The sequence below is a fragment of the Aegilops tauschii genome, chromosome 6, assembly GCF_002575655.3.
Source record: "Aegilops tauschii subsp. strangulata cultivar AL8/78 chromosome 6, Aet v6.0, whole genome shotgun sequence".
Lineage (NCBI taxonomy): Eukaryota > Viridiplantae > Streptophyta > Magnoliopsida > Poales > Poaceae > Aegilops > Aegilops tauschii.
Window position 1 is genome coordinate 437168058 of NC_053040.3, and position 71117 is coordinate 437239174.

The window sequence follows — 71117 nt, forward strand, 5'->3', positions numbered from 1 at the left end:
CGCCAAGTCTTGCCCCAAGCTCTCGGGCCACCGATTCAAAGAGCATGATCGGTGGCGCGTCGTAGATGCGGGCCCAGATGGGCATCTGGGCGACCTCGACGTCGCCGGGACTCACGCTCCCGTCCACCGCCGTCATCAGGAAAGCATCACCCTTGTGAGTCCAAGGGCCATTGTTGAGGATGAAGCGGAGGTCCCCTTCGCGCTCGAACTCGAGGAGGAAGCGGTTGTTCTTGAGGGGGGTGTAGTTGAGGCGCCCCCTCAATCCCCACTTGAACTTGAGCTCCTGGAACAGCCCGATGATGCTGAAGACTTGCACCGAGAAGAACAGCCCGACGGCTATCCACCTCGAGCGCATGGCCGCCCTCTCTCTTGACAGGTTCAGTTCAACCACATTCGGCGCCTGCACCTCCATGTTAATGGGAAACACAGGGGCTACCACATGATCACTCCCTCCATACCTTGTGCTCTGGTTCACTCCTTGGTCTTCAGGGGTGCGGAAGAGGTTGCTGCGTCCCATTGAAGATCCACCGCGGACTAAGGGCCTGGATCCCAAGCTTGGCTTGCCGCTGGAGTCCACGTCTTCACCGCATTTCATCGGGGCCTTGTTCTTGCAGGGATCCTGGTGCACCATTGCCGACGAGCTCGCAATAGCTATGATCTGGAGTGGTTGGTTGGTTCTGGCGACCTCTCTCGGTCGGTCCTTTAAAACCATGGGCCTCTCCTTCGAAATTGGAATCGACTCCCCGAAAATGGTCTGATTGTGATCCTTTTCCTTACTCGCTTTTGGTTTCATTAATGAAATCGGAGGGAAACCTTTTTTATTAAAAAAAACTGAACGGCTATTGGTGGTCAGATCGGAGGGCAGCGTGGCGACCGGTCTAAACTCGCGCCGGTTGACCGGCCCAGAGCACTGGCAACTACTCCTAGTACATAATAAGGTCAAAATGTTTTTACAGGGCATATGACCATAGACCGACGTGTCAGGGACAGCGAGAGAGAGAGCTGTGTGGAGAGCAGCAGAGCAGACACGTTCGAAGCTATACGTACGTAGTACGCGCGCGCGAGAAGGCTCTGCGCCGCCGGCCGCGCCGTACGACTTGGATCGAGCGCCCGGAGCCGCTGCTGCGGTTGGCCCGCAAAACCACGAGTGCCCACGCACAGTATTTTATTACGTCAGCGAGGTCGGGCTACACCTATGACCTAGTATCTCACCTGTTTACCAACCGTGCGTGCGTGCGCGTCAGTCAGAAGCTCGGATATGGATAGGGCAGCCGCCGAGGAGATGTGCAGTGCGGCCGCGGCCGGCGTCCTAGAGCACGCCGGTGAAGGCGTCTCCGGCCTCCGGGGAGGGCAGGGTCTAACGCGCGCTAGCTAGCTGCACCGCTGGCCCGGCCGTCGTGTCTCGCCCGCAGTCGCACCACCATCAGATCGAACGTCGTCAGATCCATATCCAGGTATCATCTCTCTCTCTCTCTCTCTCTCTCTCTCTCGGCCGGGGGCTGATCTGATTCTCGGCCACGGCCGATCGACTTGCCTTGTAATCAATCCCCGGCAGGGAGGGCAGGCATATTCCCCTTCATGATTTGATTTGTATATATGCGGTACGAATTCCTTCTTATTATCTTACACACAAGCAAGGGCGTACCCCCTCCCTCTGTAAAGAAATATAAGAGCGTTACGATTTACAGAGGGAGTAATTAGGTTTGATTTCAGAGACACCAGGCCTTGTATTTGGTCTGTCCTCCTTCGCCTCCGCTTATGCGTATGGTTGATGGATTTGGGGTATGCAGGGAGGACCGACTATTTGCTTATGCTTATGTTCTATGATAGGAGGAGTAGCAGCAAAGTACTAACAGGTATGAATATTATTAAGGCCATTTTTGTTACTCCTACTAGTATATATCCCTACCGCCATACGGCTGACATTTTTGTACTAACAAACTTACTAACGTAGGGTAGGATGTGATGCTGGAAGACATGATGAAGCAGCTATCTGCCTGCCTGCCTAAATTATGATGGATTTCTGTCAGGTTTCTTGTGTTGCATCTGAAAACAGATCGCTGTATCTAAGCAGATTCTGTTCTGCAGTTTGTATGTAGGCTCCGGACCGGATCGGCTCCTTCCTCTCCAAAATTTTAACGAGCCAGGGAAAGAAAGTTCTTCGCCAAAACCCTTACCTGGGAGAGGCCTTATCCAAGGACGGGAGAAAGAATAGACCATCAACAAGCACCCAATCACGGCCGCGTCCTTCTCTTCGTATGGTAACCACTGTTGAAATCTGAAATCCGCTCTTATTGGGTTTAATGGCTGCAGGTCATGTTTCGGTAATGTTCATGAGATGAATGCAGGCGCAAGAGTAATTAAAAGGTAGAGCTGATGAGTGTGGCTTTATTCACATGATTTCTCCGCACGAGCAATGTCTCCCTACACATCTGTTTATGAGCATCTTCTTATATGTGGTCATGATCCTCTTTTATCATTTTATATCTATCCATGATCTAATGCTCGTTGCATTGCAGCCTACGGCATATGATCTTGTTCTCGTCGTATGGCATCAGTCGGCACCCCTGTGAAACGTACGTCTTACACCCTGAAAGTAGATCCATTCCTTAGTGTGATATTGGTATACTCATCTTTACTACTCCCCCCGTTCCATAATATAAGAGTGTTTTTGACACTACACTAGTGTCAAAAACACTCTTATATTACCTATTTTATTACAATAGCATTTTACCTATTTCTCCCCGTTGCCTTGCTTCAGTGTCATATCACCTAGCTGCCAGGCTGACGTGTGTAACTAGATGTTCACCTAACTTGTCAGAATCCCTACAACTTAATACAAATTACAAAAACTGAAAAGGCACCCTCATTCATAACAAGGCCAAGATATGCAACATGCTGAGTAACACAACACTAGTTAAAGGTCCCAACAGGGGAAGACCAGAGTCCATGTATCAGAACAACAATTTTGATTTCAGCCACCCCCAGAACACGCTGTAGAGGTCTCCATAACTTTTCTTTTTCTTGACCGAAGGAGCGCACAGCTCCCAAAGACATCCAGCAGTTCCTCAAGTGTCTCATACATGGCCTAAATGATTTACTTGCCGCTAACCAACAAATTAGCCAAGGATAATTTTGTCCTAACTTCTCTATAATTATATAATTTGGTCATTTTGCTGAAAATAATACCCCTTACATAAAGGGATGGAGAGATTACATAGCAGAGCTTGCTATGAAAAAGGAACCAATCAAATCCCCATCCGGGGCACCTACCCCTCATGGTCTCTTGTCGTTAAGTCGTTTGCCCTACATAGGGCCGACCCTGGTCTTGAGTTGTGGGAGTTGGTATCAACAAAAGGCATCTCTCAAATGGATTTGATCGTCTATCGTGACTAAGTAGAAGCATCGGTTCCACATAGTGAGAGCCTAGTCTTGCATAGGCGCAAGCAAAATTGTAGGCGCTCATCCTTACAGGTGATTACCGCTAGCTTTTAAATCCAACCTCTAAGGAAAACATTGTAAAAAAGAGAGAATGAGATTGATTTGCACCTCGTGACCAACTTTCAACTTGATGGACATCAAGTTTGTATTGTAGAACACCGAACCACTTCAACTTTTATTTTCACAACACCAACTTTCGTCTAGTTTACACATGGGTTTCCACTTAAACAAGCAAACCTTCAACCGGTCTAAAATCCAACTTTCAATCGAATAACTTGGGGAATTTTACTAGGAAGTCGATAGCTTTTAGATGCGACTCTATAATCTCCCATGTTCATCTACATTTCAACCAAGACCACAAATGATGTGGCACATGTACCATATCTACTAATTTCCATAAAAAAACTCAAGCTAGAGTTGTCCAACTCCAATGCAAAAGGCATCAACAAAATTTTCACACAGAATAGTGAAGTCCCTTTGGGACAAGCAGAACAAGGCAAAAAAGAAAAAGGAAATGACCAACCAATGCAAACTATTTTTTTGCGAGGGAACCAGTGCAAACTACTGACACATTGCAAGAGCATAAATGTTCGGTTTTAAAATTCCAATGATGGTCTTCAATGAAAGTGATTATATTATATGATTATTGGCTGATTTCTGCCAGCATTAAACATATTCACATTTTATGCATATTTGCAAAAACAAAACAAAAAACATCATGGAAATCAGGGAGAATGTTAAAGGTTGAAGATTCTAGAGGAACTAGTGTTGGAAGTGTAATGTATGTCAGTATGTGCACTAAGTCTCGTTGTATAGTCTGTACAAGAGCATGTATATATACATCTATATTCAATCACTGAGAAAGCATGCAATAAATCCACAAAAAAGCCAGTTAAATCTAACGTACTCCCTCCTTTCGGAATTACCGCGACAAGTAATTTAAAACGGAGGGAGTAGATACTAAGACGGACACATCGGTGCTACATAAGGTAAGTATATGGTGAAGGAACCACACAAACTCGATCCCCTGCCCCCCGCGTCGCCTAACCTAGGCGACACGGGGGGCGATCTGCCGCCGCCGGCCCAAAGGCCTCCTCCCACGTCCTGTCTCCCCTGTCGCCGCCGGAGGCCACGCCCGTAGCATGGCCTGTGATGGCGGCGAGAGGGCTTTCCCCCTCGCGTGGTGCCCGTGTCTTCCCCTGGCGGCGGCGGTGCACGGAACTGCGGGGCACTGGCGGCGTGGAGCAGCGGGTTCCCGGCAGCGAGTGTGACAGCGGCGTCAGCACAGGCCCGATACCGCGACAGAGGAGCCCCTGTGGCGGCGGCCTAGATCGCGGATCTCGCCGTACCCAGATGGGCTTCGGCGGGCTGGCGGATCTGGTGATCGTCTACAGGCGGGGCATGGTGGGCCTGACGACGCCGGCCTAGGCACCATGGTGGTGCCATGGTCGGCCAGGCGGTGGCGGCCTGGATTCTCCGTCCAGTCCCCGACAGCGACGGCGGCGGTTCGTGTACAAGTTGCTTGATGGAGGTCCTCTGTTTAGATCCGGGTGAAAACCTGGCCAAGGCCGGCGGTGACGGCGCTGGTATGCGGCATTTCCTTCTTGAAGGCATCGCCAATGAGAAGTTCAAGACAGCTATCTGCTACCTCCGGGGGAAACCCTAGATCAGTAGATCGGATGGCGGTGGCGCGTTGGTGTCGTTTCCTCCTTGGGGGCGTCATTCTTGGAGGCGTACACGGGATCGAGGGACCAGTGGGCGGCTTTCTTGGTGGAGTGGTGCTTCATCCTACACATTGATAACGGCGGATCTCGCCGGCGTGGCACAGTGGAGACTCGGCGCCCGATGTATGAGGATGGACTCGTGCAGGAGGACGACGTTGTCTGGCGTCGTGGTGGCGTCGATGGCAGAGATAACTGGCACGGTAGATGCAACAGTACAACTCTGAAGATGAATTGGTGGCACGTGGCTGCGGCGGCCTCATAACCGGCAGGCGTCCTGGTTGAGGAGTGCGCCGGAATGGTGGGTGCCCCATACCCGGCAGGCGTCCTGGTTGGGATCTCAGGTCTTAGATGCTAGGTTTAGCTGCGAGGTCTGTTTGGTATTAGGCCCAGACTATCAGCATCCCTACATCAACTGGATAGGAGTAGCGACAGATGTTGCCTAAACGGTGGCTTTAGTCTTACTGTTGTACGACTTTATAAGGTCTTATGTGAAGAATTAATAAAATGAGTGCGTGCATCGTCCAGATGCAGAGGCCGGGAGTCCTCCTCCATTTCTTAAAAAAAGGTAAATATTGTCCGTCCTGGAATGTTGTCAAAGTCCGGAAACTCAGAGTCCAAAACTAGGAGGTCAAAACAAACCACAAAAATGGATATGTTTGATGTATATTTGATCGATTGGAGTGGTTTCGGCGTGGTTTTGAATGAGACTTACACGGTGGGAAAAAAAGTTTGGACCATTGACCTCGGCACGGCAGCCTCGACGTTGACATGTAATCCCTCTGCCGAGTTTTGTTGGCGACAGGCAGAGCATCGCCTTCCCGCAGCTGTTACATGACCTCGGGCCTCGCCGCAAGAAGACCGACGGTGGCGCAGAGGGGCTCGTGGGGCCCGAACCTGCCATGACTGGGTTCAGTGCCAGACGGAGCACGCTCCGAGCGAACGACAGCGAGGTCAGCAGTCGCGGCCGTGCCTGGCCGAGCCGCATCGGCGCCACGTAGAACCGCAGCATGCCGTTGCCGGCGAGTGCCGCGCCCTGCGGTTCTCTCTGCTCCAGCACGTTACGCACAGCTCCTCCCGCCTCCGCATCACGTTCCCGTCGACTAGCACCGCGCCTCGAAGCGCCGTGCTCCGCAACTCCCGCCCGCCGGCCGGGACCTCACCGGGAGCTTGTGCCTCGTCTGCCATCCATTGACGGCCGGTGCGCGCGAGCTCGTGCGCATCCAGCGTCTTAGTGCCCGCCACTCCCGTCGATCTACGTGGCCGCGTCCGGATGCTGTATTCGCCAACGTCGACGGAGCTGCAAAGTTCTGGGCGCGGATACCGGCGGTCCTGGGCCCACACCATGGTTCACCCGGAGCTAGCTCGCTCATTGTCGTCAGGAGGTCGCCGTTTCGAGGCACAAGATACACGGCGGGCTGGCTCACATGGACCCTGTTCTGGCGAGGTCGACGGTCAAACCTGTGCGCGTGACCGTAGGAGTACGTAGGGTGGAGCATAAGCTACCAAATCAATCGTGCCCGGCCAGTATAAGAGCAATCTTCAGCCATTCGGCCCCCAACCAAATTCGACGAAATTCAGTAAATTTGGACCAAATATAGGCGATTTCATTGATATTTGGCGAATTTATATAGATAAAAACATAAAAAAAAAACCACTACTAGTTCATGCCGAGGAGTTTGTAGAAGGCGGTGTAGTCGTCGCCGCCGTCGTCGCCGCTCGGCGGCCCGTCCTTTGGGGCGTCCTTGCTGCAGCCCTGCCCTGGGTCGCCGCTGCGGACCGGCTGGCTTGGCGCAGCGACCTCGTCGTCGTTGTCAGAGAGCACGACGACGTCGCCCTCGTTTCGGTCGCGGCGCCGCGCGACGATTTCTTCAAGAGCGTGGCGCTAGCGCTCCATCTCCTGCGGGACGTAGTCCTACCGCGACCATAAGAGGCCGCTCTCGAGGTCGGCGGCAATGGCCTCGTGCACCTTCTTCACGGGGAGGAGCGTCGCCGGCTCCTGCTTCGGCTTGACCAGGCGGGAGTGGCCGCGGGGAGGGGAAGGGACGCGGCCGCCCTCGTTGATGACGATGCCGCCGCGGGTGCGCTGACGCGGTGTCGCCTCCAGCTCGGGCTTGACGGGGAGGAATGTCGCCGACGCCGACCCGGAGGAGCGGGAGCCCGAGGACGGCGTGTCCATGCGCCTCGGCGTCCAGGAGCTTCCATGACGGCAAGAGAAGCAGGGCGCCGGTTACTCCAGTGGTGGCTCATTGCCACCCCCGATGTGCTCAAGCACGGCGGAGAGAGTGCGCCCCGGCGTGCCCCACCATTGACGACGGCCCTCCGAGTTGTGGCGGCCCCCCGGCGCCAGGGCGCTGTTGGTAGACGCCAGCTGCTTGGCGCGGCGCCGCTCGAAGTACACGGTCCAGAGCGCATGGTTCTCCGCCCCTTACCGCGGCTGCTGGCGCGCCTGCTCCGGCATGTTCGCCCAGATCTCCGCGTTCCGTGCCGGAGGGCAGCGGAGGCACGGGACGCTGCCTGCGCTCAACCGCCATGCGTCGGACACACGCATGTCGGCCGGCGTCGGGTAGTTGGCCTCCTGCAGCAGGCGCGCCTCCCACTCGTGCAGCCAGCGGCGACCGAAGCCGTTGGCCGCGCGCCGTCGCTGGGGGAACCTCTCCGCCATGGTTTGAGCTGTGCGGGCGAGAGAGGAAGGTGGTCGGCGATGGGCTTGAGCTGTGCGGGTGAGAGAGAAGGCGAGAGAGATGGCAGTGTGCGGCGAGCGGCAGCAAGGTCGAATTTTATAGCGGCGAGAGAGCGAGAGCAGTGTGGACGCGTGGTGGGAAAGGGCGGGACGCGCAGCGGCTCGTGGTCAATGGAAGGCTGACCGGCGGCAGCTTTGGCATTGATTCGCGCAGGAGCCGAGGCGAGGAGGACGACGAAGCCTAGTCGCTGACTCGGCGGGCCCACTGGGTGGGAATTTGGCGCGGGAAGTTTTGGTGCCATTTTCCTTTCCCCCGGCGCCCCCGGTTGCCCCCAGCGCGTTGGGTTCGGCCTGGGTCCGCCGGCGCCAGTTTTGACCCAAACCAACGAATTTTGGGCTCCTCGGAGAGCGACTGGGCGGTTTTTTTGGCACCGGCGATAAAAAAATGTTGTCCTAGGGGGCTCTTGGGGTGGGTGGAGATGCTCTAAGCATGTTTTGCCAGCGAAAATGCTAGACTCTCGGGCTCTTACTGACTATTACAGACTCTTTCCAACTGATCAAATTTGCCCCCCCCCCCTGAATTTCAGCTTGGCCGGGTGAAGATGCTCTAAGCATGTTTGCCAGCGAAAATGCTAGACTCACGGTCTCTTACTGACTATTACAGGCTCTTTCCAACTGATCAAATCCCCCCCCCCCCTGAATTTCAGCTTGGTAAGCCCCCTCATCTTGATTCCACCCAATAAGAAAAAACCCACATCAGCCTCTCTGTGAACCCCGTAAAATGATGCCTGTGTGTGTAGCATTGCTCTGTTTGTGAGTGTCCGGCTTTATTTTTTCTAGAGCAAGGCATCATGGTTTTACTAAAATTAAATAGGAATTACGTCACTCATATCCTGTCTAAACACAATACAACTCAGAGTCCAACTGTAACCTACCTTGTACTTCATATTTGACACAATTCCAACACTCGTCGAGGTGATGTTGTCTGTGCACCCTTGATTTGGGGCAGCAAAATGGCTTTCCATAGGAGGAATTTACTGTTAGGTTGATCTCTCTCCCGTTCGAGCCCAACGGGTCGAACGGGCCCTTGCATCGCGCCCTGATCGGGGGTGCCCAACCAACCCATGGTTGGTGGGACCTTGTGACCCGCGCTATATAAACAGAGGTGGGGGCCGGGGCACGACTGACGAGGTTAATCGCTGCCACAAACCCCACCGACACTCCCTGTCGATCTAGGGTATACATGGCCATACTTCGGGCCGGGCCGGGCCTAGCCAAGCCCGACGAAAAAAACCCAGGCCCGAGCCCGGCCCGGCCCGGCCATCGGGCCTGTTTTCTAGGCCCGAGCCCGGCCCGAACATGTAAAAGCCCGTCAGGCTCCGGGCCGGCCCGGCCCGACCTTCAGAGAAATGCAAAAAAGACGGGCCCGGGCCCGGCCTTCGGGCTCAAAATCTAGGCCCGAGCCCGACCCGGGGGCAGCGTCGGGCCGGGCCGGGTCGGGCTTTTTCGGGCCGGGTCGTGCCGGGCCGGCCGGGCCGGGCTTCCCATGGCCAGGTATGATCTAGGGTTAGCGCGGTGCTCACGGGAAGCACACCACCGCCGCCATCTCTCTGCTATCACCGGCCGCTACTTCACCATGGCCGGCACCGGCTCGAGTTCATCAACCCAAGGAGAAGGTAGGTTCACTGAAATGATCTAACCGACCCGATCCAAAGGATCTACCAATGGTGTCAGCCAGATTGGTTAGATTTTTTCGGTTGAAAAGAAATCACAGAAAGTTTTCCCCTCCCAAGAACCCTAATCAGAGGGCAAAGGAAAGATTACCGGCAGAGGGCCTCGGGCCTCGCCGGCAAAGTGCACCGCCACTCCGGCCGCGCCGTTCCTCTCGATCCCCACACGCATCGGCAAGCTGAGGTGCGGGGAAGAAGAACAAAGCCTCCCCAAGGGGTCAAAAGGGCACCACCACCGCACCGCTTGACGACGGCGCGCTCTCCCTCGGGAGCTCGCGCACACCGGCAAGGGGGACAGAGGGGGCACCGCTGCTTCACGCCGTCGTTGTCCTCGGTGAACACATAGAGGAGATGTGGGTGGTGGAGAACCAGAGAAACAAGGAAGGGGAAGAAGAGATGGCAGGAGCCCAGGCTCGCGCGGCGCGGTGGTTTTGATGCCGTTGCCGGCGGCCGGGGCGAAGCTCCTCCACCGGCGCCGTCGCGCGTAGTGGAGCAGAGGAGGGCTCAGCCCCGCCTCTCTCTCTCTGTTACAGGAGGGTGCAGGGAGGAACAGAAGGCGAAGTGAAAAGGAGGCCCGTGCGGCGCGGTGGCCGGTCGACGCCGGCGCCGGCGCCTTGGGCGCGGCGCGGTGCCACGGCGAGCGGCACAAAAACGAAGGGCGAGAGAGAGATCGAAGAGAGAACAGAATGGGGGCGCTAGGTTTCGGGTCGGGGGACTCTGTCCCGTTTTTGTTCGAGCGCAAAGCGCGCCACACCGTCCAATCAAATCCGACGCCGTGGATTGAAACCCTAGCGCAGAAGCGGGCCAGCTAGGCCGCCAGGCCGAAAGTGGAGGCGAGGCCACATCCGCGCGCTGGGCCGGGCCGTTTTCGGCCAGGCGCAACGCGCTGAAGCGCAGAGCGCGCGAGCAGGCCACGGTCCTGTTGCAAAAAAAATTATATAGTTTTCTGTCCATTTTTTGGGCAGATTTACAATAGCTTTTCTATACAAATTTTTTCAACGAAAAATCTGTTTAGAAAATAGAAAAGAAAAAAGTAAACAGAAAAAGTTCTGAAAATGAAAATAGAAAATTTTCAGAAAAAGAAAAGTTCATGAATTTTATAAAGAAAATTAAAAAGTTCATGAATTTTTATTTAGTCAAAGAAAAGTTTCTATAATATGTAAAAAGTTCATGAATTTTTTATTCATGTTTTTCCGCTGCGTAAATAATTAATAGTGCTCTTTTACAAAGAAAATAAAAGTTAAGATAGAATTATATTTAAAGGGCATATTAAAGTAATTATTGAAATGAACTGATTATGTTATTTTTATGACCAACGTTGTTAATAACATGATCATGTTTTATTATTGAAAATAAAAATGCTCTTTTAAAAGTGAATAGAACTAAAGTAAAAGATTAAGTTGTTGCTTCTCTAATGCATTTTTTAACCAACCGGTTACAATTGCTTAGAGAGTAAAAGAGTACAGAATTGTTTTTTGAATAGAATATTGTAAAGTTTCTGCTGGAAAGTAAAAGTTTTATCCTCCAATTAAATTGGAACCAACGGGAAAATTTAATTGGAAGAAATGCTCTTAGCAATGTTTTTCCCCTGTGGGTGAAATAAGATGTAGATAGTTTCCGCTATGACAAAAGAAAGATATTTTTTTAAGTTAAAATATGGTATTGTTACTTTCTGACCAACGTTGATGATAACAGTGCTATAATTCTATGAGTCTTATGTTCAAAGTTTAAATCTCTGATAATTTTTGTATCAAAGTGATTAATTTTTAGAGAACAGATAAAGATCAAGAAATGCTCTTGAACTAGATAAATGTATATTTCTTGTTCCCGCTTCAATAAAGTTGATGATGATGATTAATTCTTAGCAAAGTTGTTTAATAGAAATACTAGCATCACATTGTTTATGAGTTATATGCATTATTTCCATTTCCGCCCAATGGTGATATGGAATTAATGTAGAAGGATGGTGTTTATTCTAATTCTGCCACAACGGTGTTTTAGAATATAAAAGAAAGTTTCAAAAGTTTAATGTGCATTTTTTTAACCAGACCAACGTAGGGTTATTTTTATGCCCATTATTGTTGATTATTGGCTATGTTTTCTCAGACTAAAAGTTTTCCATGCTTTCATTCGTGAAAGCGAATGGCTGGGTACTTGTGACCCGAAAGATGACCAAGAAAGGTCATAACGTGAGGGAGTATGTTCTCTCTAAAGAATGGCATCAAAAGAAAAGAAATAGATCATTGAGAGTCTTGGTTGATGAATGTCTTTCATGTACTCTCTGTGAAGAAGTTTTTTCAGTCAACATGATTTGAGATGAAACAAGCAACATGCGTGTTTAATTTGACCAACGTCGAATCAAGCATCTGTGTCAAAGAGCATTCGGATTTATTCCTAAATTTGATGATTGAATATGCAGTCAAAAGAGCCAATTCTGGCATTTATGTCCCCTTATAGGGAATTACCCGCATGGCGGGAAAAGATGATTATGATAAAACCTGCATGGCGGGAAAAGTCTGGGAAAATACCTGCGTAACGGGGTAAAGCTGACATAATATTATGTCAAAAATCCCGTATGGCGGGAGAAATTCTGGCAAGAGAAAGATATGACAACTCATGTGCTTTTAATGTATCCCACTCTGGGAGAAAAGAATGGAGTAGCTGAAAGGCGCAACCGTACACTTATGGATATGGTGCGCAGCATGATGAGTTATTCCAACTTGCCATTGGGATTATGGATGGAGGTGCTTAAAACCGACATTCACATTCTCAATAGAGTACCAAGCAAGTCGGTGCCCAAAACACCGTACGAGCTATGGACAGGAAGGGTGCCCTCCCTATAACACTTCAGGGTGTGGGGGTGCCCTGCTGAGGCCAAAATGTTTAATCCAAACATTGCAAGTTAGATCCCAAAACAGTGAGTTTCCGCTTCATTGGCTATCCAGACAGATCAAAGGGTTTTCGTTTCTACTGTCCAGACAGATATACAAAGTTTGTAGAAACGAGTCATGCAGTCTTCCTAGAGGACGAAATGATGAGGGGGAGCTTGGTAGCTCGGAAAATTGATCTTGAGGAAAAGAGGGTGCATGCACCTAATCCGATGATTCAGGAGCCATTTTTCTCACTACCAGTTGCAACTCCACCCATGACAACTATGGGGGTAGACCCGGAACCTGTCCGTCAGGAGCCGACTGAACCCGTTGTTGTGAAGGAAATATGCCCTAGAGGCAATAATAAAGTTGACTACGATGAGATTTTCTCACTCGTATCGATGCTTAAAGTCTGTCCGAATCATGTTAGCAATTGCCGCATTTTATGAAATCTGGCAAATGGATAACAAAACTGCAATCCTTAATGGATTTATTAAAGAAGAGTTGTATATGATGTAACCAGAAGGTTTTGTCAATCCTAAAGGTGCTAACAAAATGTGCAAGCTCCAGCGATCCATCTGTGGACTGGTGCAAGCATCTCGGAGTTGGAATATACGCTTTGATGAGTTGATTAAAGCATATAGTTTTATACAGACTTGCGGTGAAGCCTGTATTTAGAAGAAAGTGAGTGGGAGCACTACAGCCTTTCTGATAAGTGTATGTAAATGACATATTGTTGATCAGAAATGATGTAGAATTTTCTGAAAAGCATAAAGGAGTATTTGAAAGGAGTTCTTTAAAGAAAGACCTCGGTGAAGCTCCTTACATATTGAGCATCAAGATCTATAGAGATAGATCAAGACACTTGATAAGTCTTTTTTTTCAATGAGTACATACCTTGACAATATTTTGAAGTGGTTCAAAATGGAACAATCAAAGAAAGAGTTCTTGCCTGTGTTACAAGGTGTGAAATTGAGTAAGACTCAAAGACCGACCACCGCAGAAGATAGAAAGAGAATGAAAGTCATTCCCTATGCCTCAGCCATAGGTTCCATAAAGTATGCCATGCTGTGTACCAGATCTATTGTATACCCTACACTGAGTTTGGCAAGGGAGTACAACAGTGATCTTGGAGTATATCACTGAACAGCGGTTAAATTATCCTTAGTGGAATAAGGATATGTTTCTCGATTATGGAGGTGACAAAAGGTTTGTCGTAAAGGGTTACGTCGATGCAAGCCTTGACACCGATCTGGATGACTCTGAGTCTCGATCTAGATACATATTGAAAGTGGGATCTATTAGCTATAGTAGCTCCGTGCAGAGCATTGTAGACATAGAAATTTGCAAAATACTTACGGATCTGAATGTGACAGACCCGTTGACTAAAATTATCTCACAAGCAAAACATGATCACACCTTAATACTCTTTGGGTGTTAATCACATAGCGATGTGAACTAGATTACTGACTCCAGTAAACCCTTTGGGTGTTGGTCACATGTCGATGTGAACTATGAGTGTTAACCACATAAAGATGTGAAATATTGATGTTAAATCACATGGCGATGTGAACTAGATTATTGACTCTAGTGCAAGTGGGAGACTGAAGAAAATATGCCCTAGAGGCAATAATAAAGTTATTGTTTATTTCCTTATTTCATGATAAATGTTTATTATTCATGCTAGAATTGTATTAACCGGAAACTTGATACATGTGTGAATACATAGACAAAACAATGTGTCCCTAGTATGCCTCTACTTGACTAGCTTATTCATCAAAGATGGTTATGTTTCCTAGCCATAGACATGTGTTATCATTTGATGAACGGGGTCACATCATTTGGAGAATGATGTGATGGGCAAGACCCATTCATTGGCTTAGCATTGTGATCGTTATAGTTTTATTGCTACTGCTTTCTTCATGACTTATACATGTTCCTCGGACTATGAGATTGTGCAACTCCCGAATATCCGGAGGAACACATTGTGTGCAATCAAACGTCACAACGTAAATGGGTGATTATAAAGATGCTCTACAGGTCTTTCCGAAGGTGTTTGTTGGGTTGGCATGAATCAAGATTAGGATTTGTCACTCCGTGTATCGGAGAGGTATCTTTGGGCCCTCTCGGTATTGCACATCACTATAAGCCTTGCAAGCAATGTGACTAATGAGTTAGTTGCGGGATGATGCATTACGGAACAAGTAAAGAGACTTGCCGGTAACGAGATTGAACTAGGTATTGAGATACCGACGATCGAATCTTGGGCAAGTAACATACCGATGGCAAAGGGAACAACGTATGTTGTTATGCGGTTTGACCGATAAAGATCTTCGTAGAATATGTAGGAGTCAATATGAGCATCCAGGTTCCGCTGTTGGTTATTGACCGAAGATGTGTCTCAGTCATGTCTACATAGTTCTCGAACCCGTAGGGTCCGCACGCTTAACGTTCGGTGACGATTTATATTATGAGTTATGGGATTTGATGTACCGAAGGTAGTTCGGAGTCCCGGATGAGATCGGGGACATGACGAGGAGTCTCGAAATGGTCGAGGCGTAAAGATCGATATATTGGACGACTATATTCGGACATCGGAAAGGTTTCGAGTGATTCGTGTATTTTTCGGAGTACCGGAGAGTTACGGGAATTCGTATTGGGCCTTAATGGGCCATACAGGAAAGGAGAGAAAGACCTCAAAAGGTGGCCGCACCCCTCCCCATGGTCTGGTCCGAATTGGACTAGGGAGGGGGGCGCCCCCTTCCTTCCTTCTCCTTTCCCTTCCCTTTTTCCTATTCCATGTGGGAGGAAGAATCCTACTAGGACTAGGGAGTCCTAGTAGGACTCCACACTTCTGGCACGCCCTAGGGGCTGGCCGGCCTCCCCTCCTCCATCCTTTATATACGGGGGCAGGGGGCACCTCTAGACACAACAATTGATCATTGATCTCTTAGCCGTGTGTGTGCCCCCCTCCACCATATTCCACCTCGGTAATATTGTAGCGGTGCTTAGGCGAAGCCCTGCGTCGGTAGCATCATCAACACTGTCATCACGCCGTCGTGCTGACGGAGCTCTCCCACAAAGCTTTGCTGGATCGGAGTTCGTGGGACGTCATCGAGCTGAATGTGTGCTGAACTCGGAGGTGTCGTGCGTTCGGTACTTGGATCGGTCGGATCGTGAAGACGTACGACTACATCAACCGCGTTGTTCTAACGCTTCCACTTTCGGTCTACGAGGGTACGTGGACAGACTCTCCCCTCTCGTTGCTATGCATCACCATGATCCTGTGTGTGCGTAGGATTTTTTTTTGAAATTACTACGTTCCCCAACATGTTGAGCATGAAAGGGAGGTGCAACAGCAAATTTTAGAAGAAGTACCAGAAGTTGAGGCACAGGATGTGCCAGAAACTGAGGCCCTTAGTAGGTCTACAAGACACAAAAAGTCAGCTATTTCTACTGATTATAAAGTTTATAACACCGAAATAGTTCATACAGAAAAAGATCCCACCTCATATGAAGAAGCCATGAGAAGCCCTCATTCATCGATGTGGATGAAGGCAATGGAAGACGAGATGAAATCAATGAGTTCCAAAGATGTTTGGGACTTAGAGGAAATTCGTAAAGGAGCCAAAACTGTAGGCTGCAAATGGGTCTACAAAATTAAGTATGACTAAAGGAAATGTAGAAAAGTATAAAGCACGGCTCGTGGCAAAAGGATTTACACAAAGAGAAGGGATAGATTACAATGAGACATTTTTTCCAGTCACATGTAAGGATTCCTTCAGAATCATAATGGCATTAGTTGCTCATTTGATTTAGAGTTACATCAAATGGATGGTAAGACGGCATTTCTGAATGGTGATTTAAAAGAAAAGGTCTACATGAAACAACCCAAGGGTTTTATCATGGAAGGCAAGGAAAATATGGGATGCCGCCTGAAGAAATCCATTTATGGATTAAGACAAGCCTCTAGACAGTGGTATCTAAAGTTTAATCAAACGATTAAAAGTTTTAGATTTAAAGAAAATATTGAGGATAATTGCATTTATGCAAAATTTAAAAATGGGAAATATATTTTCCTAATCTTGTATGTGGATGATATCCTGCTTGCTAGCAGTGATGTTAGTCTAGTACAAGAAACAAAGAAGTTATTATCCTCATTGGGCATAGAAATTCACCGAGATAGGAACAATTGAGTCTTAGGACTATCGCAGAAAGCATATTTAGAAAAGGTTCTTAAAAAGTATAATATGCATGCGAGTAAAGCCACACCTGCTCCTATAGTTAAGGGCGATAGTTTTGGGAAATTCCAATGTCCCAAGAACCAGTACGAGATCGATCAAATGAAAGCAGTACCATATGCTTCGGCAGTTGACAGCTTACAGTATGCACAAGTGTGCACTCACCCTGACTTAGCCTTTATCACCGGGGTACTCGGTAGATATCAAGAGAATCCAGGCACAGAGCACTGGAAGATGGTAAAGAAAGCATTGCGTTATGCGCAAGGCACGAAGGACTACATGCTAATATTCAGGAAAAGTGATTCCCTAGAGATAAAAGGGTATTCAGACGCAGATTTTGCAGGGGACAAAGATGATAGAAATCCATGTCAGGATACGTATTCACCATCGCTGGGGGAGCTATTTCGTGGAAAAGCTCCAAACAGTCGATAGTTGCATCATCCACGATGTATGCAGAATTCATAGCATGCTTCGAAGCCACGGGGTAGGTGATATGGCTAAAGAAATTTATACCCGACTTGAAAGTGGTAGATTGTATTTACAAACCACTAAAGATGTACTGTGACAACCAGCCCGCAGTATTCTATGCTCACAACAACAAGTTGAGTAATGCTGCCAAAACAATAAAGATAAGGTATTATGTTGTGAAAGATAAAATCCAGGATCAAACTATAAGTCTCGAGCATATAAGGACAAAGGATATGCTTGCGGATCCGCTAACGAAAGGCTTACCACCCTGTGTGTTCAAGGAACACTTAGCCGGCATGGGTTTAAGGGAAAGCCTTATGATTCCTGGATAGGCCCAAAAGGAACAAAATTTGTTTCTAAACAAAACGTATGTTGTAGCTGTATGATTCTATCGGCAATTAAGCTGTGACGATGAAACATGCTCTATGTATCAATATGTGATGAAACAAATAAACTAAAAAGTATAAGGTTAAAAGTAAAGTTGAGATCAAGGGGGAGAATGTTAGGTTGATCTCTCTTCCGTTCGAGCCCAACGGGTCGAACGCGCCCTTGCATCGTGCCTTGATCGGGGGCGCCCAACCAAACCATGGTTGGTGGGCCCCTGTGACCCGTGCTATATAAACAAAGGTGGGGGCTGGGGCACGACTAACGAGGTTAATCGCTGCCACAACCCCACCGACACTCCCTATCGATCTAGGGGGTTAGCGCGGTGCTCACGGGAAGCACACCGCCGCCGCCATCTCTCTGCCATCACTGGCCGCTACTTCACCATGGCCGGCACCGGCTCGAGTTCATCAACCCAAGGAGAAGGTAGGTTCACCGGAATGATCTAACCGACCCGATCCAAAGGATCTATCAATTACCTCTCGTAAGCTTCTCCAGAGGTTGTGATCTGAGAGAGACGTGGGTGGTGCTCGAGAATGATGCAACGGTGGAAGATGAGGTGGTGGTGAGTGCACCCATGGTGCTATGCAACATGACGGCAGCGATGGTGGACATGATCATATTTCAACACTGACTCACCGTATAGCTCCGTATTTTGCCTACTTTGACCGGTCAAACTGCCTTAATGCAGTGTTGTTCTTTTATACAGAAGCACGCAGCAGACTGCCTTAATGCAGTGTTGTTCTTTTATACAGAAGCACGCAGCAGGCGGCACGCACTGTGCACACTCACGCTACGCACCAGCACGGGTGCCCGCAGCACGCACGCATTGCAGCCGTCTACGCCCAAGTCCCTCCACTCCACTGCTTCGCCATGCAGCCCGTGGAATCCTGCCTCCCCAACGCGTCTGCCGGCCGAGCCCTCTCGCCATGTCTTCCACGTGGTCACCTCGACCATATATCTCCCGGCCTTCAGGGTTAGTTTGGTTTGTGTCTTGAGCGCTTTGTGCCTGGCCTGAGTCCTCCCTGAAATTTGCCTGGGTGTTGTTTGGTTAGCAGCCTGGAGATGCCTGTACGAGCCTGGCCTGGGAGGTGTTCTTTGTGTTTAGCCTGGCTGGAGAAAAGTCCGCATGCACTTAGCCGGGTCCAAAAATGCATGCATGTGAATAGCCTGGCCCAGGCATCTGAATATGGACGTCTGGCCTCTACCACACCTGTCTGGGATTGCTAATAAAGTAACTAGCATATGTATGGGGTCCACTTGATAATCTGCCATGCCAGGCGCCAACCAAACACTGCCATCCCACGCAAGCCTGGTCAGGCAGAAAAGCAGCACCTCCCCAGGCTCAGTCCAGGCACAGGTTTATCCCAGACATGAAGTTGTGGATGCAAACCAAACTGACCCTCAGAGTCTGGTTCGCACGCCGCCTCCTGCCGCTGGGCGCGACCATACAGCTTCTCAGTTCTCACCATTCACAACATGTGTGTACACACACAAGCAAGCACAAGCACAACTCAGCACGCACGCACAGCAAGCAGCCGCCGCCTGGCATGGCTAGCGAGAGTGGACGGTGCCGGGGCGCACGTCGTGTTGCCGGTCATCCGGGACAGGGCCTCACGAGCGATCGTTGTGTCGCAGTACTGATCGATGCCGGCGGATGTACAGGAGCCGCGAGACGAGGCGGCGCAACACATACCAGCTCTCTGTTTGCATGAGACGGCCACATGAACGACTGCGGCGGCACCCACACCGGTCGCTCTCCTCGCCGTGCACACGCGCCATTGAAAGATCGTGAATGTCGCCTAGAAGGGGGGTGAATAGGCGCTTTAAAATAATTACGGTTGAGGCTTGAACAAATGCGGAATAAACCTAGCGGTTAATTTGTCAAGCACAAAACCTACAACAACTAGGATCACCTATGTGCACCAATAACTTATGCTAAGCAAGAAAAACTACTTAGGTGATAGCAAGATATATGACAAGAAACAATATGGCTATCACAAAGTAAAGTGCATAAGTAAAGGGCTCGGGTAAGAGATAACCGAGGCACGCGGAGACGACGATGTATCCCAAAGTTCACACCCTTTGCGGATGCTAATCTCCGTTTGGAGCGGTGTGGAGGCACAATGCTCCCCATGAAGCCACTAGGGCCACCGTAATCTCCTCACGCCCTCGCACAATGCAAGATGCCGTGATTCCACTAAGGGACCCTTGAGGGCGGTCACCGAACCCGTACAAATGGCAACCCTTGGGGGCGGTCACCGAACCCGTACAAATGGCAACCCTTGGGGGCGGTCACCGAACCCGTACACTTTGGCAACCCTTGGGGGCGGTCACCAGAACCCGTCAAATTGCTCGGGGCGATCTCCACAACCTAATTGGAGACCCCGACGCTTGCCCGGAGCTTTACACCACAATGATTGAGCTCCGAACACCACCAACCGTCTAGGGCGCCCAAGCACCCAAGAGGAACAAGCTCAAGGGTACCAAGCACCCAAGAGTAATAAGCTTCTCAACTTGTAACTTCCACGTATCACCGTGAACTCAAACCGGTGCACCAAATGCAATGGCAAGGGCACACGGAGTGCCCAAGTCCTTCTCTCTCAAATCCCACCGAAGCAACTAATGCTAGGGAGGAAAATGAGAGGAAGAACAAGAAGGAGAACACCAAGAACTCCAAGATCTAGATCCAAGGGGTTCCCCTCACATAGAGGAGAAAGTGATTGGTGGAAATGTGGATCTAGATCTCCTCTCTCTTTTCCCTCAAAAACTAGCAAGAATCCATGGAGGGATTGAGAGTTAGCAAGCTCGAAGAAGGTCAACAATGGGGGAAGCATACGAGCTCAAAGGATAAGGTAGAATGGGGAAGAAGACCCCCTTTTATAGAAAGGGGAAAACCCAACCGTTACCCCCCAAAACAGCCCCGCAGAGAGCGGTACTACCGCTTGGCCAGCGGTACTACCGCTCCCCCTTGCGGTACTGCCGCTGGGCCCAGAGCGGTACTACCGCGGTGGTCAGGGCGGTACTACCGCACACGAGCGGTACTACCGCCTCCACTACCGCGGCTAGTACCGTAAAACCCGACACGGAAAAAGACCCCTCGAATCGAGGCGGTACTAGCACGAAGCCGCAGCGGTACTATGGCTGGGGGCTACCAGCGGTACTACCGCTGTGGAGCGGTACTCCCGCTTGTAGCACCCAAGCGGTACTACCGCTCCGGCCCGTGGTACTACCGCTCCGGCCCGCGGTACTACCGCTTGGACCAAACAGAACTGCCAAAACTTCTTCATATGAGCTCCGAATTGAGCAAACTCAAGCTTGTTGGATACAAGACGACGAGTAGCATCAAAACAAGGGAGGTATGCCAACAAATAGAGGAGTGAAACCTCCAACCGAGAAGAACCGACATAACCTCCAACATCGAAAACATCAGTGAAGATGCGAGTGAACTCCGTTTTCGATGAACTCGAGCTTGTCATCAAGATGACCATAAGCTCCAAAACTCACAAAGAGAAGAACCAATAAAGATGATGCAAGGATGCAATGGTTTGAGCTCTCTATGAACGATACGATCAAGCTACTCATCGAGAGCCCCCCTTGATAGTACGGCAATCGATCCTATAACCCGGTCTCCCAACTACCATCATGAGACCGGTAAAATAGAAAACCTATCAAGGGCAAACCTTTGCCTTGCACATGGTCCACTTGAGCTAGATGATGACGATCTTGACTCCCTCAAGTTGGACCACCTTTCTTGGTTGCGTTGGCTCGATGAAGACTAGTTGATTGCTCCCCCATACTTCACTATGGGTGAGCCACTCTTCCACACATCTTCACAAGTCCAAGATATTTTGGGACAGCTGGCGCGTAGCACAGCAACGGTCGGAATTTTGAGTATCAATTTCCTCAGGGCTATCATGTTCCTCGCTTGTAGGCAATCCGCACTAGCGAATTCCTAACTCCTCAGTCAGAACAAATTCCTCAGAGACCATAAGAACTTCGTCTCTGTCACTGAAGAATATGACTGAACTGTATCAGATTTCCAATGGTTTCACTCGAAGGGATTGGTAGGTGTAGGATTTTGAGTTGAGCATCACTTGGAAATTTTTCCTTAGTATTTCCTCGACCCCCTTTAACAGTACGGTGTTTCCTATGACTCAAGAAAGAGAAAATGAAACTACGAAAACAAAAGTCTTCACGCTTCATGTTCCTCGAATGAATACCAAGTCTTCAGGGTCACACCAATTTCTTCACTTTCAAAGTCTTCAGAAATCCAAAGTCTTCAGTAGAGGACATTCATTTTTAGGGGTCGACTTTCTCTGTAAATATCAAACTCCTCATAGACTTATAGACCTGTGTACACTCATAAACACATTAGTCACTTAACCTATAAGTCTTCAATACACCAAAATCACTAAGGGGCACTAGATGCACTTACAGTCTCCCCCTTTTTGGTGATTGATGACAATATAGGTTAAGTTTTCAACGGGGATAAACATAAGAAGTGTAAATACTGATATTGAGGAATTTGATTGCAAGATATAGACGAACTCCCCCTGAAGATGTGCATAGTGAGGAATTTGCTTTTGAAGCAATGCACACTTGAAGAGTAGAATCATGGAGATCTCCCCCTCTATCTTGTAATTCATACACGCATTTGACATATAATATGAAGAATTTGAAATGCATGATGAAATATGGTGACTGATGTAATTCAGCATGCGTGCATTAGCATTAATGAGGAATAAGCATGCAGAAAAGCTCAGCAAAAGTATCAGGCCACGATAGAGTTTAAGTTTACAACTCGATCAAATAAAGTCTCAGAAGAACGAGAGTTGCAACTTTGAACAAAAACGCCCATATAAGTAGACCCGCTTGAAGACTAACTCAAATTCCCCCCCCCCCCTTTGTCATCGAGTGACCAAAAGGATCGAAAAAATGAGGACTAACGCCCCTGAAGAATATCATGTTGATGGAGGAGCGCCAACGTTGTTGGGGTCGTTTGTTGTAGTAGGGCCTGCCGTAGTGTCGTCCAAGTCTTCATACTCGTCGGTGTCGCGTGATGAAGAACATGAGCTGGCCACCAAGGAAGGAACCTTGACCTTCTTGAATTTCTTTGGTGGAGGTGCAGACCAGTCAAAGTCCTCCTTGAGACCCATTTGCTTCAGATCATCTTCACCATACAAATGTGATAAGACAACCCAGGTGCGACCGAAGACTTCATGGGGTAGTAATGGTTTTTCTTCACTGCATTATGTGTAGCAGTCATGTTGTGAAGAATAGAACCAAACTGACGCTTAACCCATTTATGGTTCCGATCCACCTTCTGGTGAAGACTAAGAAGAAGCTCATGGTCAGTCATCACCCTTGGAGTTGTGGCTTGAGGATTTGGCTTGGATGCGTTGGCAGCTGAGTCATGAGTGGCAGAGTCATCATTGGTGGAATAAGATGCAGCTTTGCGAAACTGACCATCCAATGGACGAATGCCTTCATCAATAACAGTAGGTGCCTTGCCCTTTCCATCAGCCGAGGAATATGTCCGCTTGAGGACTTCAATTGGGGGCAAGTAGCTGAGATGATTCTGAAAATCAGCCTTGTAGTTGAGTGAAGACCTTGTTCTGAGGAATCTCATAATCCAAGGAGCATAAAGCTTCAACTCAAACGGAGAGAGTGCAACATTTGCCAGAGTCCTCTTGAAGAAATCGTGAAAATTGACAGGAATGCCATGCATGATGTTGAATAGCAGATTCTTCATGATGCCAACAACTTCCTCATCGGATGAGTCGTGGCCTTTGATAGGACTCAAAGTCTTCGTCAGGATGCGATAGACAGTTCTTGGCACGTATAGCAATTCCTTCACGAGGAATTTTGTCCTTGGGGCTTGACTGGGCTTCAGAGGCTTCATTAGCACTTACATATAATGGGCAGTGAGTTCGGGCTCATGGTACAGACAACGAGCTCCTTCAAGGGGAGGACTGATTGGCAGGGCATGAAGTAATTCAGAGGCCGGTGCTTTGTAATGAGTGTTTTCGGTCATCCAGTCCAACACCCAAGTGTTGATATCGTCAGCATCACCGGTGACGTGCAGTGTTGCGTAGAACTGAAGAATAAGCTCTTCATTCCAATCAACAATGTCGGAGCAAAAGTTGAGCGGCCCTGCATCATGAAACACACTGAGGACAGGGTTGAAGCATGGCAGGGATTCCATGTCCACGTGAGGAATATGCTCGTGGTCGAAGACTTTATCCTTGTTGAAGAGCAGTGAAGAATAGAAATTGGCCTGGCTGGCAGTCCAGAAGCGCTTCCTTCTAAGACGAGCAGAGTCATATGGATTGAAGTCAGTGAAGAACACATGCTCGCCGAAGAAGTCATCAACCTTGAATTTCTGCTTCTTCGAGAAGGGATCCTTTGGTTTGGGGTGAGGAGTATCAGTCAATTGCATCACCACCTGAGGAATCACAATCTCAGGTTCCACAGGCTGAGGAATTTCAGCTTCTTCTTCAGTGGCAGCCTGGGTCTTCACTTCTTCATTAACATTTTCTTCAGCACTAGTGGCTGGAATCTCTTCATGGGCAGACGGGGTTGCACGAGGTTCTTCAGATCCCATTTGTACTTCAATATTGACAGGGGACTAAGGAATTTGTTGCAGAGGTGTGAACAGAGGAGAGTTGGGGTGCTGACTTTCCCAAAAGTCATCATTCAACACTGGTGTAGTGCATCCAATGTCCATGTCTTCTTCTTCTTCCTTTTCTTCAACGCCGGCCTCTTCAGCAGTGAACTGAGGCATGGGTGATGAGACTAGTGGGGTTGAAGGGATTGCATCCACTTCAATTTCTTCATTCAACTGCTCTGACGAAGCAGCACAAGGAATGTCATCATCTGATCCACTTGGGATCTCATATTCTTCATCAAAAGGAACAAGGTCCTTTGATGGCATGGATGAGACAGGAACAACATCAATTGGATTTTCATAAGAACTAGTCATAGGCTTCATCTTCTTCGGAGCTGAAGAATCTGATGAAGTTGATGCCTTCCTTTTCTTCACAGCTGCACGTTCTGCAGCCTTGGTCTTCTTCACATCTGATGCAGATGGAAGGATTGGAGTTGGAGTAGGTGCAGGAGGAGCAGGGGAATTTGGTTCAATTACTTCAGGCACAACTGTTGCAGTTGCCCTGACTTCTTCATTTTCTTCAGGCACAGCCATTGTAGCTTCAGCTGTCCTGGCATTTTCTTCAGGCGAAACAATAGTGGTTGCCCTGGCAATTTCTTCAGCGGCTGGAATGCAGTCATCAGCCCTGGTACTCTGAGTTTCTTCAGCAGCCTGATTTTCATCAGCGGTGCTGGCATGTTCTTCTGTAGGCTGAGCAGATGCCTCAGCCTGAGGATTTTCTTGTTGCGATGGGGCTGCAACATTGGAGGTGAACTTCTCAGTTATCTTCACAAATATGACTTTGGCTCCAAGCCAGTCAGCATAGTAACGATCAAATTCATCACTCAATTTCTTGATCTCTGCTTGCAAAGCAACGAGTTCTTCAGGTGAAAGCTTCAGAACATTTTGCTTCAGAAAGCGCTCTTTCTTGTACTGCGCTTTCTTCACTCTCCTTCCTTGTTCAAATTTCCATTTTTCCTCTTCAATGAAGGCAGTCAAAACATGACTTTGACCAGGAGTGAGGTTCATCTCCGGCAAAGGTGTGTTGGGGTCCTTGTGCCATAGGTCGATGAAGTCTAGGATCAACTTTGGATCCACTATCATTGGCACATTGCTGCCTTTGGCTCTAGCGGCCTTGATCTGCCTGTCTCTGATGATTTTGGAAAATTCCTCATCATCAGCTTCGTCATCTTCGGACAGTACTTGAAAAGCGACCTGCTTCTTGTGAGGACTTGGTCGAGAGCCTCGTCCAGCAGTGGTCTTTTTCTTCAGCAGAGAGGGGCCTGTTGAGGAATTTGGTGTAGCTGAAGAACTAGCAGAAGCTCCTGAGGCAATGGAGATGCCTGTCGTCCTTTGGCACGTGGCGAGATGCACAGGTGCTGAGGATTTTGACGGAGGAGCTGGAGCAGCTTGAGGAATTGGCCATGAGGGCTTTGAAGAATCTGGTCGTGAGGGCATTGCTAAGGAACTTGGCCGTGAGGGCATTGAGGGTGAAGCACTTGGCTTATGAGCAGGCTTCTTTGCCATGGCCTTCTTTGGCTTGCTTGCAGAGGCCTCAACAGTGGTAGCAGCAGCAGCAGAGTCTTCATTAAATTTCCTCACTGCTTCTTTTGCCTGTTTGGCCAGTTTGGCCTGGCGCTTGGCCCATTCATCAGGATAGTCCTCACCGCGTTTGAGGCTGGTGGGATCTGCTACTTGGCCAGGTGCCAATGGAGGTCTTGAGCATGGAGGGGTAACAGCGAATTTCTTCATGTATTTAGGAGTAACATATCTGTACTCCCTCCACTCTCTTGCCCATCTCCTCTCAATCTTTTGAATGCGCACCTTGCGCTCATTCTTGGTTTCCTCAGGGGGTGTGCAGTACCCAGCATAGATGTCATCAGGGATTTCAAACGTTGTGTTGACCTCAGGCCTCTTTCCTCCCTTCTGTGGCTTCTTACCATCAGCCATTTTCTTCAGCTGAGGAATCTGAGCAATGGAATTCTCTGAAGAGGTGTGCAACTTTTCTTCGAGGAACGCTGCAAATGAGTTAAGTTGATGAGAACCTAGAGATTCAGCAGCTGACATGAGTACCTGTCAACAGAGTATAGTTGCGAGGAATTTGGAGAGGTCATATGCGTTCTCAGAAGGTTTTGCAAAACGAACAAGTTTGAGGAATTTGACCAGATGAGTCTTGAAGAATTTCACTAAGCTTTCTTTGTCTTAGATTCCAGAGTTTTACAGATTGAAAAACCCACACAATTGAGGAATCTTGAAGAAAAACGTTGCTTAGGGAAACAGATCAAGAGCAGATGTTATGTGAGGTGTTTAGTGTGTGAAGATTTGAAGAATAAACACCTTTTGAAGATTTTGTAGAAAACATTCGAATCAACGAGGGTAGTAAAAGTAACTTTTAATTACCCTGGACGAAGAACACGACGAACTGGGAAGTGTAGATGTGAAGTTCGTCAGTTCAGATCTTCCACGCCCTAACTTGGCAGAGGAAGACAGCTACGGCGACGGCGGAGTGAAGAAATCCGCAGCCGGCGCGAGTACGACGGCAACGAGGTCGAGGCAGTGAAGCTCTTCCTCACCAGCGATGATGAAGTAGCGGCGACGCTAGGTTTTGGGAAGCTTGAGCGGGAGTGAGGTCGAGCGGAGTAAAAACGAAATGAGGAAGGGGAGGGGTATTTATAGTCGTAGTGAAAAACTGTTCGCCCGAAGAAATTGGACGAACGTGCCCCTGACCCTTCTCATTCGCTTGACATGTGTCACCCACATACTGAGAGGTGGCGATCGTGTGAGATCATGGATGAATAGATAAGTATTATCATGGGATGTGGAACAGTTTGAGCGGCAACGCCGAAATTTAGATAAGATAAGTTTAAAGTTCCGTTCGCAAATTCTTCATCTGACAAGGACACAGTGAAGATTTTGAACGAGTTTCAAATAGAACGCACATGAAGAATTTGTGAATAGATTGGGTTGAGTATAGCATAGAGGGGAAGGGTCCGATCACATTCACTTAGCAGAATTTTTTTTTTTGAAGAAATAGCAATAAGTGAATGCTATAGAGGACATAAACTCATATATATATATAGCCAATGAAGAAAAACGACGGAAACGGTGAAGACATTGCAAAGTTTGAAGAAATAGAACAACCGAGGAATTTCAAAAATGATGAAAAACTCAAATTGATGATTTTCAACTTTTGGTGGTGGCGTGACCCACCGTGTAAGAATGATGATTTCAGACACCGCGTACAATTGTCGTAGGGCTCTGAGAATCAAATTCTTCGTTAATTTCTTCACACTTAGAGTGTTAGTCTTCATTGATTGAAGAAAAACGTTTCTTCATGTGTTGCACATCTAAGTCATCGATTTTGCATAAGTGTTAGGATGAGTGTCCTTTTCAAAGAACATTCGAAGATTCTAAGATATTTAGCTCACACCGCAACTTGCTAAATCTCTTCTCATCCAAGGGCTTTGTGAAGATATCGGCTAGCTGTTCTTCAGTCTTCACATGCTCAATAGAAATGTCACCCTTCAACACATGATCACGAAGAAAATGATGACGAATCTGAATGTGCTTTGTCTTCGAGTGCTGAACTGGGTTATGAGCAATCTTGATGGCACTCTCATTGTCACAGTAGAGAGGCACATTCTTCACGTTGACGCCATAGTCCTTGAGAGTTTGCTTCATCCATAGCAATTGAGCACAGCAAGAACCAGCAGCAATGTACTCAGCTTCAGCAGTAGACAGTGATACGCAGTTCTGTTTCTTCGAGGACCAGCAGACCAAGGATCGTCCGAGGAAATGGCATGTGCCAGATGTTGACTTGCGGTCCACACGATCACCAGCATAGTTAGAGTCTGAATATCCAATGAGATCAAAAGTCGAGCCCTTGGGGTACCATAATCAAAGTGTTGGTGTGTGAGCTAGATATCGAAGAATATGCTTCACAGGCTTATGGTGTGATTCCTTTGGTGTAGCTTGAAATCGGGCACACATGCAAACACTAAGCATAATGTCTGGCCTAGATGCACATAAGTACAATAAAGAGCCAATCATGGAGCGGTATACCTTTTGATCGAAGTCAATACCATTTTCATCAGTGCATAGATGGCCATTTGTGGGCATAGGAATTTTGACGCCTTTGCAATCTTGCATGCCGAATTTCCTCAATACGTCCTTGAGGTATTTCGCCTGAGATATGAATATGCCATTGCGCTGTTGACGAATTTGAAGACCTAAGAAGAATTTCAATTCTCCCATCATAGACATTTCATATTCCTCCCTCATCATATAACCAAATTCGTCAGTATAACGTTGGTCAATACAGCCAAAGATAATATCATCAACATATATTTGGCACACAAACAATTCACCATCATAAGATTTAGTGAAAAGAGTAGGGTCAAGTGAACCGGGTTTGAAGCCTTTCTTCATGAGGAATTCCTTCAAAGTATCATACCACGCCCAAGGGGCCTGCTTGAGGCCATAGAGGGCCTTATTGAGTCTGAAGACTTTGTCAGGATTCTTTGGGTCTTCAAAACCTGGGGGTTGAGCAACATATACTTCTTCCTCAAGCTTACCATTGAGGAATGCACTTTTCACATCCATTTGGTATAAAGTGATATCATGATGGTTAGCATAAGCAAGTAATATGCGAATAGCCTCAAGTTTAGCAACAGGTGCAAAAGTTTCATCGAAATCAATTCCTTCAACCTGTGTGTAGCCTTGAGCTACAAGCCGTGCCTTATTCCTCACCACAAGGCCATTTTCATCTTGCTTGTTGCGGTAGATCCACTTTGTGCCGATGATATTGTGCTTGCGAGGATCTGGACGTTTGACCAATTCCCAAACGTTGTTGAGCTCGAACTGATGTAATTCTTCTTGCATAGCTTGAATCCACTCAGGCTCCAAAAATGCTTCGTTTACCTTAGTGGGCTCTGTGATAGAGACGAAAGCAAAGTGCCCACAAAAGTTAGACAAATGTGAAGCTTTTGAGCATGTGAGAGGACCTGGAATGTTGATGTCGCTGATGATTTTCTCAATCTGCACTTCGTTTGCGATGCGAGAATGAGCTGGTTGTCGTCGAGGAATTTGATCAGCATTTTCTTCAGCACCATTTTCCTCAGGTGCATCAGCTCGACGTTCTTCACGTTCTGGAATGATTTCTTCAGCTGATTCTTTGGTAGGAATGACATCCTCAGTAGCTTTGAACTTGATAGTTTCCTCAGGTGCTGGTTCATCTATCACAGAAGGTAGGTGCTCTCTTTGCGAGCCATTGGTTTCATCGAACCGCACATCTACAGTTTCAACAACTTTGTGATGAACGTTGTTGAAGACTCTGTAGGTGTGCGAGTCCTTTTCGTAACCAAGCATAAAACCCTCATGTGCTTTCGGTGCAAATTTAGAATTATGATGGGGATCTCTAATCCAACATTTAGCACCGGAGACTTTGAAATAACTCACATTGGGTTTCTTGCCAGTGAGGAGTTCATATGTAGTCTTCTTGAAGAATTTGTGAAGATATACTCTGTTGATGATGTGGCACGCAGTATCAATTGCCTCAATCCAGAAGCGATGAGGTGTCTTGTATTCATCAAGCATAGTGCGAGCCATCTCAACAAGAGTCCTGTTCTTGCGCTCCACGACGCCATTCTGCTGAAGAGTATAAGGAGCAGATGACTCGTGAGTAATACCAAGTTCATCAAGACCAAAGTTCTTGAACTCAATTCCATTGTCACTTCTGATGTGCTTGATCTTCACACCAAAGTTGGTTGAAGCCCTCGAGGAAAATCGTTTGAAGACTTCCTGCACCTCATGTTTGTAAGTGACAATATGCACCCATGTGTAATGAGAGTAATCATCAACAATAACAAAGCCATATAGAGATGCATCATTTGTCACTGCTGAATAATGACTAGGACCAAAGAGATCCATGTGAAGCAATTCAAATGGTCGAGTAGTAGTCATGATACTCTTCGCTAGATGCTTGGCCTTGGTCATCTTTCCAGCTTCATATGCTCCACACAAGTGATCCTTGAGGAATTTGACATTTTCAATGCCAATGACATGTTTCTTCTTCGCGAGCGTCTGCAAATTCCTCATGCCTGCATGACCAAGTCGTCGATGCCATAGCCAGCCTTCTGAAGCTTTTGCAAGTAGGCACACAGCTGGTTGTGGTCCTGTAGAGAAATCAACAATATACAGATCTCCTCTCCTAAAGCCTTCCAAGACTTTGGAATTGTCAGCTTCCATGATCACAACACAACGATACTTGCCAAAGACAACAACCATATCAAGATCACAAAGCATTGAGACAGACATGAGATTGTATCCTAAGGACTCGACAAGCATGACTTTGTCCATGTGTCGATCCTTTGTGATCGCAACCTTACCTAGACCCAATACCTTGCTTTTGCCTTTGTCAGCAAAGTTAATATGCTTCAGATGTGACAGAGATAAGGGAGCATCCATCAATAGATTCTTGTCACCAGTCATGTGATTTGTACATCCACTATGGAGGACCCACTCAGTGGCTTTGGGTTGATCATCCTGCAGATGAATTAGTGCAGCTTACGAACTCGTATACTTCATCAGTGAAGAATATGACATCAAATTCATCAAGTCAATGGAACAGGTAACATAGAGTGAGGATGTGATAAATGAAAGTTCATTTCTTCATGATTAGCTTGCATCCTTTCAAGCATATACAGCTCTCCAGCAAATTCTTCAGACGTTTAAGTGCGTCTGGAGACCTGTCCCTGCATAAGAGGTTAGTTCCTTTTCTTCACCACCCACATCTGAAGGGGTGGCAAAGAGTTCATCATTCTGCGAGCTCCATAAGAGAAAGGTGGCATAGAAGCCATTCCACTTTGTTTCACATAAGAGGGGTTAGGATAAGCATATGAATAAGCAGAGAAATTCTTCGAGGACTTATGAACATAATGGTTAGAAGAATAATGCTCATATTCATAGCCCTTAGCTCTTCCCTGCGAAACAGAGGTGTTAGCACGATGATGTTCATATGAGGACTTTGATCCTTTTGAGGAATTTGATCCATGTGAGGAATTTGGTCCATATGAGGAATTTGATCTGGGGTTCCTATTCTTCACAGGTGGTGTCATGAGGACATTCACCTGAAGATTTTCAAGGTACCTTTTGGGAACCCAGATTTTCTTCATAGGAGAGCCGTTCCTGCAGTTAGTGCCAACATATCTAGCAAATACTTCACCATTCTGATTTTTGAACAGTTTATAGTTGGAGTCAAATGACTCATCAGAAGACTGAGGAGATTCACATGTAAAGCCAGATAAATTGGATGGATCAACTGGAGGTCCCTTTGCAGCAACCCATGAGGTTTTGGGGTACTGCTCAGGCTTCCAATATGTTCCGCCAGCATTGATTTTCCTCTCAAAGGCAATACCCTCTTTCCTAGGGTTCCTGTTGAGGATCTGCTTTTTAAGCACATCACAAAGAGTCTGATGCCCTTTGAGGCTTTTGTACATGCCTGTCACATACAATTCCTTCAGCCCTGCATCATCAGTGATACTAGCAATGTCCTCAGATGAGGGATTAGTGATAGCAGAGACAGATGAAGAATTTGTAGCAGAAGAAGCATTTGAACATTCAAGTGAAGAATTAGCAGTTTCACGTTCAATGCACTTTAAACATGGAGGAACGAATTCTTCCTGGGTAGCGCTGATACGTTGAGCAACTAATGAATCGCGCACCTTCTGAAGATCTTCATAACTCTCCCTTAGCTTTTCAAGATCTTGCTTTCTTTGAAGAAATTCATCAGAAAGCTTCTCATGATCAGATAAGAGAGTGTTATGATGACTTTGAAGATTGTCAAACTTAGACTGAAGTCTCTGAAGATTTTCAGTCAAGGTTTTAGTGCGATCCATTTCTTCACCTAACATATCATCACTTTTGTCTAGCATATTTTGAACCTTTTCAAAAGCCTTTTGTTGTTTCACAGCAATCTTAGCAAGTTTAGAATAGCTAGGCTTGAGGTTTTCATCAGATTCATCCTCACTTGATTCAGAGGAGGGGTATTTGAATACCTTGGCACCCTTTGCCATGAAGCAATAGGTGGGAGTGTAGTCATCATTGCCTTCATCAGCCTTGTTGGTGAAGCCATTTTCTTTAGAGTTGAAGATGGACTTGCTGACGAATGCAGTAGCGAGGGCTAGGCTCGCCACACCAGATTCGGACTCCTCAGATGCCTCCTCTTCCTCATGTTCCTCAGATTCAGCCTCAGAGTCCATTTCCTTGCCAATAAATGCCCGAGCCTTCTTGGAGCTGCTCTTCTTGTGAGATGAAGACTTCGAGGATTTTGATGATGAAGACTTTCAAGATTTCTTCTTCTTCTTCGCGTCATCAGAACTGTAATCCTTGTATTTCTTCTTCTTTGACTCCTTTTCCCACTGAGGACAACCTTGAATGTAGTGACCAGGTTTCTTCTTGTAGTCACTGGATGAGGAATCATTACTCCTTGATGATTTTCCAAAACGACCACGTCTTGAGAACTTCTGGAATTTCTTCACGAGCAGTGCTAGCTCCTGGCTCAGTTCTTCAGGATCACCAAGGCTACTACCAGAATCTTCACCTTCAGATTCAGAGACAGCCTTGGCCTTCAGGGCACGTGATCTGCCATAGCTCAAACCATAGAGATCTCTCTTCTCAGCAAGCTGGAACTCATGAGTGTTTAGCCTCTCGAGGATATCAGCGGGATCAAGTGACTTGTAATCTGCACGTTCTTGTATCATTAGTGCCAGAGTATCAAATGAGGAATCAAGCGATCTCAGCAACTTCTTCACCACCTCATGGTCGGTGATGTCAGTGGCACCAAGTGCTTGAAGGTCATTTGAGATGTCAGTGAGGCAATCGAAGGTTTGCTGAACATTTTCGTTGTCGAGTCTTTTGAAGTGGTTGAAGATATTGCGAAGATAGTCAACTCGAGAGTCACGTTGAGTTGAGACTCCTTCATTGACCTTGGACAGCCTATCCCAGATAAGCTTAGCAGTTTCCAAAGCACTCACTCTTCCATACTGCCCTTTGCTCAGATGGCCACATATGATGTTCTTCGCTTGTGAATCGATTTGCTTGAATCTCTTCACATCAGTAGCGTCCAGAGAAGGTGAGACTGAGGGAACACCATTTTCCACAACATACCAGAGATCGTTATCAATTGCCTCAAGATGCATTCGCATCTTATTCTTCCAGTAGGGGTAGTCCGTCCCATCGAAGGTAGGACACCCAGCAGAGACGTTGATCATACCTGCGATCGACATAACTAAAACTCCAGGTGGTTAAACCAAAATCACACAGAACAAGGGAGTACCTTGCTCTGATACCAATTGAAAGTGCATTAAGTCGACTAGAGGGGTGAATAGGCGATTTTTATGTATTCTTCACTGAGGAATTTCAGGGTGAGGAAATTCCTAAGCGAAGAACTACTTGCAGCGGAATAAGTACTCAGATGTAAACATAGCAGAACATAAGCATGGTCATCATGATGGAATGAAGACAAGCACAGAGTACAGAAAGCGTAAACACAGGATGAAGACAAACAGACTGAAGAAATTGAACTGAGAAAATTGAGAAAGTCTCCAGTCAAAGTCTTCAAACAGATATGAACGGCACACAACACAGTAATGAGGAAATGAAAGTGTTGAGGAAATAGAACCAGTAAGCTCGGTGAAGACAATGATTTGGTAGACTAGTTCCAACTGTTGTGTCAGTTGTATGTCTGGTTGGAGCGGCTAGGTATTTAAACCTGAGGACACACAGTCCTCACCATATTCTCCTTGAGCTAAGGTCACACAGACCTCACCCAATCACTCGTGGTAAGTCTTCAGGTGACTTCCAAACCTTCACAAACTCGGTCACTCGGCGATCCACAATTTCCTCTTGGACGCTCAGACCATGACGCCTAACCGTCTGGAAGAAGCACAGTCTTCAAAGGTAACAAGCGTCGGATCTACGCAAGATCAATCTCTTCAGTGATGCTCAATCACCTTGGGTTTGTAGGTGTTTGGGTTTGGGTTTCCTCACTTGATGATTTTCGCTCAAAGTCCTCGGAGGATGGGATGCTCTCAAATGACAAGTGTCAGTTTCTCTCGGAGCAGCCAACTAGCTAGTGGTTGTAGGGGGTGGCTATTTATAGCCTAGGGAGCAGCCCGACATGATAAGACATAAATGCCCTTCAATGATATGACCGTTAGGTGGGTAGATATTTTGGGACAGCTGGCGCACAGCACAGCAACGGTCGAAATTTTGAGTATCAGCTTCCTCAGGGCTACCATGTTCCTAACTTGTAGGCAATCCGCACTGGCGAATTCCTAACTCCTCAGTCAGAACAAATTCCTCAGAGATCAGAAGAACTTCGTCTCTGTCATTGAAGAATATGACTGAACTATATGAGATTTCCAATGGTTTCACTCGAAGGGATTGGTAGGTGTAGAATTTTGAGTTGAGCATCACTTGGAAATTTTTCCTTAGTATTTCCTCGACCCCCTTTAACAGTACGGTGTTTCCTATGACTCGAGAAAGAGAAAATGAAACTACGAAAACAAAAGTCTTCACGCTTCATGTTCCTCAAATGAATACCAAGTCTTCAGGGTCACACCAATTTCTTCACTTTCAAAGTCTTCAAAAAGTCTTCAGTAGAGGACATTCATTTTTAGGGGTCAACTTTCTCTGTAAATATCAAACTCCTCATAGACTTATAGACCTGTGTACACTCATAAACACATTAGTCACTTAACCTATAAGTCTTCAATACACCAAAATCACTAAGGGGCACTAGATGCACATACATTTTGCTGAAAAAAAACAAAAGTTGACCTCAGAGCAAAAAAGACAAAAATTATTTGCTACTATAGGTCACTATTCCCACTATTTTAGCCAAAAATTTGTCTTTTCTGAAAAGAAGTCAAAGGGAGATTTTCTTTTTCTGGATTTTTTCTCACGAGTACAATAGAAGGTCAAGTTTATTTCAAAAATATTTTCAAGAATTTTTGACTTTTTGTTGAATTACTATTTTTTCTCATATAGGGTGTAGATGTCTCCATAGACCACAAATCCGTCTCCGGTCGCGCTCTAGTTATTTGTAAGTTATCACAATGAGCTGGTAGTTCAATCGACTGGCTCGTCTGGGCGTCAGCGACGACAGGTCCCTGGTTTGAATCCCCACTACTGTTGCATAGTTTTTCCTATTCATTTCTTATTCAACCTACTGATAGTTGGGACCTGCGTAAAGGTAGGGAGAGGACGTTGGCTGACTAGGCTGCATTATTTGCCGTGTAGGTAATTTGACCCGTAAAAGTAGCAAAAATACGAAGCAATACAGTGAGCATATAATTACCTCAAGTTGTATATAGTGATCGTATTGGTCATATATTTTTAAGAAAAAAAGCTTATGATGAGCATCTATTGGAGTCGATCAAGATCTAATTCTAGTTTCTTATTATGTAGTGGAAACGCCTCACAATCTTCAGTTTTACGCTTACGCTTAAGGGAAGAAATGTTCTTGGTGGATGCAGGCCCTGGTACCCCCAAAATTTGTATGCAAGATGAGCTTACAGGACTGCCAATCAAGCGAGCCACCAGGTTTGAGAATAAGGTGGGACGTGATTTGATCTTCATTTGGGCAGCTTTCGCTCAATCCGTGGCTGTAGTGATAAGGCAAATCAAAGGGGTCAAAAAAGACTTTTTCCTCCAACTGGCTCAGAGATTGCATTTGCCCTTAACCGGCAACCTCCTTTGTATCCTTCGTTTAGCTTCTCTTTGCACCACACATCATGAGAATGATATTGAACAAGAGTCAGCTCAGCCTGCCTCTTCCTTTGCTCCCCATTTCTAGACTTGTACAATAACCAAAGTGAGCTTTTGACTCAAATACAGTGACCAACACGTGGCACTGTTTTTACTTTATGGACAACCCCTCGTATTTTTGTTCTCTCGTGGTCGTAATCTTTGAAAACCACGTGTTCATTGTATGGCATCAAATTCTCTTTCTAATGGTAAATAAAGACATTATCCCTTTTTTTACAATAAGAATTTGCCTTTCTTTTTTAGAGCAAGGAAATGATGTTGGCTATGTTGTGAGAAAAAAGCTGCCAAATGATTTGCCTCGTCTCCTGTGACCTTAGGCTCATGTTGGGAACGCAGTATTTCAAAAAATTTACCTACAATCACGCAAGATCTATCTATGTGATGCATAGCAACGAGCGACAGAGTGTGTCCACGTACCCTTGTAGACCGAAAGCGGAAGCGTTAAGTAACGTGGTTGATGTAGTCGAACGTCTTCACGATCTAACCGATCAAGTACCAAACGCACGACACCTCCACGATCTGCACACGTTCAGCTCGGTGACGTTCCTCGAACTCTAGATCCAGCTGAAGCCGAGGGAGAGTTTCGTCAGCACGACGGCGTGGTGACGGTGATGATGAAGTTACCGATGCAGGGCTTCGCCTAAGCACTACGACAATATGACCGGGGTGGAAATCTGTGAAGGGGGGCACCGCACACGGCTAAGAATCAACTTGTGTGTCTATGGGGTGCCCCCTGCCCCCGTATATAAAGGAGCAAGGGGGAGGCCGGCAGGGCCTCATAGGGCGCGCCCATGGGGGGCAATCCTACTCCAAGTAGGAGTTGGATCCCCCTTTCCTAGTCCAACTAGGAGAAGAAGGAAGGAGAGGGGAAAGAGAAGGAAGGAGGGGGCGCTGCCCCTCCCCCTAGTCCAATTCGTACTGGGCCCATGGGGGGGCGCGGCCGGCCCTTGGCTGCCCCTCTCTCTTTCCCCTGGGCCCAATAAGGCCCATTACTTCTCCGGTGGTTCCGATAACCCTTCCGGCACTCCGATATTTATCCGATGACCCTCGGAACTCATCCGGTGTCCGAATAACATCGTCCAATATATCATTATTTATGTCTTGACCATTTCGAGACTCCTCGTCATGTCCGTGATCACATCCGGACTACGAACTACCTTCGATACATCAAATCACATAACTCATAATACATATCGTCATCGAACATTAAGCGTGCGGACCCTACGGGTTTGAGAACTATGTAGACATGACCGAGACCCATCTCCGGTCAATAACCAATAGCGGAACCTAGATGCTCATATTGGTTCCTACACATTCTACGAAGATCTTTATAGGTCAAACCGCACAACAACATACGCTGTTCCCTTTGTCATCGGTATGTTACTTGCCTGAGATTCGATCGTCGGTATCATCATACCTAGTTCAATCTCGTTACCGGCAAGTCTCTTTACTCGTACCGTAATGCATCATCCCGCAACTAACTCATTAGTCGCATTGCTTGCAAGGCTTATAGTGATGTGCATTACCGAGAGGGCCCAGAGATACCTCTCCGACAATCGGAGTGACAAATCCTATTCTCGACATGTGTTCCTCCGGTATTCGGGAGTTGCGTAATCTCATAGTCAGAGGAACATGTATAAGTCATGAAGAAAGCAATAGCAATAAAACTCAACGATCATAATGCTAAGCTAACGGATGGGTCTTGTCCATCACATCATTCTCTAATGATGTGATCCCGTTCATCAAATGACAACACATGTCTATGGTCAGGAAACATGACCATCTTTGATTAACGAGCTAGTTAAGTAGAGGCATACCAGGGACACTCTGTTTTGTCTATGTATTCACACATGTACTAAGTTTTCGGTTAATACAATTCTAGCATGAATAATAAACATTTATCATGATATAAGGAAATATAAATAACAACTTTATTATTGCCTCTAGGGCATATTTCCTTCAGTCTCCCACTTGCACTAGAGTCAATAATCTAGTTCACATCGCCATGTGATTTAACACCAATAGTTCACATCATCATGTGATTAGTTCACATCGTCATGTGACTAATACCCAAAGGGTTTTACTGGAGTCAATAATCTAGTTCACATCGCTTATATGATTAACACCCAAAGAGTACTAAGGTGTGATCATGTTTTGCTTGTGAGAGAAGCTTAGTCAATGCGTCTGTCATATTCAGAGCCGTATGTATTTTGCAAATATTCTATGTCTACAATGCTCTGCAGGGAGCTACTCTAGCTAATTGCTCCCCCTTTCAATATGTATCCAGATTGAGACTTAGAGTCATCTGGATCGGTGTAAAATCTTGCATCGGTGTAACTCTTTACGATGAACTCTTTATCACCTCCATAACCGAGGAATATCTCCTTAGTCTTCTAAGGATAATTTTGACCGCTGTCAAGTGATCCACTCCTGGATCAATATCGTACCCCCTTGCCAAACTCATGGCAAGGTACACAATAGGTTTGGTACACAGAATAGCATACTTTATAGAACCTATGGCTGAGGCATAGGGAATGATTTTCATTCTCTTTCTATTTTCTGCCGTGATCGTGTTTTGAGTCTTACTCAACTTTTCACCTTGGAATACAGGCAAGAACTCCTTCTTTGACTATTCCATTTTGAACTACTTCAAAAAATCTTGTCAAGGTATGTACTCATTGAATAATCTTATCAAGCGTCTTGATCTATCGTTATAGATCTTGATGCCCAATATGTAAGCAGCTTCACTGAGGTATTTCTTTGAAAAACTCCTTTCAAACACTCCTTTATGCTTTCTAGAAAATTCTACATCATTTCCGATCAACAATATGTCATTCACATATACTTATCAGAAAGGCTGTAGTGCTCCCACTCACTTTCTTGTAAATACAGGCTTCACCGCAAGTCAGTATAAAACTATATGCTTTGATCAATTTATCAAAGCGTATATTCCAACTCCGAGATGCTTGCACCAGTCCATAGATGGATCGCCGGAGCTTGCACACTTTGTTAGCACCTTTAGGATTGAAAAAACCTTTTGGTTTTATCATATACAACTCTTCTTTAATAAATCCATTAAGGAATGCAGTTTTGATATCCATTTGTCAGATTTCATAAAACATCGCAATTGCTAACATGATTCAGACAGACTTTAAGCATCGATACGAGTGAGAAAATCTCATCGTAGTCAACATCTTGAACTTGTCAAAAACCCTTTTCGACAAGTCGAGCTTTATAGATAGTAACACTACTATCAGCGTCCGTCTTCCTCTTGAAGATCCATTTATTCTCAATGGCTTGCCGATCATTGGGCAAGTCCACCAAAGTCCACACTTTGTTCTCATACATGGATTCTATCTCAGATTTTCATGGCCTCAAGCCATCTGTCGAAATCTGTGCTCATCATCGCTTCCTCATAGTTCGTAGGTTCATCATGGTCTATTAACATGACTTCTAGAACATGATTAATTTACGACTCTGGTGCGGATCGTACTCTGGTTGACCTACGAGGTTTGGTAGTAACTTGATCTGAAGTTTCATGATCATCATCATTAACTTCCTCACTAATTGGTGTAGGGATCACTGGAACTGATTTCAGTGATGAGCTACTTTCCAATTCGAGAGAAGGTACAATTACCTCATCAAGTTCTACTTTCCTCCCACTCACTTCTTTCGAGAGAAACTCCTCTAGAAAGGATCCATTCTAAGCAATGAATATCTTGCTTTCGGATCTGTGATAGAAGTTGCACCCAACAGTCTCCTTTGGGTATCCTATGAAGACGCATTTCTCCGATTTGGGTTCGAGCTTATCAGGTTGAAGTTTTTTCACATAAGCATCATAGCCCGAAACTTTAAGAAATGACAGCTTAGGTTTCTTGCCAAACCACAGTTCATATGGTGTCGTCTCAACGGATTTGGATGGTGCCCTATTTAACGTGAATGCAGTTGTCTCTAATGCATAACCCCAAAACGATAGTGATAAATCGGTAAGAGACATCATAGATCGCACCATATCTAATAAAGTACGGTTATGACGTTCTGGCACACCATTACGCTGTGGTGTTCCAGGTGGCGTGAGTTGCGAAACTATTCCACATTGTTTCAAATGAAGACCAAACACGTAACTCAAATATTCGTCTCCGCGATCAGATCGTAGAAAATTTATTTTCTTGTTATGATGATTTTCCACTTCACTTTGAAATTCTTTGAACTTTTCAAATGTTTCAGACTTATGTTTCATCAAGTAGATATACCCATATCTGCTCAAATCATCTGTGAAGGTCAGAAAAATAACGATACCCGCCGCGAGCATCAACACTCATCGGACCGCATACATTAGTATGTATTATTTCCAACAAGTCTGTTGCTCGCTCCATTGTTCTGGAGAACGGAGTCTTAGTCATCTTGCCCATAAGGCACGGTTCGCAAGCATCGAGTGATTCATAATCAAGTGATTTCAAAAGCCCATCAACATGGAGTTTCTTCATGTGCTTTACACCAATATGACCTAAACGACAGTGCCACAAATATGTTGCACTATCATTATCAACTTTGCATCTTTTGGCATCAATATTATGAATATGTGTATCATTACGATCGAGATTCAATAAACCATTTATATTAAGTGTATGACCATAGAAGGTTTTATTCATGTAAATAGAACAACAATTATTCTTTGACTTAAATGAATAACCGTATTACAATAAACATGATCCAATCATATTCATGCTTAACGCAAACACCAAATGACATTTATTTTGGTCCAACACTACTCTCGAAGGTAAAGGGAGTGTGCGATGGTGATCTTATCAACCTTGGAATCATTTCCAACACACATCGTCACTTCGCCCATAACTAGTCTGTGTTCATTCTGCAACTCCTGTTTTTAGTTACTACTCTTAGCAACTAAACCAGTATCAAATACTGAGGGGTTGCTATAAACACTAGTAAAGTACACATCAATAATATGTATATCAATATACTTTTGTTCACTTTGCCATCCTTCTTATCCGTCAAGTATCTAGGGCAGTTCCACTTCCAGTGACCATTTCCTTTGAAGTAGAAGCACTCAGTTGCAGGCTTGGGTCTAGCTTTGGGCTTTTTCATGGGAGTGGCAACTTGCTTGCCATTCTTCTTGAAGTTCCCTTTCTTTCCCTTGCCCTTTTACATGAAACTAGTGGTCTTGTCAACCATCAACACTTGATGCTTTTCTTGATTTCTACCTTCGCTGATTTCAGCATCGCGAAGAGCTCGGGAATCGTTTTCGTCATCCCTTGCATATTATAGTTCATCACGAAGTTCTAGTAACTTGGTGATAGTGACTAGAGAACTCTGTCAATCACTATCTTATCTAGAAGATTAACTCCCACTCGATTCAAGCGATTGTAGTACTCAGACATTCTGAGCACATGCTCAATGGTTGAGCTATTCTCCTCCATCTTGTAGGCAAAATACTTGTCAGAGGTCTCATACCTCTTGACTCGGGCATGAGTCTGAAATACAAATTTCAACAATTGGAACATCTTATATGTTCCATGGCGTTCAAAACGTTTTTGAAGTCCCGGTTCTAAGCCGTAAAGCATGGTGCACTAAACTATCAAGTAGTCATCATACCGAGCTTTGCCAAACGTTCATAATGTCTCTATCTGCTCCTGCAATAGGTCCGTCACCTAGCGGTGCATCAAGGACATAGTTCTTCTGTGCAGCAATGAGGATAATCCTCAGATCACGGAGCTAGTCCGCATCATTGCTACTAACATCTTTCAACTTATTTTTCTCTAGGAACATATCAAGAATAAAACAGAGGAGCTATACGCGAGCTATTGATCTACTACATAGACATGCAAAATACTATCAGGTACTAAGTTCATGATAAATTAAAGTTTAATTAATCATATTACTTAAGAACTACCACTTAGATAGACATCCCTCTAATCATCTAAGTGATCACGTGATCCATATCAACTAAACCATGTCCGATCATCACATGAGATGGAGTAGTTTTCAATGGTGAACATCACTATGTTGATCATATCTACTATATGATTCACGCTCGACCTTTCGGTCTCAGTTTTCCAAGGCCATATCTGCATATGCTAGGCTCGTCAAGTTTAACCCGAGTATTCTGCGTGTGCAAAAACTGGCTTGCACCCGTTGTATGTGAACGTAGAGCTTATCACACCCGATCATCACGTGGTGTCTCGGCACGACGAACTGTCGCAACGGTGCATACTCAGGGAGAACACTTATACCTTGAAATTTAGTGAGATATCATCTTATAGTGCTACCGCCGAACTAAGCAAAATAAGATACATAAAGGATAAACATCACATGCAATCAATATAAGTGATATGATATGGCCATTATCATCTTGTGCCTTTGATCTCCATCTCCAAAGCACCGTCATGATCACCATCATCACCGGCTTGACACCTTGATCTCCATCGAAGCATCGTTGTCGTCTCGCCAACTATTGCTACTACGACTATCGCTACCGCTTAGTGATAAAGTAAAGCAATTACATGGCGATTGCATTTCATACAATAAAGCGACAACCATATGGCTCCTGCCAGTTGCCGATAACTGTTACAAAACATGATCATCTCATACAACAATTTATATATCATCACGTCTTGACCATATCACATCACAGCAAGCCCTACAAAAACAAGTTAGACGTCCTCTACTTTGCTGTTGCAAGTTTTACGTGGCTGCTATGGGCTTCTAGCAAGAACCGTTCTTACCTACGCATCAAAACCACAACGATTTTTCGTCAAGTGTGCTGTTTTAACCTTCAAAAAGGACCGGGCGTAGTCACACTCGATTCAACTAAAGTTTGAGAAACAGACACCCACTAGCCACCTGTGTGTGAAGCACGGCGGTAGAACCAGTCTCATGAACACAGTCATGTAATGTCGGTCTGGGCCGCTTCATCCAACAATACCGCCGAATCAAAGTATGACATGCTGGTAAGCAGTATGACTATTATTGCCCACAACTCTTTGTGTTCTCGTGCATATAACATCTACGCATAGACCTGGCTCTGATACCACTGTTGGGGAACGCAGTATTTCAATTTTTTTTACCTACGATCATGCAAGATCTATCTATGTGATGCATAGCAACGAGCGGGAGAGTGTGTCCACGTACCCTCGTAGACCGAAAGCGGAAGCGTTAAGTAACGCGGTTGATGTAGTCGAACGTCTTCATGATCTAACCGATCAAATACCGAACGCGCGGCACCTCCTCGATCTGCACACGTTCAGCTCGGTGACATCCCTCGAACTCTAGATCCAGCTGAGGCCAAGGGAGAGTTTCATCAGCACGACGGCATGGTGACGGTGATGATGAAGTTACCGACGCAGGGCTTCGCCTAAGCACTACGACAATGTGACCGAGGTGGAAATCTGTGGAGGGGGCCACCGCACATGGCTAAGAATCAACTTGTGTGTCTATGGGGTGCCCCCTGCCCCCGTATATAAAGGAACTAGGGGGAGGCCGGCCGGCCCTCATAGGGCGCTCCCAAGGGGGCAATCCTACTCCAAGTAGGAGTTAGATCCCCCCTTTCCTAGTCCAACTAGGAGAAGAAGGAAGGAGAGGGGAAAGAGAAGGAAGGAGGGGGCGCTGCCCCTCCCCCTAGTCCAATTCGGACTAGGCCCATGGGGGGCGTGCGGCTAGCCCTTGGATGCCCCTCTCTCTTTCCCCTAGGCCCAATAAGGCCCATTACTTCTCCGGTGATTCCGATAACCCTTCCGACACTCCGATATTTATCCGGTGACCCCCGGAACTCATCCGGTGTCCGAATAACATCGTCCAATATATCATTCTTTATATCTCGACCATTTCGAGACTCCTCGTCATGTCCGTGATCACATCCGGGACTCTGAACTACCTTCGGTACATCAAATCACATAACTCATAATACATATCGTCATCGAACGTTAAGCGCGCGGACCCTATGAGTTTGAGAACTATGTAGACATGACCGAGACTCATCTCCGGTCAATAACCAATAGCGGAACTTGGATGCTCATATTGGTTCCTACACATTCTACGAAGATCTTTATCGGTCAAACCGCACAACAACATACGCTGTTCCCTTTGTCATCGGTATGTTACTTGCCCGAGATTCGATCGTCGGTATCATCATACCTAGTTCAATCTCGTTACCGGCAAGTCTCTTTACTCGTACCGTAATGCATCATCCCGCAACTAACTCATTAGTCGCATTGCTTGCAAGGCTTATAGTGATGTGCATTACCGAGAGGGCCCAGAGATACCTCTCCGACAATCGGAGTGACAAATGGTATTCTCGATCTATGCCAACCCAACAAACACTTTGGGAGACACCTGTAGAGCATCTTTATAATCACCTAGTTACATTGTGACGTTTGATAGCACACAAGGTGTTCCTCCGGTATTCGGGAGTTGCATAATCTCATAGTCAGAGGAACATGTATAAGTCATGAAGAAAGCAATAGAAAACTCAACGATCATAATGCTAAGCTAACGGATGGATCTTGTCCATCACATCATTCTCTAATAATGTGACCCTGTTCATCAAATGACGACACATGTCTATGGTCAGGAAACATAACTATCTTTGATTAACGAGCTAGTTAAGTAGAGACATACTAGGGACACTCTGTTTTGTCTATGTATTCACACTTGTATCAAGTTTCCGGTTAATACAATTCTAGCATGAATAATAAAATTTATCATGATATAAGGAAATATAAATAACAACTTTATTATTGCCTCTAGGGCATATTTCCTTCAGGTCATAGGGATGTGGTGGATCTCAACCCTTGATTTTTTTGTTTGTTTAGTGTTTGTGTCCTGTTCAGGAAGGTGAGGCGGTGGCGTCTCCCTGAAGATGGAATAAGATTCTCCCTGCCAACCCCAGTCTCGGCGTTGCATCCCCCATCATTAGAGGGCATGTGGAGGCGTGTCTCCGGCGGATCTTGCGGGATTCAGTTGGTATTTGTCTTCGGTGGATCCGCATGGATCCGGTATTCGTTCGTTTGTGTTCATGTGTCACGGATTGATTCCTTCCGAACATTGCTTCTCTTCATCGACAACAGTTGTTGGCCTTAGCACGACGACTTTTCGACCGTCTATTGCAACAAGGTTTGTCCGGCTCCTATGAGATAGGGGTGATGACGGCGCCACGCTTTCGACTAACTCCAGTGCTGGTAGCCGTCACTAGGTGGTCTACGAGCATGGATGTATTTTTTGTTAAGGGTGTTCTTTATACTCCATAATATTTTATCAATAGATTTTTTTAGGCAATTTGATCAATAGATTGGAAGTATTTCCTGCACAAAAAAAACATTACTGCATACGTATCAGTTTTTTTTTGAGACAATCATACCTATCATCAGGTAATAAAAGGGGCAACTACCTTCTAAAAACACACAAGGTCTTGCTAAGGACAACCCGCTAAGAAAAACACGGCACACGTAGGCTTCGGCCCGGGGCTTGAACTGGGCTCGAGCCTAGAGATGGCCAGCCCGCTTCGACCGACGCTAAGCACCACAGTCCCCACTCCAACCTTGACCGCAGCAGAGAGATCTCGCTAAAATCTCGCCGAGGAGGGAGAGGGGTTTGGAATTGGCGCCAACCATTCCCCCCCAAATCCCTCCCCAACCCTAGGGTTTCCGCTCTCTCTGCTCCGCCATGGCGGGCGCCACCGCCGCCGCTCCGATGGACATCGACGGCGCCGCCGCCGCGCCCCCGGCCTTCAAGGGCAAGGCGCCGCTCTCCGCCGCCGCCGCCGTCAAGTCCTCGCCCTGGGTCGAGAAGTACCGGCCCCAGTCCCTCGCCGACGTCGCCGCCCACCGCGACATCGTCGACACCAGTGAGTGCCCGCTCTCCCCTTGGCTCCGGCCATCACCACCTCTAAGACTCTTCGGCCGCTGCCTGGTCTGGTGGCATCGTACAGTGAACCCTTATTTTGGATAGGTGTTCTGTGCTGGACGGGTTGGTGGGTTTTACCACATCAAGGTAGGTATGGTGTGTGGATTCGGTTGAATAGCCATGTAGTATGGCTTCACCAGTGATCTGCTGAAATTTGGTGGTTCCATATAGCTGGGGCTGACTTCTCTAACATAGGAGCTAGTCATTTACAGTAGGATTTGTTTGACGCTTTAGGATAGGCTCTACGCTGCTTGCTTAGTGACTGGAAATTTGCAGTTTACATGTTTAATGTTACCTGTGATTTCGGGAAAGAATTAGTTTCTGTGTGTAGCTGTTGTCATATTGGGCAGTACTGATATTGGGTATTTCTACCCAAATGAAGCTATGTGTATACTGCCACACATTTTGAGATCGTTAAGCCGTAACATATTATTATTACCGAGTTCTAACTTGCCTCCCTTTTTTTCACTTTTAATGCATGATTATGTAATTTCCGCATGTCTCTTCGAGGTAATCTAACAAGTTCATGTCATTTTATTTATTGTAGTTGATAGGCTTACAGATGAGAATAGGCTTCCACATTTGTTGCTCTACGGTCCACCTGGCACTGGGAAAACATCAACAATACTAGCTGTCGCGAGGAAGATATATGGCTCACAGTATGGCAACATGATTCTGGAGCTCAATGCATCAGATGAACGTGGAATTGGTGTTGTCAGGCAGCAGATACAGGACTTTGCTAGTGCACACAGCCTCTCTTTTGGGTATATACCAAGTCCTATAATTCATTTTTTTAAAGTGAATATTCTTAGCATTTTTTAATTGCATGCGTGGGGGTGAGCGGTGTCCATGTTCTTGCACCGTGCCAGGTTTAATCGTTCATTTCCATGGGTTCTATCATTGTTCTAATGTGGAACTGCAGTAGGATCACTTAGTTTTAACATAAGGTAGTATGTTTGCAAGTATGCAATTACAATCTGAACTAAATATTTGTGGTAGAGTGGCTTAGTTGCATGTGTCTATTTGATACCCACTCTTGATTGAATGGTTGAATGAACTACTGAAGAATGACGATTTATTGCAACTATTTTATTGTCCACTTCCTCACAAGGCTGTTAATTTTGCAGAGCAAAGCCTGCTGTTAAGTTGGTCCTCTTGGATGAAGCAGATGCCATGACCAAGGATGCACAATTTGCATTGCGAAGAGGTTTTTCTGTTGTTTAGTCATTGTTTACCCATATGATATTATTATTTTCATTAAATCTATTTACACTGATTCTACTTGCAGTCATTGAGAAGTATACAAGGAGCACAAGGTTTGCACTCATATGCAATCATGTGAACAAAATCATCCCAGCACTGCAATCAAGGTGCACTAGGTTTAGGTTTGCTCCACTTGATGGCTCTCATGTTACTGAGCGTCTTCGACATATAATAAAATCTGAGGGGTAAGCACACATTTTTTTCTTCTTGTAAGATTATGTTTAGGAATATAGACCTGTTGTCAGGCTCCTCAGTTTTCCATGCTTGACTTCCTTTATTACCGTGTCGGGACTTGCGAAGTCAGTAAATTTTGTATATGTACGAGTATGAGGGCACTAAGTTTATGCTTGTTCTTGCAGGCTTGATGTAGATGAGGGTGGCTTGACTGCCCTTGTTCGGTTAAGTAATGGTGACATGAGGAAGTCTTTGAATATATTGCAGGTTACATCTGAGTACCTTACATTGTTTCGTTTTCATGAGATGATGTACCTTTGGTTTGACACTGACATACATTGCCTTTTTATGTGCAGTCAACACACATGGCATCCCAGCAAATAACAGAAGAAGCTGTCTACCTTTGCACGGGAAACCCCATGCCTAAAGATATTGAGCAGATAGCGTTTTGGTTACTAAATGAACCATTTTCAACCAGCTTCAAACGTACTCTTAATTGCCATCACCATCTTTCATAATTCATGGTCTAAATGTGTGGCTAATGCAATTTGTGTCCTTATCTTTTCAGATATAGCTGATATGAAGATGAGAAAAGGTCTGGCCTTGATTGATATCATACGGGAGGTCACTATGTAAGTGCTCCCCCCCCCCCCCCCCCCCCCCCCTGTCTTTCGTACATTCTAAACTTCCTTATTCTCAATATCCTAGTAAGCCCTCTTTTAATTATTTCAATTGATTTCTTGCAGGTTTGTGTTCAAAATAAAAATGCCATCCAATGTACGAGTAAAGTTGATCAATGATTTGGCAGATATCGAGTATGTCCTGTTCATCCTTTTAAAGTTGAACTTTGATCAAAGTTATCCTTGATTAATTATATTTTGCTGCTGATTATGCTCAAATTGACATCTAACTGTAACAGTGGCACTGTATGCTCACTTCTCATTTGTTTTGATGATTTATGTGTATTATGTCATTCCAGTAGTCGTTTTAGCTCGCACAAGTAGTTACCATAGCTCAGTAACTGTAACGGGTCCGGGCTAGCATTATATATTTATATGACCAAGCTGGCCTGGCGAGTATGGTCTTTCCTCTAGACTTAGTCAACTTAGAATAGCAATTAGACATACAAATCATGTTGCCAAAACAGCACCACACTCCAAATCACAATTTTTGTTTGGTCAACTTCCCATGTCAATTCTTTACACGTCTGACTTGTCGATTTTCAGAAAGTGAATTCTCTACATGTTTCGTTGAAGTAATTACTTGTGGAAAAGCTCTGCATATCTGAAAATTTTTAGGCGGTACCGTATTAGATATTGGACACTGACATAAAACAATCCTTGGAAATATTTCTGGGTATTTGAGTTATGATTCTGCTGGGAAAGTATGATGGCCATTTTCATGACTTTCTTGAATGGTTAAATTCCCAGTACCCGGGACAAAGTAGGACAACTCTATTGGCAGTGCTTCTTCAAACAGTCAGCAACGTTATTGACAATCACATACTCGTGTTTTCTGTGCAGGTATCGGCTTACCTTTGCTTGCAACGATAAACTGCAGCTTGGGGCACTGATCTCGACTTTCACGACTGCTCGCACGGCTATGGTTGCTGCCGCCGACTAAATTGAACAAAATGGCCCACCATGGATGCCTACATGGATCTGGAAATGTTGTGGCAGCTTATTTATCTTCTCTGTATTTAGTTTAAAGCGCATTGAGCAGAAAATTTTCATGTTAGATCTGTCTGTCTGCTCGACGTGCTAGCTGCTTGGGACCTTGGAAGGGTTTCAGAACTGAACTGTAACTGATTGTTGTCAGGTTTAGGTGATGTATGGACGTAAGGTGCATGCTACAATACATTTCTATGCAGTAGAGAGTCATTCACAACTCAACTAATTAGGTTGCGCAGTATTGCCGTGAAAAAAAAAATCAAGACGAGCAATTCGTTTTGATCAGCTATTAGGCTTTGTATGGTTGCAAAGTAAACTAATGAAAACTCTTCTTTGAACATGATACATTGTCCAAAAAATGAATTTGATGGCGATAATTCTATTAAAACTACACATTAAAAAAATCAACACTGGAAATAAAGTTCCAAAGTAGGATTTTTAACACGCCCGTGATGCTGAAGGAACCATAACACATCTTTCATTTTTATGTATGTACTTATAATTCTGCTTTTCACTATTCTGTAGGTGGTGATATCAGCAATTAAAGCTGAGAATAAGATTATGTAACATGTGGGCCTGACATTTACTTGAGACAATGGCAGGTAATATTAGGGATTATCATTCCAAAGCGTGATTGCAGAATTACTTTTTACGATAAGCTTGAGAGTCCCTTTTTTTCACTTAAAGAATTAAAGAATTTGAAGGACAGCAAAGTTGAACTTTATCAGATTAAAACAGAAACTGAAGGTATTTACATTTAGCTGACCAGTGAAATTTAGATCTAATAATCAGTTAAAGGGTTAAATCCTGAACGTTGCAGGTTCCAAATTAAACAACTCCAACTGAAGTTTTCTGTTGCACCAATTTAGGCATTGAGTGCAGTGGGCTAGGTGCAAAATAAATAAATCAATCAAACTTGTACTGATTATGTGGACCAATTTAAGTATTGAGTGTGTGGGATTGGCAAGAAATCAGAATTATTATTAATTGGATTTTCAGTTTCATTTATTTTTCTACATCACAGATGCAATTCGTGTCAACCCAAAGGCTGAAGCCTGACGTTAAATTAAACACCCCATAGGGGGGAGATACAAAGTGTTGATCCAGCATACATAAGACCCCACACACACACACACACACACACACACACAGTGAGAAGAAATCAATGACCTTATTCCTTCAACATAGTTGTGATACGTAAGGTAAATGATCTGATGACAGGAAGGAGGTATTCATTCCTGAAAGGCCCGTTCATACATCGGACGGTAGAAACGGGTAGTCAGTGTATCCAATAACTGGATCAGAGAGGTAGAAAGTATCTCTATTGTACTTGTTGAGAGGACCATCCATTTCAAACCTCCGGGGCAAGTCCGGGTTGGATAAAAACAAGCGCCCATATGCAACCAAATCAGCATAGCCATCGGCGATCGCTTTATCTCCATCATCCCTACCATATCCACCAGCCACGATGAATGTTCCCTTGAAAGCATCCCTCATGGGGCGAAGGCTGTGCGGGGTTTCAAGCTTTTCCCCAATATTCACCATCCGTGGTTCCACCATGTGGCAGTAGAGGATTCCAAGCTTGTTCAGCGCCTGTGCCATGTATAGGCCCAGAGCTTCCGGGTTTGAGTCTGATGCCTCGGAGTAACTTGCAAAGGGTGAAAGCCTTATGCCAACCTTATCGGCTCCAATTTCATCAGCTACGGCTTGGACTACTTCTAGCGCAAAGCGGCAACGGTTCTCTAAGCTCCCACCGTATTTGTCGGTGCGATCATTGACTTGGTCCTTCAAGAACTGGTCGATCAAATAACCATGAGCCCCGTGGATTTCGACGCCATCAAATCCTGCACACCATGCAAGGCATTGAGGTTAGAAATCACTTTCCTTCAGGAGTAGTCAAGACGATGTTGAATAACTCAGTAGGTACTACTTGTTGGTTGTTAGACACTTGACACAACATTCATGAGAACCTTTGCATGTTGATTTTTCTCCTAATACTCCATCCATTTTCAATTTACTTCACATAGTAGTTTTGTCTGAAGTATAACTTTGTGAAGTTTGACTAAGTTTATATAAAAAACAAAAACATTCACAATACTAAATCAATATCATTAGATCCATCATGAAATATATTTTGATATTTATTTAATAGATATTGTAGATGTTAACATTTTTGGTCAAAATTTACAAAGTTTGACCCAAGACAAAACTAATATGCGTATTAAATTGAAATGGAGGGAGCACTAATTTGGGTGAATGACAAGTCTGTAACATGAATGATAATCTTAGCCTGTTCTTAACATTTGGAGGGCAAAATGTCAGAAGGGATCTCATGTCAGAATATTGGAACTTACCGGCTTCAATTGCATTTCTAGCAGCGACCCTGAAATCATCGATGACCAACGGGATTTCATCAGTCTCTAGTCGCCTAGGGGTTGAGACTTTGGCCAATCCTATGCCATCGGCTCTCGTTGCAGGTTTGATTGGCTTATCGGTGCTTGAAATTGGAGCCTGCCCATTAGGCTGAAAAGCTGCACAGGGAGAACGAACATGTGTTAGCGAAATAGAAACAGGATTATTGGAGTGATAATGAGGTTACTAATGCATTTTCATTTACGCGAAACATGAGGTGACTCATGCTGCCATAAAACGGTGAGTAATTGTACAGAATGTAAAAGAGTAAATTATCGAGCCAAAAAATCTTAAATAAATTCGAGGCCTTCTTGCTTGTGAATACGCCCTCCGTAGAAAAATGTAAGACGTTTTTTATGCCCTATGCAAAACCAAAAATAGTCTGACATTTTGGATTTTTGGTACAGAGGTAGTAATTACTACAATATCAAGTTTAGTTTGAGGGCAAGCTTATGTCAGAGTTAGTAAACTTACCATGATTGGAGACTCTTCCTACATGCCAAATCTGACAGAAAAATATTCCTCCTTTGGCATGAACCCCATCGACGATCGGCTTCCATGCTTCTACCTGCTTCTTGGTCCAGATGCCAGGAGTGTCCTTGTACCCCTGAGCAGTGTCTGAAACTCCAGTGGCCTCAGCAATCAGAAGGCCTCCTTTGGTTGCTCTCTGCTGATAATACAGTACGGCATGCGGCTGAGGAACGTTTCCGAACGACCGCTCCCTTGTGAGCGGCGCAAGAACCACCCTGAACAGAAAAAGGAAAGCTCTCAGGAACAAGTGGGTCATCACTCATCAAGCAAAGAAGAGTGGCAGAATTCATTGGACGTGTTCTTCCGCACACCTGAACAAAATTTAGGGGCTCATGGCTACCATATTTCCACAGAAAATTCATCAGACTCTTTTATAGGTTTATAATTGTTCACTAATCGTCTAGAGAAATTGTGAGCAATGGCAGATGATTTGAGTCGACGAGGAAAGCAGCAAAACTTTGGATTGAAACATCTCTTGCACAAACGTAATGCAGGTAAATTTTCACTGATTGCGACAGTCCAGCCCAACTGAGTTGAATTTTAGAGGTTCAGTACAGACTACATACAAATGTATATAGATATATTTTAGAGTGTACATTTCATTCATTTTATTCCGTATGTAGTCTATATTAAAATCTCTAAAAATGACTTATATTTAGAAACGGAGCGAGTAAAAGGGGAACGAGAGAGACTGGGCGAAGGAAAATGGTACCTGTGGGAAAGATCAAATTTCCCCATCTTGTAGGGGGCGAGGAGGGGGGTTGCGCTAGCTGCGTTGCTCATCTTCCCTTCCTCTCTTCTTTGGTTCCTTTCTTTCTCTCGATCTCTTCCTCCTCCGTTGGGCGCTCCTCATTTTTATACCGACAAAGCTGCCCTTCTTGTAAGAACTTGGGAGAGAAACCAAAGTCAAAACTTGTATGCTAGCCGCCAGGCGCAGGTTCAATGAATATGCCCTCCTTCAGACTTGTACTGTACATGATTCTCAAAATCATGATGTAGTCATGCTGCCGATGCAGCACGGAGAACCACTAACGCTCGGCATTCATGGTGTGCAGTGCAGCACGTGTGGCACATGCCGGGCGTCTTGGGTGGGTGCTGTAGGTCTGAGTCAAGTGAATGAGTGATGGCTTGCGACTTATGTTGGGCGGTGACGCTCGCGGCCAACCTCCGTCGGCGACGGGATCATCCTCTGTCGCCGGTTCGACGAGAGTGGATTCCTCGAGCTCTCGTTTCACGTTATCAGTGTTGGGCCGGGCGGTGGACAACGGGCGGGCCACTCTTCGTCTCTGTCACAGCCTTCTGCTCCTCCGGTGATTCCGCATCACTAGTCGCCAGATTCCGCCACGATCGTATTGCGTGGGTTTAACACTCGTGTCATTTAGACTTTATTAGTAGAAAACTTAAGAAGATTAAGAGGACCATACGGTTGAGTCACTTCTTGCTCAAAGAAAGGCTAGCGTCGTGTTCTCTCTCGAGTTCAATTTATTGCATTGTCTTCGCCTTTTCAATTTACTGTTTTTCATATTTCTCTCGCTTTTTCACATCTCTCTCTCTCTCTTAATCATGAACCTCTCCGTACCTTTTTCTAATCAAACTTTATCATCTCTCTTTGCACATCCAAGAGGAGATTGTACCTCTCCTCCTTATCATCGGTGAAAAAATGTCCGTCACACGTGCCCCTCTCTTTCTCCTAATTGTTTTCCATCTCCCGTTGATTCCTCTTTAGCATGGTCGCTTGTCAGTCCGCCCCTCCACTCCGATTTGCTTGCAGTGATCAAGACCCCCACATACTCCGCCGAGCATAGTCCATGGGAGTGCGTGACGGGGTAGTGGCCGTCGACATCTATGACGGCGGACAAGGGCAGCGGCGCGAACGTGGAGCAAGGGTGGAGGAGGGCAATGGCTTGAAGACGTGAAAGAGAGGAAAAACGTGGGAGTACTGCGATCAATTTGGTGAACTTGGTCAATTTGAAGGGGTTTGAGGTAGGACAGACCTGTCGGGTCCGATGTGGCGGCTGCGTCCGACCATATCCAGACGGCCCCAAATACGCCCCACTTATGGGTTCGGTTTGACGTTGGACAGCCCAGACATTTAGGCTGGCTTTGGGGGTCTGTTTGGGTGGCCTTTTTATGTGTTGGGTAGTGTCTAGGTTGTCTGTCCGATTGCTTAGGAGGAAACTAGGGGGAGGGAAGGGAGAAATGACTCAGTTCCTTAAATGTAGCAGTAGGACTAGATATTTTGGGCTCCGGACTTGTATCGGCTGGTAGCATTAACTTACTTCGCTGACTCAGAGAGATAAGCACTATACATGTGTGATTCTAAACGTGAAAAATACAAGCAAACGCAAAAGTAAAGGGACACATTTAGATGGTAATCTAGCCTCATTCCTTTCACCACCATGTCTATAAACAAAGGAGTAGGGGCCATGTTGACTAAACATCACCACAGTCTAGATTACATCGCTAGCTTTACATGAAGGAGAAATCACATTGCTTAGCTACAATAATCTGAGGAAGCCAGCGTCAATCAACATGTGTTCATGTTTGCAACACCTTTAGTTGTTTATTCTCTCTCTTTCGTACATGTCCCATGGTTATTTCTTTTGGTCTCATGCACTATTTGACTTATGTACACTATTCCTACTACTGAATCATGTACCCCATGAGAGCAGAGCATGTGTACTACCATGTTGATGCTAGTCCATGCATGAGTCTAATTATGTTGTAGAAAAGTTAGTAAACACTCTGTGATGCTCTATTTCCAAAAAAAAACATGCTAAAGTACATTATCATGTGAACAAATGCTCCGATGCCACTAAAATCGTCACAACCATACAATAGAACTTTTACATGTCAAAAAATAAGGTTATGAGAAAAAAATGATCATCTGCTTTATAAAAGTTCAATGGAGCAACCACACAAAAGAGGAGGCAACCCGAGGAAAAAGAAGATGAATTGTGTGCATGCTTTCCGAAATACTATAAGTAGGGAGGATGTGACATTCGTGTTATTTAGAACAAATGAGGCCCTTTCATAGAAAACTTAAGAAAAATAAGAGGGAATACCAGCAACCTATTCAAGTAAAAAATCAATCATTGGATGTCATTGTTTAGTACATGTCGTGGTGGGCGCACGGCAGATGCCAAGGGATGGCTAAAGAGAGGAGGAGGCTCGAGGGCGCTGGTGGACTCCAGAAGCGAGGTTGGCATGAGCGGGCGCGGGACGCCGGACATACCCAGGTTCGGGGCTCTCCGGAGAGATAATACCCCTAGTCCTGCCGAGTGTAGTTGGATGATCGATAGTACAATGTTGCTCCTGGAGCTGTATGGAGGAGGAAGGAAGCTGGCCAAGGCTTGGGCTGCTCCTTCTCTCCGGTGTTGCTGTTTTGTGGCTAGTCCTCTCGCTCGCCCCCCGAATGATCGTGGGCTCCCGGGGGTTTTATAGTCCAACCCCCCCGGGGTACAATGGTAATGTTACAAGTCGGTGGGTCCGTATTGTCGGTGTCTGGGGACCCGGGCTGGGTCCCGCTGAGGGCTTGTGCTTCGCCGGGTTCCCCTAGGTGCGGGCCCCGCAAGCCTAGGGGGACTGTGCGCCGTCTTGTCAATCGTCAGGGCGTGGCCGAGTTGAGTCGCGTACAGTGCTCTCCGTCAGGTTGCCGCTTGCTGTCGTCAGCGGTGAGGGCGGGGGCACTGTAGCCACGCCGGCCCTGGTCAGTGGGTAGGTGAGGGGCACTGTTGCCACGTTCCTGCTGACCAGAGGCATGAGCGGGGCACTGTTGCCTCGGTCATCGTTGATTGAAGTCTCGTCCCCATCATACGGCCTGGATGGGATGGGAGTTGATCCGCGGCTAGATTGCGTAGCACGCCATGGGTGGCACTGGCTTGTTGAGGAGGCTTTGGCCGTGCCTGGTTTGGCTGTCTTGCGCTGGTTGTTGAGGCCGAGTCAACATGTCTTGCCGGGTCGGCTAGTCTGGCCGGCTTGCGGGGCTTGGCCGGGTCGAGCGACCCGGCCAAGCGCGTGCTGGTATTGAGGGGCGGTGCCAGCCCCGTTGTTTTTTGAAGAGGATCCGGGTTCCGTTGCCTGCCCGGGGTCCATCCCCCCGACAGTAGTCCCCGAAGCTGTGAAGGTCCGCCGTCTTCGGATGAGTGGGCCTTCGCAGTTTCCCCCTTAAGCAAGGTGGATTCTGCGAGCGCCGGGTCCGGCAACACCCACTGTGTGCCGGTTTTCTCGGAAACCGGATCGCGGCATCTCGGCCGTGGCGGGGACCGAGAAGTCCGCCGAATCTTGGGGCAATCCCTCGGGCTTTGCGCGGGCGCCACGTGGTGCCCGGAAGTCGGAGGCGCCTGACAGGCCACGCGCGTGACGGGACCGGGCGATGGGCTGGGGCCCATCGCCGCGCGCCCTCGGCCCAAGCGCGCGGAATTATTGCGGTGTCCGGGGGCCGGTTGCTCTTCCCCGGGCAGTTACTGCGCGTGTACGTGCACACTTATTGCGGGGTAGTGGAACGGGCGCATGCAGACGATCCCAATTCCCCACTTCCCCACGTTCAAACCGAGGGTTATAAATCGGGGGGCAGGGGAGCGGCGGACATTATTCTCGCTTGCGCCCTCCTGTCCCTTTGCTCTCGCTCCACTCTTTGCAACTGACGCACTGCGGCGCCCGCTGCTCCGAGCAGAACTCCTTCGCCGTCCATCTTCCTTCTTCTTTCTTCGATCATGTCGCTGCCCTCGGGCTCCTGGATGGGTTCGAATGTCACCTCCGAGGACATCACCCAACTCCGGGCGACGCGGCGCCTGCCGCGGGAGACGGACGTCGGCGTTCGCCTGCCGCGCGGCGAGCAGAGGCCTCGGCCCGAGGGGCAGGAGCGCGTGGTCTTCCTCACGCACTTCGAGCGCGGGTTCGGGCTGCCGGCGAGCACCTTCTTCCGCGCGTTCCTGGAGTTCTTTGGGCTCCAGCCGCATCATCTTGGCGCCGGCGCCATCGTCCAGCTCTCCGGCTTCGTCACCCTCTGCGAGGGGTACCTGGGGGTCGAGCTTACGATCGACCTCTGGGCGCGCTTCTTCTCCTTGAAGCAGCAGGGCCCGTTGGCCGGGGAGTTCACCGATTGCGGCGCCGCCGTCATCTCGAAGCGGTCGGGGGCGGATTTCCCCAAGATCCCGGTGGAGGATTCTGCCAAGAAGTGGCAGAACTCCTTCTTCTACGTCCGCAACCTTGGTGCGGATCGCATCAACCTTCCGGCCTTCGCCATCACACCGCCGCGGGCGAAGACGAACTGGGGCTACTCGCCCAGGCGCCCGTCGCAGGAGATCGTCAATCTCTGCGAGCGGGTGACGGTGATGAGGACGCAGGAGGGGCTCACCGGCACCGACCTCGTCGCCGCGTTCATCATGCGCCGGGTCCTTCCGCTTCAGGGGCGCTCCTGCCTCATCGGCGAAATGGTCGGCCTTCAAGACCCCAACCGCATGGGGTCGACGCGGCTGTCCGCGGAGCAGGTCGCGCGCGGCATGAATGACATCTCCAAGGCCAACCTTGCGGAGGACTGGCGGTTCGGCAAGGTGCCGTACAGCCAGTCGAACCCGGCGCCGCAGGTGAGTGTCTGGTCTTCTTACTTTGCTGCCGCGCACCTTCTCATCCGTCCTGACGCGACGCGGGGGGTATTTCTGAATGCGATTCGACATCCTTACGCCTGGGCCCCGTCGCAGGTGGAGCCGGTGGCGCCAGAGGAGCCCGCGGCTCATGGCGGGGAGGAGGAGGCCGAGTCCGACGCCGGCGCTGGGCGTTGCGCGGGTAAGTCTCGTGTTTTTCTTCATGTGTCTTGAATTGCTGACCGCGGCACGGAACGGTCGGTGCTGACGCCAGTTGTCGGTGTAGTGGCGTTGGGCGGGGGAGGCGGCGACGCGGGCGGAGCCAGGTCCCCGGAGCCGCCCGCATGGGAAAGACAGCGTCGCGCCGCGACCCCGGGCCCCGAAGTGCACGGCGGACCCGGCCGGGGCCGGGAGGCCGGCCAATAGGAAGCGCGGCGGCGGGCACGGGAGGCCAACCCCGGTCCCGGTCTTGGCGGGGTAAGCTTCATCTCTCGTTTGCGCTCAGATTTTTTTCTTGAGCTAGTCTTGTTTCTTTTCTGCTCATCCTGTCTTCTTCTCCAGGTCGCCAGTCGCGCTGGCGAGGGCGGCGGCGGAGGCCGCGACCGCCGAAGGGGCCGCGTTCCGCAGGAGCCGGTCCGACCTCACCGACCAGGCCGAGGTGGAGGGACGGGCCGACTCGGACCTCGGCCTAGATCCGAACGACGCCGAAGCCTTGGCGTGGCGGGACAGGAACCGGGCCGAGGCGGAGATGGAGGCGGCGTCGGTCCGTGCTTGGACCGACGCGGCGGCGGCATGGCCGCGACCCGGCGCGGAGCCGGCCTGGCGCGAGATGCCAGAGGGCACGGTGGTGGCGGCGACGGTCTTTGAGCCATCGTCGGTGAGGGAGCGCGGCCGTGGAGGCCGGACTGAGGTGGTGATCCCTGACCGGGAGGTCGTGGAGGTGGCAGATGACACCCCGCCGCGGGCCAACGTGGTCGAGCGAGCGGGGACTGATGGTGGTGGAGGCGGCGTCGTTTTGGAAGAGACGCTGCGGGCGGCGGTGTCGGAGGCGCCGCCAGTTTTGGAGGAGGCACCGCGGGCGGCGGTGCCGGAGGCCACCCCGGCAGCTGGGCCGGAGACGGCGACGCAGGGCGTCCCGGCGTCCGGGTCAGAGACAGCGACGGAGGGCGACCCGGCGTCCGGGTCGTCGTCGGCGCTGGGAGGGGCATCGGAGGAGGTGCTGGCCGCGTCGCGAGCGGCCAGCGGGGAGTACGCCTTGGTGCCCCGGCAGGGAGGGCGCCGAGCTGCCGTGCCGCAGCCGGCGCGGAGCGGGGGCGCCGTTGTCTTCGGGCCTCAGACCCAGGAGGAGGCGGCGCTGGACGCCGTCAGTCGCCGCCTGCGAGGCCGGACGGAACGGCTCAAGGCCTTCGGCCAGGCCGAGGTGGAGCTGACGCGCGACCTGGAGCGCGCCGTTCTGGTAAGTCTTCTTGTAATTTCTTCTTTGTGGGGGCGCGCCAGCGCACCCACTGGGTGTAGCCCCCGAGGTTCGGGCCAACTACATAGTAGTTGGGTCGAATCTTTAGAGTGTTGGCCTTGTTCTGATTTCTGCTTTCTTCAGCGTCTCGACGCCTTCTGAGTCGCCGCCTACAATCGTCTTCTGGGCAAGCACCGGGAGCTCATGGAGCAGCTTGCCGCCACGGAGGAGGAGCTCGGCGTCGCCGCAGGTATTCTTGTGCTCTTTTCTAGTGGGGGGGGGGGGGCGCTAGCGCACCCACTGGGTGTAGCCCCCGAGATTCGGGCCAACTGTGTAACAGTTGGGCCAAATCTTAAGTCTTGCTTTTTTCTTCTGCTGAGTCCTTCTTTTTCGCGGCCGAGGTGTTGTCCTGGCGGACACGTCTGCTCCGGGCCGGTCATCACTACGACCGACTCGTTGCCGACACTGCCCGTCTTGGCATCGAGGCGGCGCAGGCGAGGGCGGAGGCGGCCGCGGCTCGGCGGTCTCTCGACGAGGCCAACCGGCTGCATGAGCAGCTGGCGGGTCACAAGAGCCGCCTCGAGGCCGAGGTGGAGCTCCTTAAGGCGGAAGCCGCCAAGGTGGCAGAGGTGCAGCAGGCCCTGGTGGAGGCGGACCAGCAGTGCGACCAGCTGGCCGACGACAAGGGCCGGCTCCAGGCCGAGGTGGATCGCCTGCGGGGGCAGATCACCACGGCTGAGGGGGCCCGTCAGGACGAGGCCCGTCGCCGCGAGGCGGCCGAGAAGGTGGCCGAAGACAAGGACGCCGAGCTGAAGGTGGCCCTTGCCAAGGCGGCCGATCTGGAGAAGGCGCTCGAGGAGCGCGACCGCGCCATCGAGCGGGAGCGGCGTGGTACGTTGCTTGAGGCGCAGCACCTGGAAGAGTCCTTCTCCAGTAAGTGCTTTTTCTTGCCGTTTGCCGGGTCGGGATCCGGCCTTTCTTCCTTGTTGTTCTTCTAACTCGCTTCTTCCTTTGCGGCAGGGGCCTTCCCAGAGACGCAGCGGCTGGCGGAGGAAGCCGTCCGCTATCAGCGCGACCCGACCGGCGTCGTTGGGTCCGGGACGGATCCGCGGGTGGCCTGGACCTTCCCGGAGATCATCGCCGCCGCTGAGGCCCGACTGCAGGTCCTGGGAACGTAGTTGGGGCGGCTGTCCCAGGCCGGCACCGCAATGACGGCGGCCCTGTGGCCGGACTCCGTCCAACCGAGCAGCTTCTCGCGCCTGGCGCGTTGGTTGGAGATGGGGCCGGACCGGCTTGGCGAGTGGCGCGTCTCCGCCGCTCGTGCCGGTGCTGAGATGGCGCTCCGGTTCGCGTTGTCCTTGCATCCGGACCTGCAGCTGGACTCGTTGATGGGCCAGCAGGCCGGTTCGGAGCAGCTCTTGCAGGAGCAAGCCGGCCGGGTCGCCTCCCGGGCCAGCTACATCACCGAGTTCGCCTTCCACGACGAGTTCCATCCGGAGCGGACGGAAGACGGCAGGGCCGTGGACGGCGACGACTACGGCTTGCTCCTCCACGATCCGGAGGGGAGCTCGGAGGAGACGGGCGTCTACCGCGACGCGGGTGCTGAGGAGGACACCGGCACCTCGTTGGACCCGGAGGCCGCCAGGGGAGAGCCGTCGATGTCGCGACGCGGCGCTGGAGATGCCTGAGACACTTTGTGTAAAATCTGTTAAATAGCAGGTCCACCCACCCACTGGGGTTTTAGGGTTTAATGAACTCGAGCCGTGGGCCTTTTCTTAAATACTTGTGTAGATGTCGTGGGTGCTTTTTCTTTTTGCCTTTCATTTTTTGGACCGATTTCATGCGCTTTTCCTTTCTCAAACCTCCCCCCCGCGAGTCAGACGGCCGAGGCTCCTGTCCGTGACAAGGAGTTCGGTTCTTTTAGAGGAGCGTGCAGGACTTGGGTCCCTCGAAACGTTGAGCGCGAGCGAAACACCCACTGGGCCGGCTGGCGGCAATCCGGCGAAGCCGGTTGGGGAGCAGCCGGTCGTGCGGCTGTTCATTTGATGAATGGTGGGCCGGGTTGATCGACCCGACAGCCTTTGACTTAGTGTATGAAGCGTAAAGGAGCTTTGGCCCATTGTGCTTGCCAGCCGACAGCCAAAGCTGGATCTGTGGCTTTAGGGAGAAGTGGGGGACCGCGGCATCCTAACTTTATCAGGAATCACCAAGTAAGGCGGCGGGGTGGCGACCGAGCCGGCCAGCCCCCGAGCCCCCGGGTCGAGCGAGACGGACCGGTGGTCGGGTTCAGTGGTATAGTGATGCAAGGAACTAGGGACACAATAAATTGGTCGACAAAAGGCAGCCCCCGAGATTCGTTCGGGGACCCCATGGTTTCATGCGTTCACAAAAGGCGATGATACATACGCTCGTGTGGCTAACTGTAAAATGGGCGGAGGAGTTCCGCGTTCCACGGCCGAGTCGTTTCTTCACCGGCGGTGTCCTTCTTGCGCTTCCTTGACTTGCGTGCGTCGATGAGGTAGTAGGCGTTGCGGTCGCGCAAGGCCCTGCTCACGATGAATGGGCCCTCCCATGGAGGGGACAGCTTGTGCTGGCCTGCCTGCTCTTGGACGAGTCGGAGGACGAGGTCGCCCTCGCGGAACGCGAGGGGCTTGATATTCTTGCTGTGGTAGTGCCTCAGGCCTTGCTGGTAGATGGCCGAGCGACTGAGCGCCAGGAGGCGTGCTTCTTCGAGCAGGTCGACACCATCTTCGCGGGATTATCTGGCTTCGGCTTCGGTGTACATCGCGACGCACGGCGAGTCAAACTCGACGTCAGTAGGGATGACGGCTTCGGCTCCATAGACGAGGAAGAACGGGGTGAACCCGGTCGACCGATTCGGCGTGGTGCGCAGAATCTAGAGAACGGCTGGCAACTCATCAAGCCAGCTGCCGGGTGAGCGGATGAGCGGCTCGACGAGTCGTGGCTTGACGCCAGACAGGATGAGTCCATTGCCCCGCTCGACCTGCCCGTTGGACTGCGGATGCGCAACGGAGGCCAGGTCGAGGCGGATGCCGGAGACGGAGCAGTATTGCTCGAGCGCGCCCTTGGCGAAGTTGGTGCCGTTGTCGGTGATGATGCTGTTTGGCATGCCGTAGCGCACCGCTATGTCCTTGATGAACCGGACGGCTGTTGGCCCGTCCAGTTTCTTGATTGGTCTTGCCTCGATCCACTTGGTGAATTTGTCCACTGCCACCAGCAAGTGCGTCATGCCGCCTCGAGTGGTTTTGAAGGGTCCCACCATGTCGAGTCCCCAGATCGTGAAGGGCCAAGCGATCGGTATGGTGCGGAGTGCTGACGCCGGCTGGTGGCTGCGTTTGCTGAAGCGCTGGCATCCCTCACACTTGAGGACAAGCGACTCGGCATCTTGGAGGGCCGTGGGCCAGTAGAAACCGTGGCGGAACGCCTTGGCCACCAGGGGTCGTGATGCGGCGTGGTGCCCACACTCGCCCTGATGTATGTCGAGGAGGATGTCGATGCCCCGTTCCTGCTCGACGCAGCGCTGGAACACGCCGGTGGAGCTGCGCTTGACGAGCTCGTTGTTGATGATGCTGTAGGCGGACGCCCGGCGCTGCACTTGCCGAGCTTCGGTCTCGTCCATGGGGAGAACCCCATTCTCCAAAAATTCTGATATTGGGAGGGCCCAAGATGGAGCCGTAACCACGACGAAGACGGCCACCAGGGTGGGTTCCGAGTCGGCAGCCCCCGAGCCAGGTTGAGCAGCCCCCGGGTCGGGGATGGCGACGGCCGGGTCCGGGACGATGGTGGCCGGGTCGAGCGGAGCAGCCCCTGGGCCGGGTTCAGCAGTCCCCGGGCCGGGTTGAGGTGCGGCCAGGTCGTCTGGAACGTGGCCGGTGATGGCTTGACGGACGGCTTGCGCAGGTGCTCGAGGGAGACGTCGGACGGGATGGCTTGTCGCGACGAGGCGATCTTGGCGAGCGTGTCGGCTGCTTCATTCTCCGCGCGCGGGACGTGGAGGAACTCGCAGCCCTCGAAGGATCCGGACAGCTTCTGGACAAGGAAGCGGTAGCTTGCCATGTTGGAGTCGTGGGCGTCACATTCGCCGGAGCACTGCTGCACCACCAGGTCCGAGTCGCCGTAGCACAGGATGCGCCAGATTCCGAGTTCCTTGGCAAGCCGGAGGCCGTGCACAAGGGCTTCGTACTCGGCGACGTTGTTGGAGGCGACGAAGTGGATCTGGAGCGTGTAGCGGAGCCGGTCGCCCTTCGGGGACGACAGTACGATGCCGACCCCCAAGCCGAGTCGCATCTTGGACCCGTCGAAGTGCATGCGCTAATGCGTCGAGTCGGGAGGCGGCGGCAAGTACTGGGTCTCGATCCAGTCGACGAGGAAGTCGGCCAGGGCTTGAGACTTGATCGCGGTGCGGGGCTCGTAGAGGATGGTGTGGCCGGCTAGCTGGATCACCCACTTGGCAACCCGGCCAGAGGCATCCCGACACCCGATGATTTCTCCGATAGGCGCCGTGCTGACCACGGTGACGACGTGCTCTTGGAAATACTGCTTGAGCTTCTTGGCGGTGAAGTACACGCCGTAACACATCTTCTGGTAGTGCGGGTAGTTCTGCTTGGAGATGGAGAGCACCTCGCTCAGGTAGTAGACTGGGCGCTGGACGGCTTGGATCTTGCCCTTCTCTGGTCGCTCGACCACCAGCACCGTGCTGACCGCCCGCGAGGTCGCGGCTATGTAGAGCAACAGCGGCTCCTTGTCGGTCGGCGCGGCCAGGACTGGTGCGGTGGAGAGCATGCGCTTGAGGTCTTGGAAGGCCTCATCTGCCTTGCCGTTCCATTCGAACGGGCTCGTCTTCTTCATCAGCTGGTACAAGGGTAGCGCCCTCTCGCCTAGCCAGCTTAGAAACCGGCTGACCGAGGCCAAGCATCCGGTGAACTTCTGGACATCGCGCAGCCGAGCCGGCTTGCGCATGCGTTCGATGGCCTTGATCTTCTCCGGGTTCGCCTCAATGCCGCGTTCCGAGACGAGGAAGCCGAGTAGCTTTCCGGCCGGGACGCCGAAGACACATTTTTCCGGCTTAAGCTGGACCTTGTATTCGCGGAGGTTGGCGAAGGTTTCCTTCAAATCGTCGAGGAGCGTAAGGTGCTGCTTGGTCTTCACCACGATGTCGTCCACGTATACGTGGATATTGCGGCCGAGTTGCGGTAGCAGGCATTTCTGTATGCAGCGCTAGAAGGTGGCGCCGGCGTTCTTCAAGCCGAACGACATGGTGATGTAGCAATACGCCCCAAAGGGCATGATGAAGGACGTCTTCAGGGCGTTGGTCGGGTCCAGCTTGATCTGGTGGTAGCCGGAGTAAGCGTCCAGGAAGGACAGGAGCTCACACCCGGCGGTCGAGTCGATGACTTGGTCGATCCGCGGGAGGGCGAACGGATCCTTGGGACAGGCCTTGTTGAGGCTGGTGTAGTCGATACACATGCGCTAGGTCTTGTTCTTCTTTAGGACGAGGACTGGATTGGCCAGCCACTTGGGGTGAAACACTTCCATTATGAAGCCGGCCGCCAAAAGCTTGGCGACCTCTTCACCAATGGTTCTTCTCTTCTCTTCGGAAAATCGTCGTAGGGGTTGACGGACAGGCTTGGCGTCCTTGCGGATGTGAAGTTTGTGCTCGGCGTACTTCCTCGGGATACCCGGCATGTCCTTGGGGGTCCATGCGAAGACATCCCGATTCTCACGGAGGAAGTCGACGAGCTCGCCTTCCTATTTGCTGTCGAGGCGGGCGCCTATGACAACATACTTGCTGCAGCTGGGGTCTTCTGGGTTGAGCTTCACTTTCTTGGTCTCCTTGGAGGGCTTGAAGGCGGCCTCGTCGGCCGGGTCCAGGGTCGGGATCGACGCGGCGGAGGCCTTGCCTGCCAGGGCGACGATCCGGTCGAGCTGGCGCCGCTCCTCAGCAATGACCAGCGACTCGGCCAACTTGGCGCCGTCTTGGGCGCACTCCAGGGACTTGCGGTATCGCCGGTGATGGTGATGAGGCCCCTGGGACCCGGCATCTTCATCTTCAGGTATGCGTAGTGGGGAACCGCCATGAACATGGCGAGCGCGGGCCGGCCCAGCAACGCGTGATACGCGCTGGACAGGTCCACCACCTCGAACCAGATCGGTTCGCGCCGGAAGTGGCTGCTATCACCGAATAGGACATCTAGCCGGACCCGGCCAATGGGGGAGCAGGAGAGGCCGGGCACGATGCCGTGGAAGATCGTTCGGGTTGGCTCAGGGTCCTCGGCCTTGAGGCCGAGCTTGGTCATCGTGTCGCGGTAGAGGATGTTGATGCTGCTGCCGCCGTCGATGACGACTCGGGAGAACTTACATGTGCGCTGCGCGATGATGGTGGGGTTGAGGACAAGGGCGTAACCACCCGGGCTCGGCATGACTGCCGGGTGATCCTCCCGGGTCCAGGTGATCGGGCGATCCGACCAATGCATGAACTCCGGCTTGGCCGGGACGACGGTGTTCACCTCCTGCCGAAGGAGGCGCTCGCTGCGCTTGTCGTCGCCGAGGCTGGTGAAGACGACGTAGGCCGCGTTCTGGTCCGGGTAGGCGTCGTCGCGCATTGCGCCGCCAGCTGGAGGCGGCGGTGGAGGCGGAGGCGGCTGTCTCGCGCCTGGAGCCGGAGCCGGAGGGGGCGGGACGTCGCCCCTTATGATGCGCTTGGTGATGGCGCACTGCCGAAGCGTGTGCGTGGAGGGTCTTGCGCCGCTGTGGTGCTTGCAGGGGGCGTCGAGCATCTGCTCGAAGCTCATTGCGGGTTGCCATGCTGTCTTGCCGGCGCTTCGCCGCCGGGTCCACCGCGGGCTCGGTGGCCGCGATGATCCGGTTGTCGTGACGCGGCGCCGGCTGGTCGGCCTTGCGCTTGTTGTTCTGGTGATGCTGCTGCCGGCTGCTTTCGCCGGCCGGCTTCCGAGGGGGAACCGGCTTCGCCTTGCCGGCTTCATCCAGCGCCACCTGGATCTTCATGGCGGAGTCGGCGTTGGCGTACTTGTCTGCCGTCACCATGAGCGCGGCCATGGTGGCCGGCTCGGAGCATAAGAGCTTGTGCTTGAGGAGGGTGCCGTCTTGACACCCGCTGACGAAGTACTGGATCGCCTGGACTTCATGGATGCCCTCGCAGCTGTTCCGGAGCTCGGTCCAGCATGCGAGGTACTCGCGACCGGTCTCCGTAGGCCCTTGCACGCACATGGCGAGCTGGCTAGGGCGGCTGGGTCGCTTGTAGGTCCCCGTGAAGTTGCGGACGAAAGCTTCCTCGAAGTCCACCCATGTGTTGATGCTGCCCATCGGCAGGCTGTTCAACCACGTGCGGGCCGACCCTTGGAGCATGAGCGGTGCGTAGCGCACGGTGAGACGACGATTGGCACCGGTGATGCCAATGGCCGTGGTGTAGTCGGTAAGCCAGTCTTCTGGCTTCATCGTCCCATTGTACTTGGGGGTGTCGTGGGGGAGCATGAATCCTTTGGGAAAGGGCTCCTCCTAGATGCACGGGCCGAAGAACGCCGGCCCAATAGCGCCGCTCTCCTCCACCTCCAGGGAGCGAGCGAGCTGATCGAGGCGGTGGCGAGCGTCGGCGTCGTCGATGGCGCGCGGGCCGAGTCGACTTGCGGCCAGGCCACGGGGGGCCGGGTCGGTTGGAGCCGGACGCCGGCCATGCTGGCCGGGTCCGCACTGGATCTCTAGGACGGGCTGGTCGCCCAATCCGCCGGCGGCTGTAGCGGCCAGGTCGCGCCGAGTCCGGGCTCGGCCGGAGTGCGCCTCGCCGGGTGGCGAGGAAGCGGTGTGTAGAAGTTCGCCGGGCCCGCCAAGGCGGACGGAGCCGGATCCCGCCGGCTTGGCGAGCTGGTTGAGGCGGTCCTGCTGGGTGTTGGCGGCGTGGAGGAGTTCACGCATCCGCCCGGTGCGCTCTTTCAGCTCCTCACCCGCGAGCTGGTCCAGGCCGGCTGCGGCCGCCTGGGCAATGCGCATGTTCTTCGCTGGGGTCTCGTAGACGGTTGGGACGGCGCCGAGGGCCCGGCCGATCGCTCCTCCCCGGGCACGCACATCGGCGACCCGGCTTGGCTCGGCCGCGGCGGGCGTGAATCTGTAGGCGGCGTCGCGCTCCAGCTGAGCGGCGTCCAGGCGACACTGAGTGGCGGCGAGTGTCTCAGATAGGTCCAGCATCTGCTGGCGCCTTTCCTCGAGCTGGGTTCGGGCCTCAGCGACGTTGGTGGCGTCGACGTCAGTGCCGATGGGGGTGCGGAGGCTCTGCATCGCGGCGCACAACGGATCGGACGGCTCGATCCGATCCATTGCGGCCCTGGCTTCGGCAACCTTCCTCGTCTTGCTCGACGAGGAGGAGGCGCCGTCGCCGGTGACGAAGACCTCCACAAGGACGTCCATTGCCCCGGCGGAAATGCCGCCGCCGAGGGAGAGGGGAGAGTCGGAGTAGCTGAGCACCTCGCTGGGGTACTCGTCGGCCGCGAACGCATCGGAGATGCGCAGCGCGGCGAAGGAGGCGGCAAGCGCGCCGACGACGTCGTCCGCCAGCGCGACGGACTCGTCAGTGTAGGAGAAGGGCCCCGTCTGAAGCATGCTCCCGGCCAGCTCCTCGAGCTGCCCCACGGTGGGTGCCAACTGTCGTGGTGGGCGCACGACAGATGCCAAGGGATGGCTAAAGAGAGGAGGAGGCTCGAGGGCGCTGGTGGACTCTAGAAGCGAGGTTGGCATGAGCGGGCGCGGGACGCCGGACATACCCAGGTTTGGGGTTCTCCGGAGAGATAATACCCCTAGTCCTGCCGAGTGTAGTTGGATGATCGATAGTACAATGTTGATCCTGGAGCTGTATGGAGGAGGAAGGAAGCTGGCCAAGGCTTGGGCTGCTCCTTCTCTCCGGTGTTGCTGTTTTGTGGCTAGTCCTCCCGCTCGCCCCCCGAATGATCGTGGGCTCCCGGGGGGTTTTATAGTCCAACCCCCCGGGGGTACAATGGTAATGTTACAAGTCGGTGGGTCCGTATTGTCGGTGTCCGGGGATCCGGGCTGGGTCCCGCTGAGGGCTTGTGGTTCGCCGGGTTCCCCTAGGTGCGGGCCCCGCAAGCCTAGGGGACTGTGCGCCGTCTTGTCGATCGTCAGGGCGTGGCCGAGTTGAGTCGCGTACAGTGCTCTCCGTCAGGTTGCCGCTTGCTGTCGTCAGCGATGAGGGCGGGGGCACTGTAGCCACGCCGGCCCTGGTCAGCGGGTAGGTGAGGGGCACTATTGCCACGTTCCTGCTGACCAGAGGCATGAGCGGGGCACTGTTGCCTCGGTCATCGTTGATTGAAGTCTCGTCCCCATCATACGGCCTGGATGGGACGGGAGTTGATCCGCGGCTGGATTGCGTAGCACGCCATGGGTGGCGCTGGCTTGTTGAGGAGGCTTTGGCCGTGCCGGGTTTGGCTGTCTTGCGCTGGTTGTTGAGGCCGAGTCGACGTGTCTTGCCGGGTCGACTAGTCTGGCCGTCTTGCGGGGCTTGACCGGGTCGAGCGACCCGGCCAAGCGCGTGCGGTTATTGAGGGGCGGTGCCAGCCCCGTTGTTTTTTGAAGAGGATCCGGGTTCCGTTGCCTGCCCGGGGACCTTCCCCCGACAGTAGAAATAGTGAAGAACTAGTACTAATACTGAATGTTTATGCATTTGGAGAATGTGCATGTGGAGATTTGGAGTAGGTAGCCAACTGATAGTTTGCACTTCAGTCTTGTACCGGTTGGCAGCATTAATTTACCCCGCTGACTCGGATAGATAAGCAATGTGTGTGGGCGGCTCAAAATGTGGAAGTACAAGCAATCGTAAAACTAAAGAAACAAGGAGGCACTAGATTTTTCTAAGTTCCATTTGGTGGTTATCCAGCCCCATTCCTTTTACCACCATATTTATTAATAGAGGGGTAGGGACCATGTTGAAATGACCATCACCACAATCCAGTTTACATTTCTAGCTTCACATGAAGAAGAATTTGTGGTGCTTAGTTACAACAATCTGATGAAGCAAGCATTCAGGCAAGTATGTGTTCATCTTCACAACTCCTATAGTTGTTCATTCTCTCTCTCCTTTTTTACATGTCCCATGATTTTTTGCTTTTGGTTTTATGCATTATTGAATTCTATACACCATGAGAGAGAAAATGCGTACTACCATGTTGATGCTAAGTCATGCATGAGTCTAGCTTATATTTTAGAGAAGCAAGTAAACACTTCTTGATACTCCATTTTTAATTTTACTATGCAAAGTTTGTTATTGATGAATAAATGCTCTGATATCAAGGAACAAGCGTTCTCCCTTTGGGGCTTTGCGCAACCCACGCTCTTGATGAATCTAATAGTGATATGCAAATCTTTTATCATCTATTCTCTGCTAACTATTTTGAATGGTCAGAGAATTTTGGGGGGCAATCTGTGGTGATGCAGCAATGATTAATCATTCACCAAGTTTTAGATTTTCTTGACTAGTGTTAATCACTTTATACCAAGTTTTAGATTTTCTTGACACTAGTACACCACGTCACCATTCTACATGGGTCCTCACCCGAATAGCTTCGTACATTTCTGAAATTCTTCTAGTTCCCCTTTGATGACATAGAGTTACCCACATCCACAATCATACTATTTTCTTCCGGTTTTAGGTGATGTATGATGCATGCACCATTTTATGCAGTACACAACTCAAATGACCAGGGCGCTCTTATCACTCTTGCGACATCGAAAAAAATCAAGAAGCTCAAAATTCAGTGTTACAAAGAAAGAAAACGGAATCCTTCAGAAGGGGGGGGGAGTAACATAAAGAAGGAAGAAATGTTAGAGAATCTCCAATTATGTGCCCTATTTTAGGGCACCAAAGTTGGCTTGGAGGAAAATTTTCAACACCAAAACGTCCATATCCAACAGATGCCCTAAAATAGAGCACTTCCAAACATGCAAACAATTTTTTTTGCATAGTCATTTCAAACATTTTAAAGCATCCAAACATTGAAACGTTTTAAACTCTAAACATAAAGATCATCCTAATACTTGATCACCCTAAAACATAAAGATCACTACTCATCCGACACATAGTCGGTGTCGATGGAGTTCCAAAGCGCCATGGTCTCCTCCTCGGAGGAGTTCAACTCTCCTCCTTCTCCGCCTCCTCCCACTCGAGGTTGATCACCGTCGAGGGGATAGCCTTCTCCTGCTCCTCATTCTTCTTCTCATGGTCGCACTACCAGAAGAATTCCTCCTTGTACCGGACGCACCGTCGATTCTCCTGCACGAACCTCGCCATAGCCTCCGAATTGCTCTTGTTAGAAAAAATGTGTATGTCGTCTTCTCCTCCTCATTGCAGGACACAATGGTCAGTTGGTCACCGGCGGATCGATGAACTCCGCATCCTCCTAGGTTGCGATATTCCGAAGTTCATTTCCTCCCGCGGTCGGTCGAAGCGCCAAGTGGCGACTGAAGGAAATATGCCCTAGAGGCAATAATAAAGTTATTATTTATTTCCTCATATCATGATAAATGTTTATTATTCATGCTAGAATTGTATTAACCGGGAAACATAATACATGTGTGAATACATAGACAAACATAGTGTCACTAGTATGCCTCTACTTGACTAGCTCGTTAATCAAAGATGGTTGAGTTTCCTAAACCATAGACATGAGTTGTCATTTTAATAACGGGATCACATCATTAGGAGAATGATGTGATTGACTTGACCCATTCTGTTAGCTTAGCACATGATCGTTTAGTTTACTGCTATTGCTTTCTTCATGACTTATACATGTTCCTATGACTATGAGATTATGCAACTCCCGATTACCGGAGGAACACTTTGTGTGCTACCAAATGTCACAACGTAACTGGGTGATTATAAAGGTGCTCTACTGGTGTCTCCGAAGGTACTTGTTGAGTTGGCATAGATCAAGATTAGGATTTGTCACTCCGATTGTCGGAGAGGTATCTCTGGGCCCTCTCGGTAATGCACATCACAATAAGCCTTGCAAGCAATGTGACTAATGAGTTAGTTGCGGGATGATGCATTACGTAAC

At 49.1% G+C, this 71117-nt stretch overlaps 2 protein-coding genes and 1 long non-coding RNA gene across 8 annotated transcripts; 2 read left to right on the forward strand and 1 right to left on the reverse strand.

Annotated features, from left to right (window-relative positions):
* The first annotated feature begins 1167 nt into the window (after positions 1-1167).
* On the forward strand, positions 1168-44984 carry LOC109746822 (uncharacterized). Of its 6 annotated transcripts, none has more exons than XR_012188094.1 (5): positions 1222-1454; positions 1791-1856; positions 1955-2367; positions 2520-2576; positions 44845-44984. It is a non-coding gene; the product is annotated as an uncharacterized lncRNA (long non-coding RNA). The 6 variants fall into 6 exon arrangements; XR_012188095.1 differs by lacking the exon at positions 44845-44984 and adding an exon at positions 41798-41873; XR_012188093.1 differs by lacking the exon at positions 44845-44984 and adding an exon at positions 35725-36164.
* A 448-nt stretch (positions 44985-45432) lies between these two features.
* LOC109746832 (replication factor C subunit 3) lies at positions 45433-49263 on the forward strand. The gene is made up of 9 exons (XM_020305935.4): positions 45433-45875; positions 46482-46698; positions 47062-47141; positions 47223-47382; positions 47557-47638; positions 47728-47857; positions 47940-48003; positions 48118-48186; positions 48895-49263. Exons 1-9 carry the CDS (start codon positions 45695-45697, stop codon positions 48992-48994), a joined length of 1083 nt encoding a protein of 360 aa, XP_020161524.1. The 5' UTR covers positions 45433-45694; the 3' UTR covers positions 48995-49263.
* An 814-nt stretch (positions 49264-50077) lies between these two features.
* On the reverse strand, positions 50078-52952 carry LOC109746826 (putative 12-oxophytodienoate reductase 11). Its single transcript, XM_020305927.4, has 4 exons — positions 52697-52952; positions 51928-52199; positions 51396-51572; positions 50078-50885 (listed from the first exon to the last, which is right to left on the reverse strand). Exons 1-4 carry the CDS (start codon positions 52765-52767, stop codon positions 50293-50295), a joined length of 1113 nt encoding a protein of 370 aa, XP_020161516.1. The 5' UTR covers positions 52768-52952; the 3' UTR covers positions 50078-50292.
* Between the last annotated feature and the right edge of the window lie 18165 nt (positions 52953-71117).

Bases quoted from the DNA above. Each gene is read 5' to 3' on its own strand.
- LOC109746832 (XM_020305935.4), top strand. From the start codon at position 45,695: ATGGCGGGCGCCACCGCCGCCGCTCCGATGGACATCGACGGCGCCGCC. The intron at 47,142-47,222 runs GTTTTTCTGTTG...TTCTACTTGCAG, and splicing joins ACAATTTGCATTGCGAAGAG to TCATTGAGAAGTATACAAGG. The intron at 47,639-47,727 runs GTTACATCTGAG...TTTTATGTGCAG, and splicing joins AGTCTTTGAATATATTGCAG to TCAACACACATGGCATCCCA.
- LOC109746826 (XM_020305927.4), bottom strand. From the start codon at position 52,767: ATGAGCAACGCAGCTAGCGCAACCCCCCTCCTCGCCCCCTACAAGATG. The intron at 52,200-52,696 runs GTACCATTTTCC...TTTTCTGTTCAG, and splicing joins AAATTTGATCTTTCCCACAG to GGTGGTTCTTGCGCCGCTCA. The intron at 51,573-51,927 runs GTAAGTTTACTA...CTCCCTGTGCAG, and splicing joins AGGAAGAGTCTCCAATCATG to CTTTTCAGCCTAATGGGCAG.